Consider the following 72,089-nt stretch of genomic DNA (forward strand, 5'->3'; position numbering starts at 1 on the left):
CGAGTGTCATGGCCGAGAATGTAATTTGTTCAAAATGTCATCAAAACACAGGACTTACTTCGTGACCGACGCGTTAGTAATGTCTCCATCATCACCACCATATGACGCACTTGGTCTTTTCACCCACCCTCTTCATTCGCACGCGCGCGTGCACACACGCATACACACGCATTCCCTCCTATCGTGTAACCCCCTCCCTTTTCCGGTGCTGTTAAACTATATAAACACCTCTGCCGAAGTTTGGAAACTGACTGAAGAGGAGAGAAGAGGAAGATCCTTGCCGGCACAAACACACCTCTGCTGCCCTAAAAATCATTTTCTGGAGAAAACATCTTTCTAGAGCCTCCGAAGTCTTCTAAAGTAAGTCTTTACACTACATTTCACTGTCATTTACATTTTACCGAACTGTTTTAATATTATTTGTTTATAATATGAATGAGAATGATTTAACTGTCTCATGCAGATACTAGACCAACCGTTTACACTTTTTTGTAAAGAGATTCATGCAGAAAAAAATCTTCACAGAATAACTTCTGCGTGCAAAACTTGATCCAAATAAAAGCCTCTAATTACTCTTCATTAGCCTATTACATTTCTAAGGTTTAGCGTTTTTTCTTTTTCTTTTGCACAAATGTTCTTCTTTTTAGTAATTCCAGGCTAAAATGCTCACATTTGCAGTCAGATTAATGGTCTGCAGAAGCATAACACAAGGGCGCACTCCAGTGCCCCACAAAAACTACAGGGGACTAAATGAATCGACAGATGCCACAACTCTTTAACACGACAGCTGGATTAATTCGTGAGGTGATGCGCCGAGGACCGTAGGAATTCTAACCACATGGATGGCAAAGCACATCTGCAAACACCACAAGTATCTGGATAGTTGTTTCTTTTTGTTTAATGATATATTCCGTTACATTACTGCAGCCACAAAGCCAATTTGTAGAGTCTCAGACAAGAAATGCATTAGTGGAGAGCAACACAAAGCTCACTGATTGTGTGAATCTGGTATGGCTCTTTAATACAATAATATTAGAATATTATTGTAAAAGTGTATGAAAGTGTATTAGAGCAGAAAGGAGGGCTCTGACCTTGCAACAAAGTGAAGTCAAACTGTGGACTTATCGATTAAGTCGATCATTATAACTCGACTTAATTTTTTAAGGAACAGATAGAAGGACAAAATTTATCAATATAAATGTCTTATCTTATTCCCAGGTATCTAACTAAAGTTACAACATACACATATAAAATAAGCATTATATTGTATCTGCCCATGTAGAATCAAAAACCATTGACATTATTTTAGTCTTTTAAACTTTTGGTTTTACTTGTGAACATCTACTGTTTTGGGGCCGATAGTATTAACGTGTTATATTAACGTTAACGTGCCTGTTAATATGAGTTATAGTAATCATAATAATCATAGTTTTAAAGATAAAAAATATAGGAAAATATTAATAAAAATGATGAACACATTTTAATTGTGCAGCATACTAGACCTATTAAAAGTGCTGGTGTGTCTTGAATATCATGATTTCATAACAAGCATCAAACCTGTAGCGTTAGTCCATCAATTTCCTTCATCTTCCCCAGAAACTAAGCGACACTCAGTCAGACGAGCATGACTGTAAGTCTACAGTCTACAGTCAGAAAGGGGTTTTTGCTGTACATGATGACTATTGACTATGGTTGTTTCACCCATTTATATTTATTCATCTGCCACCATAGCATAAGCAGACATTTCACAGGAAAACAAGTCACAGATTTTTGCATTGCAGCCATCAGGAAGGGTTTGACATGTATTTTGTCACATAGAGAGAGATAGAGAAAATGTCTTGAATGTTTTTGGTAGCCCTCTCTGCCTCCATCATTCTCAGTTTCATCTAGAGTTTTCAGATGTGTCATGGATTTTTAATCAAATATCTGTGGAAGGATGATCATTTATGTATTGTAAACAAAATATCTTTGTGATTTCCAATGTATTAGTGTAAGAAACTCAGTCATCTAAAATGTTCATCCTGATTTTTGAATGTGAATTTATTAAAAATTTTGGACCTTTAAGATCCATAACTTCCCATATCTTATTGCCCCATCACAGATGACCATGATGCTGAAACCATGGACAGTGCTTGTGGCTGTACTGCTGTGTGTGCTGGTGTGTCTGGGCACACTGGCTGATGCCTACCCCCCTAAGCCTGAGAACCCCGGTGAGGATGCCCCCCCCGAAGAGCTGGCCAAGTACTACACTGCCCTGAGACACTATATCAATCTGATCACCAGGCAGAGGTATGTACACACCTGCAGCACACACAGGGGCACAAGGCACATGTGTTTATGCTGTTTTTGTTCAATCACGTATTTCTGAATTTTTGATATAAATTTATGACAAATATAACAAGATGGTGGATATTCCAGCCACTTCAAATAAATATGAATAAGTAAATTGGACAGTTCAATACCTAATGGTGGTGATTTTTCTCAACAAAGAGAGGAGACAATGGGGGTAAATAAAATAAAAATTTAAAAAGTAAAAATCTCTTACCTTCTCTTTCTAAAACCTCAGTCTACATTCCATATTTAGCCATAAGGGAAATTAAAGTTTCTTCTTCTTTTCTGAAGCGACACTCTGCCTAATGATTTTGATATAGTCCCTAAGGATAAGTTATGTAGAGTTCTTGTGAACATCCTTCTGTGTGATGCATTTTATGTGGATCCTCCAAAAATGAAAAGAACCTTTCCCCAAACTGATTTTCAGGTGTTAAGATAATAATATGTGTAACAGCAGCTGAACTGGATTGTTAGTAATGAGTCATTATAGTGAAGGTGTTCTATGAGCATCCTACTCATAATTATGCTTGATGCTCTGTCAGTGTCATGCACTCCCTTCTTACACCACCCCAGCCCTTCAGCAGCACACAACAGCGGCGCTGCAGATTAGATTACAAGCCACTCTCCAAAACCTCCAGGCCTCCATATAAATGGCACCAGAGCAATAAAATCCATATAGATGGACCCAAGGAAGAATCCCAAATCAATTTAGCTAGGCCTGCTGGGGTAAGGTATAAAAGTTGGTATGGAATTGTCAGATGTCATATTTTTTTATTTTGATCAGTCTGGCTCATGGGCTGTCTGTTCTTATTCATGAAAGTCAAATAGGTCATTGATATTTAAATATTTGGTTTAAAGAAGACTCCAATTGACATAGAAAGTCAATTTGTTTCAAATAGTTTTTTTTCTGGAGGTCTGCAGAGCAAGACATATGTGATAAAGAGAACTAATGATTATATTAAAAATATGATTTTCTTAAATGAACTGTGATGGTTGTCATATTTAGGCAGTCCTGATACAGGTGAGGGCATTGGTATTTCAAAGCCTTTGATTTCTTACTGTATGTTGGAGTTTTTACTGTAGGATTGTGATAATCGACAAATATACTGGCATTCTGAATAAAAACATGAAAATTATAGATGTAGCTTCCACGGAGGTCATGTCTTCTGTATTGTACAGAAATATGGGCAATATAGTACCCTGAGAAGTTTACTTTCTACAACTAAATATTCTATTTTCTTTTTTTAGTCCATGTTTAGTAATTGTTAGACCCAGTAGCTTTTCACCAAGTGCTCCTGCTTCAATGGACTGATATTTTGTTTCAATCTAAGTTGTAGCTCTCATTCAATATCTCACTTCCAAACAGTTGCAAGTCTTAAGAACATGCAACCTGTCGATCAGGCAGGAAAAGGCATAGACAAAGCTTATATACAGAAAGATAAGAAGAGGGTCAAAAGGAAAGAAAACAATCAGACAGAAATAAGAGAAGGGCCGACTCAAGAGACTTAGGCAGATATATGAGTGCAGACGGGCCATTATCAGAGTGGAAAACATTTTACCAATTTTATTGTACCACTGATGTGCTACACAGTCTAACAGCTGCAGGAGACAGAGCATGTGAGCTAAACTTAATTGCTTTCATACAGGGCAAGATACCCACACGCCTGCCTGTGGGAGTAACGAAGCATCAGATTGGGTGATGGAGTCATATGGGGATGTGGAACAGGTGGTTGATGGGAAAACAGAGGAACTGCTAGTCACGCTGCAGGGGTTGTGTTGAATAGTACCATTCTGTGCACATGCACACACCAACACAAAAACACTGCTGAGTAAACTTCTGACAAATTCCTCTGATTTTACATTTACACCTCTCTTGGACCCTGGTCACCTTATTAAGAGAATAAGACTAAGCCAAATTTGAAAATGACACATGTACAGAAACCAGCATCAAAGTACACACTCTCTTGCATGCACATTTTGAATCTGACTGAAATTAAAGCAGGTGAAGCAGTATATTAGGTATAAGGCAGGGGTAAGAAGAGAACGACAATGGACAGAAAGAGACAAGATGGCAAAAAGACACTTTCATCTTGTCTATGTACTCATATTTCACACCATGAGACAAATAACGCTGTCATCCATCTCAACTATCATTTGTTGAAAATGGAATTCAGCTTTCTTCACACATAAAGGTCATTTTTTAGTCAGCAGCAGTACCACTCAGCCTGTGAAAACAGTTGTATATTGTGGGAATGATGGACTCTAACAGTGAACAACAGTGAAAATTACTTCATCATCATTTCATCAAAATCATACCGGTTATAATGTCGAAACATTTGAGGTAAGACATATTTTAAAAATCTCTTCACTTGTGTTCTAGATATGGGAAACGTTCCGCTCAGGAGGATGTGGTTGCAGACCTGCTATTGGGTAGTGACAGTAACAGAGACCAGAGATCAAGGTAAGACCCTTTTACAAACTATATAAGCTGAATGAGTCATGTGAGCTAAGGTATGCATATTAGAATACAGCAGAGAGGAAGAGACCAGACATAATCAAAGCACATCCAGCAACAGATATACTGGATATATGAATATGAATTTGTTTTTCTTTTTGTGCTATTTCCACAGATATGACAACTCCTACATGTGGTGACTCCTCACTCCCTCCTTCCCAGCATTCCCTCTCACCTTTGACCTCTGAACCCAACCAGTAACCATCAATGACCAGAATACAAGCCCTCTCTGTCTCTCTGGTCACTGTCTGACATCTCTCTTATAAAATACAGTTGTTGTACATAATTTATTATTGAAATAAAATATATGTGTAAGAGCAAAGTAACTAATCAAAAGGTGAAAATGGGTCTGTGTGGGTGTGAGCATTAATGTCTTTCTACTGTCCAACACTGTTCAAATGTGGAGATTGTCTTGTTGTTGTCTCTTTTGTTTAGTGTGAAAAGTAACATCAGAATAAGTGAATTAAAATGTTTATGTGATTATTTTTTTTCTTTTTGTGCAATATGATGTCTAAATGTGTAGAGCTTTCACAACTTCACAACAAAATCTTCACATTATTGAAGTTCTAACTCCATTTGATAATGAATGATGCAATTATCTCTTTGGGTGAAAGCCAGTGGTATTATTGAAAATATAACTTGACAATGGCAAGATTTTATTACCAAGATATTACCTGGTTATCTTTGCTGTAATTATCCTACAAGTGTTTGGTATTAGAAAGTATCTCCAGGTACCCTGGTTATCTTCCACAGTCCAAAAACATGTAAGTCAGGTTGATTGGTGATTCCAGGGTGTAGGATAATTACAGCCAGGTAATATCTTGATAATAAAATCTTCCTATTGTCAAGTTTTATTCTTTATAGTGGGGAAATACCAGTAAAGTAATGTCATGATGTGCGGGCGGTGATGAACTGGGTAGGACCCAAGTGCAGGACAAACAAGATTTATTATGACTGGCTCGACAAGGCTCAGGCACAAAACAACAACCTCTGTCCTGGAGCTAACACCACTTTGACAGGGACAGGCAGGAAAAACACAAAACAGCATCCACATAAATCAGGTAACATCAGGTAACCAGAGTTAATACACCAACGAAGAACAAAGAAACACAGGGGGTATAAATACATTCAGAAACAGAGACTAATAACAAACAGGTGAAACTAATGAACTAACGAGACACAAAGCGACCTATAACTAACCTAAGGAACACAGGAAACCAGAACACCAAAATAAGAGACCAACAGGAAACAGAAATCTCATACCATAAGAAGTAAGCTCAATAACTGAAAAGGAAATATCATATTGTCATATTACCATAATATTACTCACATCCCCCCATCATTACCCTGTAAAAAGATAAATAGATCAAATTACACACAACACACAATTTGACTAATTTGAGATGTAATGCTAAACTCTCTCCACTGCATGCTGCTGTTGCACTGTTTTCAAATATGTAGGCTGTAGTAGCATTTCAACTGGGCAGCTACATGGGGACTTTCCCATCTGTAATTCTATAAATGAAAATATTTGAATTAAGGTGAAGAATCTTTTAATTTAAGGAAATCTGTGATTCTGACATGTGTTGTCTTATAGGCTAAGCTCTGGTCACGTTACAGTGCTCATTTAAAAGGTTGATATAATATTGTATTTCCAAAGGTTGAGCACTTGTGAAAGATTGACAAAAATGGTTAAAACCAAAACTCTACAGAGGCGCAGATCCTGGCTTATGGGCCAAGATCCAAAAATATTAGATCTTACATTTCCCCAATCCCACCATCTTATTTTTGTTTTTCAATTCACCCCCCCTTACTAGGTTAATGCACACCTCTTTCAAATGAACCATGCCCAGTTTTACATTCCCTTTAAAGAATACAATTCTCAAACCCAAACCTAGATATCCCTAGTGTGTCTGGCAATATAGCATATTCTGTGTTATTTTGTCACGCTTGACAAAACTCCAGCCCAGAGCCACAGAAGAATGTTATATATAATAAATGTTTGGCACTCCTGTAGTGATGAGTTCACGTGTAAACTCCACTGAACATCTTTAAGCAGTAGAACAAATAATAATCACAAAAACAACACACTGGCGCTTTAGTATTTCCACTATGGTACCGCATTGGTGGTGGATGTAGGTACATTAACCGGAAACGCGTCAAAATTGGCCTTCAAAATGAAAATGGTCTTTAAAAAAATTAGTGAAAACTGCCACTTATTTTACACAGTACAAAATATAGTTACTGTTTAGAGGGTTACCTCTACGTATTTTATATTAATACAACAATAATAATTTGCATGCGAAATCATGCAGTTGCAAGACGGATTTTATTCTTAAATATTGTCGGAAGTCAAGTACATGTGTCTGTTTCAATAGACAGAGTTGTTGTGGCGGCTACAAGGAGGCAGGAGACAAGAAGCGCACAGCCCATCGCAGACAGCGGGAAGCTTATTTCATCGCGTTGGAAGGTATGAGAAAGGCTTTTTATTCAGCCAGAACATGCCGGCTTTAAAAACAGACGACCCACATTACAGTCACTGTTGAGCACCTTATTCTTTCTCTCCTACCACTGTGACTCATTTATTGAAGGGAGCAGCTACATTAACCGTGAATGATTTAAAAAGACTGTATGCTAATGTTACAGTATTGAATCTAAGGTTAGCCAAATCCTGTTCAGGTACCATTTTAGTTTAGTTAGCTGCGTCCGTGCGTCCGTGTGTGCGTCCGTGTGTGTGTGTGTGTGTGTGTGTGTGTGTGTGTGTGTGCGCGAGCGCGCGCGTCATCGTGCTTTGTTATATATGAGCCCTGAGACTAATTAAGACCCGTGTGTACGTGCCTGTGCCTGCCTGTGTGTTATTATAGTTATGAAACATGTCATAGGTTATAGTGACGATACTACGATACTAAAAATCAAAAACACTGAACACTCACATGTACTGCTGTAGCGAGGGCTCAGGTGCCCTAAAATAAAGAAATAAATAAACTAAAATGACCACGCAGTTGACGCCCCCACCTCTACACACGCAATTACACCCCAAACCATTACACTAATAAAAGAGATGATTAACTCCAGCGTAAGGCGAATTATTATTATTGTTATTATTATTATTATTATTATTAGTAGTAGTAGTATTAACGTTCCTTTTCAAGTTGTGCTAAAAGGGTAGAAAAAATGGAAAGCACTGTATCTTCAAACTAGGCAATTTAATTCATACTTCATGTACCTAAAACAAGTTCACACAATAAAGCACAGTTACAACCAAATTGTTATACTGCGTGAATACTTTTTGAATATATTTATGTGTGTGCGTGTGTGCGCACACACATTTCTTTCTTTATATATTGAGGCAGTGAGTGGAGCAGATGGTGGGAGATGCTGGGAGAAGAGGCATTGATGGGGGATGGGGCAATGATACCAGGGATACATTCAGTCATTATGGAGGGGACAATGTCAGGGGAAGGAAGAGGGTAAGGAGGGTGCATAGGTGGGGCTGTGGGGCTCTGGGGGTCTTCAAACAAGGAAAAACTATAAAGAGAGATGGTAGAAGGAGTGTAAGCAAGCATAGAATAAACAAGAAAAGATGTAAAATCAGCAGAGATGAGGAGGAGGTGAAGAGGATTGAGGGAGCAGGGTATGAAAGGAGGAGAAACAAGGTGCGGAGGATGAGGGTAGCAGATGGTAACAGTGAGAGCTCAGTAATTAGTGTGTGCACGTTTAGCTCTGTTTTTTGTTAAGGTACAGCTGAGCAAGCTTTTTTCTTTTAACTATAGGATTGTACTTGTACTGTACTGTAGGATTCAATTCACCAATAGCAAACACTTTATTTATGTGGGCCTAATTACCCACTGCAACATCTACTTGTGGGATGCACAGGAAGAAATTATTATTACATAAATCCAACTTTTTGTTTTTTCTTTCTTTAAGTAGGTCTTCCTGTGAATATGTACTGAACCTACTTTTACTTAAATAGAGTTTTGACACCGGATTTAAATATATTGGAAGTGTTTAATGTAAGCAGTGCTGCAGCATACAGTAGATATTGCAATCAAATACCTGTAACTACAACTTAAAGAACACTAGACTTTTCTGTTATATTTTTGCCATATATAAATTACATTAGTTTGAATAGAACTACAACTCCCCTTCTGACATGTTTTAGGACACATAAAATACTCTGCATGGTATAATTTGTTTTCTTCAAATTACATCCAATTGTAGAAATTGATGTTGCAATTCAATTCAGTTCTTCACTTAAAGTTCTTGATTGAATTAATAGAAAACTAAACCTCATTCTGGCTTTTACTCCAGTGTGCTGAGTGACAAAGCACTGACTTCTGTCCCTGGTCCACTGAGCTAAATGACACACAAGTGATGGTTAAAAAGGCAGAGAAAGGTGAATTAGAATATGCAGCTGTTTTAGTGTAGTCAATTGGACTGTAAGAAAAATAATGGAATAAAGGTGTCATTTGCTGATAAAGCATCCATCCATCCATCATCTGTACCCGCTTATTCCTATTTAGAGTCACATGAAACTATTGTACTCTATCCCAGCTCTCTTTGGGTGAAAGGCAGGGGTCCACCCTGGACAGGTCACCAGTCCATCACAGGGTCACATAGAGACAACCAACCTCACACACTCACACTCACTCCTCTGGGCAATTTACCAGACATACATGTTTTATTTTTTTCTTTTGGACTGTGGGAGGAAACCAGAGTACCCAGAGAAAACCCACAAAAGCACGGGGAGAACATGCAAACTCCACACAGAAAAATCAATCAAGAACCTTCTTGCTGTGAGGCAGCATTGCTAACCGTACTGCCCTTTGGTGATAAACCACAAAAAAGTAATTGGAAGTTTGTGTCTTCTGGAGTAAAATGTTGTATGTGCACAGATGCATGCTGTGATGCACTTAAATTTGTGAAGTGCTGCAGTGTGTCAGCTGCTCTCATCTGTTAGGGGCTGGACAGTACTCTGCTCCTCTGATGTCAGTGTACAGCTGATGGAATCCAAAGTATTCAAAGTTTTGAACTAGTGATAGTGTATTTCCTGAATTTAATCCTATTTTCTTATACATAAAATTTAGAAAAATAGTTATATAAAGTTTATTTGCATTTACAAATAAGTGCAAATTTATTAAGTGTTTGTTATGACCCTAGGGGTCATTGTGTGTGTGGTTGTGTGTTGTTGGCTCTCCCCTCCCCATTTCGAGTGTGTGTGTGTGTGTGACGGATGCTGGAGTGGGCGTGGACTCGAGGACGTGGATTGGACTTCCGGGATTGGTCCAACACTTCCGGAAGGACTATAAGAAGCCCACGGTCTGCTGCTCAGGAGAGCTATTCTCCCACCTTTGCCATTCCCAGCTATTTTGATAGAGATTTCGACTTCGAGTTAGTTAGTTAGTTAGAGATTAGGTTTTTGTTTCGATTAAAGGATTTAGTATTGCTAGGATTTTCGTTATTTAGTTTAGAAATACGTAGAGATTTAGGCTACGTTTGTGTTTTGTTTTCTCCTGTTTGTTTTAGGAGTTTCCAGGCTAGTGACCTGTGATTTTGTGTTATTTCTTTTGATTAGCTATTATAGGGCTGTTTAGCGTTTTTGTTATTTGATCTTTTGTTTGTTTGAGATCGTAGGGCTATTGTAGCGTTTCTGTTATTGATTTTTGTTTGTTTGATATCGTAGGGCTCAAGGAGCGTTTTGTTTTGAGTAGGGCTAAATTAGCGTTTTGTTTGTGTTGTACATTCTGTATTGTATTCTGTGTTTAAACAGAATAAATATTCGTGTTAATTGTAATTCGATTATTCGTTTGTGTTTGTTGAGAGTGGAAGAGGTTTGGAGGAAAACTCCACAACCGTGTTACGCTCCGGCAACCCCTAGGCTGGGGCGTAACATAGATTTGGGGGCTCATCCGTCGCGTTTTGCGTGCCGTTCCCATATCGTAGATTTGGGGGCTCGTCCGGGATCTTTTGCGTACCGTCGTCTTTTTTTTGGTCGTGCTTTTCCTAGCGTGTTCGGTAAGTGTAAACTCTTGTCTGTTTCGCAGTTTTTTCTTTTTGTGGTGGTGGCAGCATGAGTAAGGAGTTTAAATTGGAGGATTTCACTTTGAGTCCAACTGTAGATAAGTTGGATAGGTGCCGCAAGGCTGATTTGGTGTTAATCGCCAATTTTTTTGACGTGCATGTGCCGACAAATGCAAAGAAGGAGGAGATTAAACAACTCCTCATAGCAAAGCTGACGGAAAGAGGGTTAGTTGGTGGGCCAACTCCTACAAATGGAGTCGGGCCGGGTGATCTGGCTGGTATTCCTACCCCACCTAAAGACCTCCCAGTCCAAGCTGGACGTACAACAGAGGAGCTAGAACTCACTCTGAGGATTCGGGAGGTCGAACTGCAGAACAAAAGGTTGGAGGTGGAAGCCATGCACCTTAAGGTAAGGGTTCTGGAGTTGGAGCAGGGAGCTGCTTTAGCTGCCAGTCCCTCCTTTCAGTCACCTATTTCCAGACCCCACGAAGGCTTTGATGTTAGTAGGCACATTGCATTAGTACCACCTTTTAGAGAGTCTGAAGTAGACTCGTATTTCAGTGCATTCGAACGTATAGCTGCCACCTTAAATTGGCCACGGAATGTGTGGTCTCTATTGCTTCAGTGCAAATTTGTTGGGAAAGCCCAAGAAGTGTGTGCGTCACTGTCTATTGAAGACAGTTTAGATTATGATACAGTTAAAACCACAGTCCTCCGTGCTTATGAACTAGTGCCAGAGACTTATAGACAAAAATTTAGAAACTGTGAAAAAACTGCTACACAGACATATGTAGAGTTTGCACGAGAGAAGGGCGTTCTCTTTGATAAGTGGTGTCAGGCTAGCAAAGTTAAAACATTAGACAATCTACGTGAGCTAATTCTAATGGAAGAATTCAAAAATCGGTTGCCAGAGAAAATAGTACTTTATTTGAACGAACAGAAAGTTACATCTCTGGACAATGCTGCTGTTATGGCTGACGAGTTTGCGCTAACGCATAAAACCGTCTTCGTTCCACCCGTCAGGCATGACTTGAGTTTCGTTGAGAGGAAAAATCCCTCTCCAAAAAGCTTCCGACGTACAATCCCAGTCACCGCTGAAAAACGCGAGTGCTTCTACTGCCATGAGCAGGGTCACCTCATTGCTGTGTGTCCCATTCTGAAGAAAAAAGAGCAGAACAGAAATGTTAAATCTGCTAAGTCATCATCTCCAGTGGCTCTTATACAAACCCCGCCACCTACCCTGCCACCTGTGGGCATGGTTGGAAATAACAAAGTGGACAAGGCATTTAAGCCATTTGTTACAAAAGGGTTTGTTTCCTTAGAAAATGAGCCAATCCAAATTCCAATTACGATCCTGAGAGATACTGGTGCAAAGCAGTCTGTGTTACGTAAAGACGTACTACCTCTCTCGGCCCAGTCTTACTGCAGGTCCGACATTTTGATGTGGGGAGTTGAAATGAATGTTGTACGTGCCCCATTACACTTTGTGCAACTATCATCCCAATTTCTGTCAGGCAAATGTAAAGTTGCCATTCGAGAAAAACTGCCAATAGAAGGGATAGATCTTATTCTTGGGAATGAGTTAGCTGGCGGACAAGTGTTCCCGTCACCGGAAGTGATCGAATGTTACTTCTTCTGGCCAGGACTCAAGTCCGATGTGGTAAAATTCTGTCGTTCCTGTCATACGTGTCAAGTCTCCGGTAAGCCCAACCAGGTAATTCCTGTTGCCCCATTGAAACCAATTCCTGTAACTGGGGAACCGTTTGAGCACGTCATTATTGACTGTGTTGGTCCGTTGCCAAAAACTAAATCCGGAAATCAATACATCCTCACGATAATGTGTGCTGCCACTCGTTACCCCGAGGCAGTGCCACTTCGATCCTTAAAAGCTCGTGCCATAGTCAAGGCACTTGTGAAATTTTTTTCCACATTTGGCTTGCCCAAGAATATTCAGAGTGATCAAGGATCAAATTTCATGTCGAAAGTTTTCGCTCAGGTCATGGCGGAGCTCAAAGTCACACACCGGACGTCTAGCGCATATCACCCTGAAAGTCAGGGTGTCGGTGTCACACCCCTAGTGTAATATGCAGATGCTCTGTCAAGATGTTGAAAAAAAAAAAAAAAAGACAAACATTTTCTTGTGAAAATGTTTGACTTTAGGGGGGGAGGTGTTATGACCCTAGGGGTCATTGTGTGTGTGGTTGTGTGTTGTTGGCTCTCCCCTCCCCATTTCGAGTGTGTGTGTGTGTGTGTGTGTGTGTGTGTGTGTGTGTGTGTGACGGATGCTAGAGTGGGCGTGGACTCGAGGACGTGGATTGGACTTCCGGGATTGGTCCAACACTTCCGGAAGGACTATAAGAAGCCCACGGTCTGCTGCTCAGGAGAGCTATTCTCCCACCTTTGCCATTCCCAGCTATTTTGATAGAGATTTCGACTTCGAGTTAGTTAGTTAGTTAGAGATTAGGTTTTTGTTTCGATTAAAGGATTTAGTATTGCTAGGATTTTCGTTATTTAGTTTAGAAATACGTAGAGATTTAGGCTACGTTTGTGTTTTGTTTTCTCCTGTTTGTTTTAGGAGTTTCCAGGCTAGTGACCTGTGATTTTGTGTTATTTCTTTTGATTAGCTATTATAGGGCTGTTTAGCGTTTTTGTTATTTGATCTTTTGTTTGTTTGAGATCGTAGGGCTATTGTAGCGTTTCTGTTATTGATTTTTGTTTGTTTGATATCGTAGGGCTCAAGGAGCGTTTTGTTTTGAGTAGGGCTAAATTAGCGTTTTGTTTGTGTTGTACATTCTGTATTGTATTCTGTGTTTAAACAGAATAAATATTCGTGTTAATTGTAATTCGATTATTCGTTTGTGTTTGTTGAGAGTGGAAGAGGTTTGGAGGAAAACTCCACAACCGTGTTACGCTCCGGCAACCCCTAGGCTGGGGCGTAACATAGATTTGGGGGCTCGTCCGTCGAGTTTTTGCGTACTGTCCTCAAATCTTAACATAGATTTGGGGGCTCATCCGTCGCGTTTTGCGTGCCGTTCCCATATCGTAGATTTGGGGGCTCGTCCGGGATCTTTTGCGTACCGTCGTCTTTTTTTTGGTCGTGCTTTTCCTAGCGTGTTCGGTAAGTGTAAACTCTTTTGTCTGTTTCGCAGTTTCTTCTTTTTGTGGTGGTGGCAGCATGAGTAAGGAGTTTAAATTGGAGGATTTCACTTTGAGTCCAACTGTAGATAAGTTGGATAGGTGCCGCAAGGCTGATTTGGTGTTAATCGCCAATTTTTTTGACGTGCATGTGCCGACAAATGCAAAGAAGGAGGAGATTAAACAACTCCTCATAGCAAAGCTGACGGAAAGAGGGTTAGTTGGTGGGCCAACTCCTACAAATGGAGTCGGGCCGGGTGATCTGGCTGGTATTCCTACCCCACCTAAAGACCTCCCAGTCCAAGCTGGACGTACAACAGAGGAGCTAGAACTCACTCTGAGGATTCGGGAGGTCGAACTGCAGAACAAAAGGTTGGAGGTGGAAGCCATGCACCTTAAGGTAAGGGTTCTGGAGTTGGAGCAGGGAGCTGCTTTAGCTGCCAGTCCCTCCTTTCAGTCACCTATTTCCAGACCCCACGAAGGCTTTGATGTTAGTAGGCACATTGCATTAGTACCACCTTTTAGAGAGTCTGAAGTAGACTCGTATTTCAGTGCATTCGAACGTATAGCTGCCACCTTAAATTGGCCACGGAATGTGTGGTCTCTATTGCTTCAGTGCAAATTTGTTGGGAAAGCCCAAGAAGTGTGTGCGTCACTGTCTATTGAAGACAGTTTAGATTATGATACAGTTAAAACCACAGTCCTCCGTGCTTATGAACTAGTGCCAGAGACTTATAGACAAAAATTTAGAAACTGTGAAAAAACTGCTACACAGACATATGTAGAGTTTGCACGAGAGAAGGGCGTTCTCTTTGATAAGTGGTGTCAGGCTAGCAAAGTTAAAACATTAGACAATCTACGTGAGCTAATTCTAATGGAAGAATTCAAAAATCGGTTGCCAGAGAAAATAGTACTTTATTTGAACGAACAGAAAGTTACATCTCTGGACAATGCTGCTGTTATGGCTGACGAGTTTGCGCTAACGCATAAAACCGTCTTCGTTCCACCCGTCAGGCATGACTTGAGTTTCGTTGAGAGGAAAAATCCCTCTCCAAAAAGCTTCCGACGTACAATCCCAGTCACCGCTGAAAAACGCGAGTGCTTCTACTGCCATGAGCAGGGTCACCTCATTGCTGTGTGTCCCATTCTGAAGAAAAAAGAGCAGAACAGAAATGTTAAATCTGCTAAGTCATCATCTCCAGTGGCTCTTATACAAACCCCGCCACCTACCCTGCCACCTGTGGGCATGGTTGGACATAACAAAGTGGACAAGGCATTTAAGCCATTTGTTACAAAAGGGTTTGTTTCCTTAGAAAATGAGCCAATCCAAATTCCAATTACGATCCTGAGAGATACTGGTGCAAAGCAGTCTGTGTTACGTAAAGACGTACTACCTCTCTCGGCCCAGTCTTACTGCGGGTCCGACATTTTGATGTGGGGAGTTGAAATGAATGTTGTACGTGCCCCATTACACTTTGTGCAACTATCATCCCAATTTCTGTCAGGCAAATGTAAAGTTGCCATTCGAGAAAAACTGCCAATAGAAGGGATAGATCTTATTCTTGGGAATGAGTTACCTGGCGGACAAGTGTTCCCGTCACCGGAAGTGATCGAATGTTACTTCTTCTGGCCAGGACTCAAGTCCGATGTGGTAAAATTCTGTCGTTCCTGTCATACGTGTCAAGTCTCCGGTAAGCCCAACCAGGTAATTCCTGTTGCCCCATTGAAACCAATTCCTGTAACTGGGGAACCGTTTGAGCACGTCATTATTGACTGTGTTGGTCCGTTGCCAAAAACTAAATCCGGAAATCAATACATCCTCACGATAATGTGTGCTGCCACTCGTTACCCCGAGGCAGTGCCACTTCGATCCTTAAAAGCTCGTGCCATAGTCAAGGCACTTGTGAAATTTTTTTCCACATTTGGCTTGCCCAAGAATATTCAGAGTGATCAAGGATCAAATTTCATGTCGAAAGTTTTCGCTCAGGTCATGGCGGAGCTCAAAGTCACACACCGGACGTCTAGCGCATATCACCCTGAAAGTCAGGGTGTCGGTGTCACACCCCTAGTGTAATATGCAGATGCTCTGTCAAGATGTTGAAAAAAAAAAAAAAAAGACAAACATTTTCTTGTGAAAATGTTTGACTTTAGGGGGGGAGGTGTTATGACCCTAGGGGTCATTGTGTGTGTGGTTGTGTGTTGTTGGCTCTCCCCTCCCCATTTCGAGTGTGTGTGTGTGTGTGTGTGTGTGTGTGTGTGTGTGTGTGTGTGTGTGTGACGGATGCTAGAGTGGGCGTGGACTCGAGGACGTGGATTGGACTTCCGGGATTGGTCCAACACTTCCGGAAGGACTATAAGAAGCCCACGGTCTGCTGCTCAGGAGAGCTATTCTCCCACCTTTGCCATTCCCAGCTATTTTGATAGAGATTTCGACTTCGAGTTAGTTAGTTAGTTAGAGATTAGGTTTTTGTTTCGATTAAAGGATTTAGTATTGCTAGGATTTTCGTTATTTAGTTTAGAAATACGTAGAGATTTAGGCTACGTTTGTGTTTTGTTTTCTCCTGTTTGTTTTAGGAGTTTCCAGGCTAGTGACCTGTGATTTTGTGTTATTTCTTTTGATTAGCTATTATAGGGCTGTTTAGCGTTTTTGTTATTTGATCTTTTGTTTGTTTGAGATCGTAGGGCTATTGTAGCGTTTCTGTTATTGATTTTTGTTTGTTTGATATTGTAGGGCTCAAGGAGCGTTTTGTTTTGAGTAGGGCTAAATTAGCGTTTTGTTTGTGTTGTACATTCTGTATTGTATTCTGTGTTTAAACAGAATAAATATTCGTGTTAATTGTAATTCGATTATTCGTTTGTGTTTGTTGAGAGTGGAAGAGGTTTGGAGGAAAACTCCACAACCGTGTTACGCTCCGGCAACCCCTAGGCTGGGGCGTAACATAGATTTGGGGGCTCGTCCGTCGAGTTTTTGCGTACTGTCCTCAAATCTTAACATAGATTTGGGGGCTCATCCGTCGCGTTTTGCGTGCCGTTCCCATATCGTAGATTTGGGGGCTCGTCCGGGATCTTTTGCGTACCGTCGTCTTTTTTTTGGTCGTGCTTTTCCTAGCGTGTTCGGTAAGTGTAAACTCTTTTGTCTGTTTCGCAGTTTCTTCTTTTTGTGGTGGTGGCAGCATGAGTAAGGAGTTTAAATTGGAGGATTTCACTTTGAGTCCAACTGTAGATAAGTTGGATAGGTGCCGCAAGGCTGATTTGGTGTTAATCGCCAATTTTTTTGACGTGCATGTGCCGACAAATGCAAAGAAGGAGGAGATTAAACAACTCCTCATAGCAAAGCTGACGGAAAGAGGGTTAGTTGGTGGGCCAACTCCTACAAATGGAGTCGGGCCGGGTGATCTGGCTGGTATTCCTACCCCACCTAAAGACCTCCCAGTCCAAGCTGGACGTACAACAGAGGAGCTAGAACTCACTCTGAGGATTCGGGAGGTCGAACTGCAGAACAAAAGGTTGGAGGTGGAAGCCATGCACCTTAAGGTAAGGGTTCTGGAGTTGGAGCAGGGAGCTGCTTTAGCTGCCAGTCCCTCCTTTCAGTCACCTATTTCCAGACCCCACGAAGGCTTTGATGTTAGTAGGCACATTGCATTAGTACCACCTTTTAGAGAGTCTGAAGTAGACTCGTATTTCAGTGCATTCGAACGTATAGCTGCCACCTTAAATTGGCCACGGAATGTGTGGTCTCTATTGCTTCAGTGCAAATTTGTTGGGAAAGCCCAAGAAGTGTGTGCGTCACTGTCTATTGAAGACAGTTTAGATTATGATACAGTTAAAACCACAGTCCTCCGTGCTTATGAACTAGTGCCAGAGACTTATAGACAAAAATTTAGAAACTGTGAAAAAACTGCTACACAGACATATGTAGAGTTTGCACGAGAGAAGGGCGTTCTCTTTGATAAGTGGTGTCAGGCTAGCAAAGTTAAAACATTAGACAATCTACGTGAGCTAATTCTAATGGAAGAATTCAAAAATCGGTTGCCAGAGAAAATAGTACTTTATTTGAACGAACAGAAAGTTACATCTCTGGACAATGCTGCTGTTATGGCTGACGAGTTTGCGCTAACGCATAAAACCGTCTTCGTTCCACCCGTCAGGCATGACTTGAGTTTCGTTGAGAGGAAAAATCCCTCTCCAAAAAGCTTCCGACGTACAATCCCAGTCACCGCTGAAAAACGCGAGTGCTTCTACTGCCATGAGCAGGGTCACCTCATTGCTGTGTGTCCCATTCTGAAGAAAAAAGAGCAGAACAGAAATGTTAAATCTGCTAAGTCATCATCTCCAGTGGCTCTTATACAAACCCCGCCACCTACCCTGCCACCTGTGGGCATGGTTGGACATAACAAAGTGGACAAGGCATTTAAGCCATTTGTTACAAAAGGGTTTGTTTCCTTAGAAAATGAGCCAATCCAAATTCCAATTACGATCCTGAGAGATACTGGTGCAAAGCAGTCTGTGTTACGTAAAGACGTACTACCTCTCTCGGCCCAGTCTTACTGCGGGTCCGACATTTTGATGTGGGGAGTTGAAATGAATGTTGTACGTGCCCCATTACACTTTGTGCAACTATCATCCCAATTTCTGTCAGGCAAATGTAAAGTTGCCATTCGAGAAAAACTGCCAATAGAAGGGATAGATCTTATTCTTGGGAATGAGTTACCTGGCGGACAAGTGTTCCCGTCACCGGAAGTGATCGAATGTTACTTCTTCTGGCCAGGACTCAAGTCCGATGTGGTAAAATTCTGTCGTTCCTGTCATACGTGTCAAGTCTCCGGTAAGCCCAACCAGGTAATTCCTGTTGCCCCATTGAAACCAATTCCTGTAACTGGGGAACCGTTTGAGCACGTCATTATTGACTGTGTTGGTCCGTTGCCAAAAACTAAATCCGGAAATCAATACATCCTCACGATAATGTGTGCTGCCACTCGTTACCCCGAGGCAGTGCCACTTCGATCCTTAAAAGCTCGTGCCATAGTCAAGGCACTTGTGAAATTTTTTTCCACATTTGGCTTGCCCAAGAATATTCAGAGTGATCAAGGATCAAATTTCATGTCGAAAGTTTTCGCTCAGGTCATGGCGGAGCTCAAAGTCACACACCGGACGTCTAGCGCATATCACCCTGAAAGTCAGGGTGTCGGTGTCACACCCCTAGTGTAATATGCAGATGCTCTGTCAAGATGTTGAAAAAAAAAAAAAAAAGACAAACATTTTCTTGTGAAAATGTTTGACTTTAGGGGGGGAGGTGTTATGACCCTAGGGGTCATTGTGTGTGTGGTTGTGTGTTGTTGGCTCTCCCCTCCCCATTTCGAGTGTGTGTGTGTGTGTGTGTGTGTGTGTGTGTGTGTGTGTGTGACGGATGCTAGAGTGGGCGTGGACTCGAGGACGTGGATTGGACTTCCGGGATTGGTCCAACACTTCCGGAAGGACTATAAGAAGCCCACGGTCTGCTGCTCAGGAGAGCTATTCTCCCACCTTTGCCATTCCCAGCTATTTTGATAGAGATTTCGACTTCGAGTTAGTTAGTTAGTTAGAGATTAGGTTTTTGTTTCGATTAAAGGATTTAGTATTGCTAGGATTTTCGTTATTTAGTTTAGAAATACGTAGAGATTTAGGCTACGTTTGTGTTTTGTTTTCTCCTGTTTGTTTTAGGAGTTTCCAGGCTAGTGACCTGTGATTTTGTGTTATTTCTTTTGATTAGCTATTATAGGGCTGTTTAGCGTTTTTGTTATTTGATCTTTTGTTTGTTTGAGATCGTAGGGCTATTGTAGCGTTTCTGTTATTGATTTTTGTTTGTTTGATATCGTAGGGCTCAAGGAGCGTTTTGTTTTGAGTAGGGCTAAATTAGCGTTTTGTTTGTGTTGTACATTCTGTATTGTATTCTGTGTTTAAACAGAATAAATATTCGTGTTAATTGTAATTCGATTATTCGTTCGTGTTTGTTGAGAGTGGAAGAGGTTTGGAGGAAAACTCCACAACCGTGTTACGCTCCGGCAACCCCTAGGCTGGGGCGTAACATGTTACAAATCATGCTGTATATAAATAATAAATATTGAATAGAAATAAAGGTGACCCCCAGATAAAAATGTACAAATATGCGTGAGGCAACTTAAACTTAACTCTAATATTGATATTGATAATGGTTTGAAAGCTTCAGTGTTGACAGGCTTTAATTAACAGTCCAGCTTCTTCTGGCTGTTGTGTCATGTACCATCTCTTTGAAAACATCCCAGATATCATATTTGTCTACACCTGGATTGGATTTGTACCTCAAATTAGTATCTTCCTGTCTTTCTCATCACATCTGCTGTTATCAGTTGGCCTAGAAACTGTGTAAATGATAGATTCTAGTAGGTGATAATAATGTAAATCCCATTTTTCGGATATTTACAGTCATCCCTCCATCCTTTTCTCTTCTTCAATGTCCAAGTCTTCATAGTTTTTCTCTCTACGACATCTTCTATTCCAATCTCCCCTGTTCTTTCCTGAGGTGTTGTGTAATGCATACTCCAGCATTAACACCAATGTGTGTCTGTGATGGTAAAACTGAAGATGCTATGTTTCCATGGTAACCATGATTTGTAGCAACAGCTTTGTCAAAGCAACATGCAGGGATAGACACTGTAGATAGAAAGGACAAGCTAAAGCTGCAGAAGAAGATGGGCAATTATAATATAAATAGGGTATGTGTGCTCCTGTGTTCTTCTCTCACTGTGATTTATTGTGTCTGTTGTCATGGTGATGTATAGATTTGTTACGGTGACATGCTCAACCCCTCTCCCTCACTCTCTCTTCCATTCCTTTTCCTTTTGCGTCTCTGCTGATCTCTCTCTCTCTTGTTTCATTATGGATGCTCAATGCCAGAAAAATCGCTGAAGCGCCACCCCAATTTGCTAACATCGCTGTCTGCTGTGTGTGTGCTCTGCCATGTGGTGATGTGAAAAGGAGGAGTTTGCTTGTTTTTGATGATAATGCAAACACCCAGTTCCAAGCATTTATTTGTTTTCCATTCATTACAGCAGTTTTAATTTCCAGCAGTAATCTGCAGATTTATGGTCCAAACTGAAATAATGAATGGTGATAAGCAGATAATTCATTGCTCAGAAGAATGCGTTTAAAAGGGGTGTACTGTCAAGTCTGCTGATCTTGGTCACCAGTATGATGGAATCAGTCTTGGCATTGAAGAAAAGAAACACTGACTGTATCCTGAAGTTTAGAGGGGTCCTTAACCCTCTGGGGTCTGAGGGTGTTTTGGGGCTCTGGACAAGCTTTGACATGCCCTTGACATTTGTGCTTTTTTCAGTTTCAGTTTCAGTTGTTTTAAACATATTAATGGCTAAAGTCTGATAACACTGTAATCAGCACAAACTGGGCTACAATAATATGTGACCAGCAAGTTTATACATGATTGTGTTTTTGAGAAAACAGTGTTTATGCATGGTTAGTGAAAAACTACAATTTCAAAGTCACTGAAACACGACCATAAAACACAAACAGAACATTGGTTTACAAAACTTTTGAGAAATGCTTCTTGTAGTGTAAAGTGTTTACTTCAAAATGATGTGAAAGTCATCTTGTTCACTCGTTCACAGAAAACAATACACTGATTTAAATTTTCTAAGACACTTTTTGTTTAGAAAGGACATATGCAGGAAGGTGTGTGTGTTCATGAATAATCATGTTATTTACCTGAGAAGACAAAGACCTGCATAATGAGCTGCATAATGAGCCTTTCAGTCAGGAATGTGGCTGAGAAGGAATTACTGCAATACAGTGTAGATGCGAACGTTCATCATCTGAGTCACGTTTTCCTCTGAGGACAAAGTAAACTCTTTGTTGCTGCTTGGAACCATTCGAAGCGCTTCTTCACCCGCGTTGTGTACCATCATCCAGACGCACAAATTCTATGATGGAGCTTGATGTTTTATGCCATTTCTCAGGGGTGTGCACATAATTACCTGGCTCACGTCAGATTATTTCCATATGAACAGTGTGCTCAATGTGAGGCGGGATCACATTAGCTATAATGAGGTGAGACAGGAGAAAACGTACCGCTCCTTACTTTCATACAGATTACATAAAAAGAGATTATTTGTTTTTGACTTGAATTGTTTAATTTAAAATAAGACATTTCAAGCTTTGTATGTATATATTTCTCATGTCTTTGAGGCAAGTATTCCCTGAGATTCTGGTTGTTTTATTTACGTGTCTGTGAAGAGAGATGACAGAGACAGACAAGACAGAGAGCGCACCCTGTCTGCTATCTTTATTTTACAAAAGCACAGCGTTTTGTTGTTATTATGAGTGTATACAACTAAGACTAGACACTTTACAGATTCGAATGATATATTGCTCTTATCTGTACGAAACTGACGGAGTAATTTAAGTTTGTTTCATTTGTTTTGCATTCAGTCACTGACTGGTCATCAGGAAGTTCAGACATTTCCTTGGCGGGATGGTTTGTTTCCTTTTATACATTATTGTCATGGTGGGAGATTTGGGTTTCCGGTTTTGGACTTTTATTTTGGCTAAATTACTGAATGAAGGAGTTTTGTTTGTACGCTGAGCAGCGGAGTTTCGTGAGTCCTGTTTGCATGCTGTGTGGCAGAGTAATTAGTTTTTGTATCAACGTTGAGTGGTGGAGTAGCCTTGATGGCAGATCCGTGTGTCCAGGAATAATAAAGAACTGTGTCCTGCATTTTGGTCGTGCGCACATTTTGGTCCTTCACCATCACACCCACCTCATAACAGAATCCTACCACCACAGAAATGGACCCAGTGGACACTGACGGGAGGACTCCAGAACAGGAGTGTGTTTCAGGGTTCCTCCAGGGATTAACCCTCTGGGGTCTAAGGGTGTTTTGGGGCCCTGGACAAGTTTTGACATACCCTGACATTTGTGCTTTTTTCAGTGTCTTTTAAACATATTAAAGCCTAAAGTCTGATAACACTGTAATCAGCACAAACTGGGCTACAATAATACGTGAGCAGCAGGTTTATACATGATTGAGTTTTTGAGAAAATGCATGGTTTATGCATGGTTAGTGAAAAAGGCCATAAAACACATACAGAACACGGTTTCACAAGACTTTTGAGAAATGCATCTTGTAGCCTGAGTGTTTGCTTCAAAATGATGTGAAAATCATCTTGTTCACTCATTCACACACTGATTTAAATTTTCTAAGACACTTCTTTAGTAGAAAAGACATATTCAAGTAGGGGTGCGTGATCATGAATAATAATGTGATTTAGCTGAGAAGACAAAGAGCTTCATAATGAGCTGCATAATGAGCCTTTCAGTCAGGAGTGTGGCTGAGTGGGAATTACTGCAATGCAATGCAGATGCAAGTGTTCTTTCTCTGAGGAAAAAGTAAACTCTTCATCGCTGTCTGGAACCAACAAAGTGCTTCTTCACCCGCGTAGCGTGCCATCATCCAAATGCAAAGAAAAAGTGAGTAAATTCTATGATGAAGCTCAAGGTTTTATGCCATTTCTCAGGGGCGCGTACATAATTACCTGACTCACCTCAGATTATTTTCATATGAACAGTGCGCTCAGTGCGAGGCAGGATCACATTAGCTATAATGAGGTGAGACGGGAGAAACTGTGCTGCTCTTTAATTTCATAAAAGAGATTATTTGTTTTCGACTTGAATTGTTTCATTTAAACGAAGACATTTTAAGCTTTCTATGTATATATTTCTGTTTTTGAGGCAAGTATTTGCTGAGATTAGACCCTGTCTGCTTTCTTTATTTTACAAAAGCACAGCATTTTGTTGTTATGAGTGTATACAAATCAAACTAGAAGACTTTACAGGTTTGAATGATATATTGCTCTTATCTGTATGATCAAAACTGACTCAAAGTCATTTCTGCGTTATCAAGAGAAGATTCACAAAACACGCCCGTGCGTTCGTCGACCCCAGAGGGTTAGAAAACGTCCTTCATGCCTCCGAGGACTATGCGGAGGCACTGGCTTTGTGTTACCGACTGGAGGAGATTGTTCAGCAGCACCTCTCGCAGCGTGGCTAACGTGATGACAGATCAACTGGTCTCCCTCTTTTTCACCACCCACACACTGCTGGAGACCTTCAAGGATCTGCAGCTCCCCTTCCACGAGTGGTGCCTTTCCCAGCTCCAGGACCCGCTACAGGCTCATCAGCCTCCATCCCAGGCTAGCCAGCCAGCGTTACCGGCTAGCCTGCCAAAGTTACCACCTAGCTTGCCTGTGTTCTCAGCTAGCCTGCCAGAGTTACTGGCTAGTCTGCCAGTGTCCCCGGCTAGCCTGCTACATGAATCCCCAGCTAGAGGGCCTGAATTCCCTTCTATCCTGCCAGAGTGCCCGGCTAGCCTGCCAGTTACTGGCTAGCCTGCCAGTGTTCCCGGCTGGCAGGTCATCATGGTGTGTCGGCTGATACTGCTAACATCACTGCTTCTCCTGGACTTGAGCTTCGCCTTTGAGGGTCGACTGGCGCTACCAACACCACCACCTCTCCAGAGCCAGGACTTCATCCCAGTGGGTCAGCTGAGCCTGCCAACACCACTGCTTGCCCTGATCCTGAGCCTCATCACAGTGGGTCTGATGGTCCTGCCAATGCAACCACTTGCCCTGATCCTGAGCCTCGTCAAGGTGGGTTGGACTAGCCTGCTGGCACCAACACCTCTTCTGGACCTGAGCTTCGTCCTGGTGTGTTGGCCGGCGCTGCTGACGGCACCACCTCTCCAGAGCCAGGACTTCGTTCCGGTGTGTCGGCTGGTCTTGCTGACACCACTGCCCCTCCAGGACCTGAGCTTCGTTCCTGTGTGTCGGCTGGTGCTGCCGACACCACCGCTTCTCCAGGACCTGAGCTTCGTCCTGAGTTCCAGCTTTCCGGAGGGGTCATCCACCAGAGAGGCCCCAACTTTTCATCATCCCGGATGCATGTCTGCCTGAGGGGTCGTCCACCGGAATGACCCCAGATTCATGTTCGCCTGAGGGGTCGTCCACCAGAACGACCCCAGACTTCTGTTGTTGTCATGGTAGGAGTTTTGGATTTCCGGTTTTGGACTTTTATTTTGGTTTTCAAGTTTCCTGTGTCACCTGTTTAGTACGAGGTAGCTTTATGTTCATTAATAAGATTAGTTTCACCTGTTTTCTATTTAGCCTTTTGTTCCTAATATATAAAGACCTCCTGCTTTGTTTTGTTTGCTGTCAGAGGATTGACTAAGTTACTGAAGGGAAGAGTTTTGTTTGTACGCTGAGTGGCAGAATATTGTGAATCCTGTTTGCACGCTGTGTGGTGGAGTAATTAGTTTTGTGTCGTTGCCAAGTGGCAGAGTAGCCTAGATGGTAGATTTTAGGGTTTTTACTCAGAGAGTGTTCTCGTATGTGTCCGAGCCTGGTGTGTCCAGGAATAATAAAGAACTGTGTCCTGCATTTGGGTCCTGTGCCTCTTCTCCTTCACCATCACACCCACCTCATAACAATTATATAGTGTGAAATGTGAAATGTTTCAGTCCCAGATATAGCTATTCCATGGACTATCTTATGTGTAATGACGGCTTTCGACACCACAACTGTTAAGTATCTTGCATGTGCTGTCAAACAACATGGAGAAAAAGAAGAAGTTGCTAGTGGAGCAGAAAACTACTTTTTTAAAAAAAAATCTACTCAAGCCACTAAGCAGCTATAGCACATAACCACCTGTGATCTGCAGTCGCAAAAATTGTCCAGTGTGGAAGGAAACACAATTAAGGCAATGGTTTGGCCATTGAAGTTGAAGGAATAGTTTTAGGACATTTTAGGAAATACACCTACCCAGAGGTAGTTGAGAAGATTGACACTTTCCTATTTGCTACTGCAGGCAGCCAATTAGGTGGAAAACAGCAATCCTGGCCTTGTCAGGGTAATGAAAAACACTTACCAGCATCACTAAAACACTAGCAGTAACAGTCTTAGTCATTTTCCAGTTGCCAGGTCACCATCTACTGTATTTCCCAGACCATAAGATGCACTTTTTTACTCCTCTGGCTTGTAGTGCGAATTATGTAGCGAAGCAACTGTGTATATTTAGCATCATTTTGTTGAGCAGTCACTAGTGTTATATGCAACTCTTGCCACTCTTGACTTAACTGAAGATAATGCTGTATCGGTGAAAAAGTAAAAACACTTATGTTCACACTAAACTACAACACCTAGTGTAACACAAGTGAAAATTCCACCCAAAAGAAATGAATATCCTGCAGACTTCAAAGTGCAGGTAATAAAATATGTCGCCGAAACAAAGTTAGGAGTGAGGGTCGGCATTCATGTAGTGGACACAGCGTTTCATCTCCCCCCACCCCGACAGTGGCGCAGTTGTTACACGAAAGGGATGAATGAATTTCGTAATGCACCTCTGCTTGTTATGCCTAGCCTATGTTCTTCATAAGTAAATTTAGACGATAATTAGAAACATTAATTAGAAATGCGACATATACACCGAAGCGATTCGTATATGTTTGCGTGACTTAGAGTCTGGAAAATACGGTAACTCTCGGCATGAATTATCCCTTTAATTTCCTTGAAGTATTTCTAAAATGTCATCTTTTCAGGTACTAAATCTAAGAACTTCAATTTTCCTCAGTTTCTGGCACTCATTGTAAAACATGGACTATTTTTTCCACTCTCTACCTTCATTCTCTTTGACTCTCTCTCAGATTGATTGAAGCCCGACCATGCCTGTGGCCTCCACCAGGACTGAGCCTGGTGAGACCAGACACACTGTTTTCTTTTTTACATTTCTCTACTTAAATACAGGACTAAGAGTATTTAATGGTCTCATTTTGTACCAAGTGAGACAACAACACGGATGCCATCAGGTTTATTTATAACTGTTTTTACAGGCTAAGCAGTACATCAAATGAGGAAATTAATCTTCCACCTTTTAACTAAGCAGACTGACCTTCAAATATTGTTCTCACTACAGTAATGTTTCTCCTTGCCTGTCTCTATACTCCATATTGTACACAGACAAGAAAAAGCATTTTGAGGCAGCCCTGCAATCACAGCCAGAAGGGCTGTCTCTCATTGGTCACTGTGTGATTTTCATTGTTTATTTTATTATCCCCTGTCTCTCTTCTGTGTGTGTGTGTCTTTTACAGTGCCCCAGGTGGGGGACACAATGAGTGACAGCACCACCAGCTCCACCACAGCCAATGACCTGGACCTCATCTACCTCAAAGGGATCATGGAGAACCCTCTGGTGGGGTACAGAGGCACAAACACAGAGATTCATGGAATGTTTGTGTGCATGTGTATGTGTATGTGTATGTGTGTGTGTGTGTGTGTGTGTGTGTGTGTGTGCGTGCGTGTGTGTGTATGTGCAACCTTGTTGGTTTCTTGCTCATTGGTGATTGTGTGTGACTGTGTTTGTGGTGTGCATATATGTGTTTTATATAACTTGGGTTTGTGTGTTAGGAGCAAGAGGAGAACCTGAAGGAGACACGTCTGTCACCGGTGAGAGAAAACAATGTAGAGCTCCTGCAAGAGATCCTCAGAGAATTGGACCCCTTCATACACCACTCTGACGCTGCAGCAGAGCTTGCCCACATACTTGCACAGCCTCACTTCCAGGTGTGGAACACAATGCATATGTTGGGGTTTGCCAAAGACAGGTGATCTGAAACTATAAAACAAATGTACTTGTGAGCCAAAAGAATCTAGAAACTTATGATGTTCATATGCTCCGATAGGGGGAATTATGAAAAATCAACATACTGAAATATACAAGTGTTTTTGAAACATTTTCAAAAACTCCAAGCAAGTCCACCTTCCACCTATAGCACTTTGCATATCTCTAATAGTATACAGGTGCATCTCAATAAATTAGAATATGATTAACAATTTGATTTATTTCAGTAATTCAATTCAAAAAGTGAAACTCATAGATTCATTAAACTCAGACTGATATGTTTAAATGTTTATTTCTTTTAATTTTATTATATTGATTTTTATAACTTACAGCTAATGAAAACCCAAAATTCAGTATCTCAGAAAATCAGAATATTGTGAAAAAGTTCAATATTGAACACTCACAGTGTCACACTCTAATCAGCTAATTAACTCAAAACACCTACAAAGGTTTCCTGGGCCTTTAAATGGTCTCTGTGTGGATCAGTAGGCCACACGATCTTGGGGAAGACTGCTGACTTGACAGTTGTCCAGAAGACGATCATTGACACCCTCCACAAGGAGGATAAGACATAAGGTCATTGCTAAAGAAGCTGGCTGTTCAGAGTGCTGTATACAAACACATTAATGGAAAGTTGACTGGAAGGAAAAATGTGGTAGAAAAAGGTGCACAAGCAACAGGATAACTGCAGCCTTGAGAGGATTGTGAAACGAAGCCAATTTAACAATTATGTGGAGATTCACAAGGTTCACTAAATGGAGGTAGAATACTCTGACATATTTTGATACTTTGTGAATGTGCTGTTTTTTTTTTTTTGACAGTCTCTTTTGGAGACTCATGATTCAGTGGCGTCCCAGACATGTGCTAGCCCACCCCTTAGCCCATGTGATTCTGTGGATAATGAAGTGGAGGATGGCCACACACAAAACTTGTACCCACCACCTGATGCAATTCGCATGGTGGGCATACGCAAAGTGGCAGGGGAGCATCTGGTAGGTAGTATTAAAATCTGTTAACATTCATATGTCCTGCCTGTGGGACGTCACTTTTTTTCAATTCAAAGCCATGTACACATCAGCAAGGTTTGAGCTGATGCACAAACTATATCACTGACAGGCTTAGATTCTTATTGTTCCAGTGATGTAAACCATTTCAAGATGCAACAAGAGTATATACACCTTTCAAGAAAAGCAAAATACTTTTAAATTTTATAAACACAGTTGACACAGTGTTGTGCTTTCTACTACTATTTATTACAGAATCATTTAATCAGAACTCAAAGGTGTATTGAATATCAATAGTCCCAATTCCGCATTTCTGAATTTAGTAAAACAGCACAGAATAGTACACAGTAGGACATGGGTATTTAGCTTTACTTACTATTGTTGATTCAGATTTAATTATTATCAATGAAAGAAACAATAGCATGCATTAATTATATTTCAGGGTGTAACATTTAAGGTGGAGGGTGGTGAACTGGTGATAGCTCGCATCCTTCATGGTGGCATGATAGATCAGCAAGGACTCCTGCACGTTGGAGATATCATCAAAGAGGTAAGCTAGGCCATTAAGTGTAGCAAATTGAAATCCCCTAGGGAAATCAGTGCTCCCTGGCTTTTGAAATCTGAGTTTTAAAGTTTCTTGAGGGAATTGGTTTTGGGGGAAATCCTTTATCTATAACCCTTTATTCTTGAGGGTTGCAGAGAGAACTAGAATGTGGATTTTTTTGTGGAAAATGCATGTGATTGCTGAAAGCACACTGTTATTGCCACTTGCAATACATGTCGATCACTTCAGAAGTTGGAGATTGAATCTCATCTCAAAAATTTTAAAAGGTGATCTCAGTTGGAATCGAAGCTGGGTGTCCTGCGTGAGAGACATGCACCCTACCCAGTGCGCCAAAGCTGGGAACAATAATCTCTCAGAGGGTGAGAAGAAGGAGGAAGGAAGGGGAAGAAGGGGGAGAGGAGGAAATGAGGAAAAAATGGAAATTTTGAAGGAAAACAAAATTTATTCAGAGTTTTTGTTACTCTTACAGAATGTCTGACCAAGTTGACCGTTTTCATTGTGTTATTGTAAGATTTGAGCCAAAATTTAACATAGCAGAGGGGCAGAATGGTGGTGGCCTGCTGGTTGCTGAGTGTCAGGCCAGTTTTGGTCCTCAGTCCCACCGAGTATTCTGCTAGACCATCCACTCTACACCACGCTCATCCACAGCCTGGTGAACAAAGTAATACAATGGAAATCAAATGTAATCCTACCACCCCATGTAGAAAAACAGCACACATGACACAGTACAACCTGCGGCAAAGAGACCTACCTGACATTGCTCAGGGACTGATGGGGTGATGGCCGGGGGTCCTGGGAGACCAGCAGCTGTAGAAATGTACACGGTGACTTGGAGGGTGGTAGAGGGGCAGAGACTGATGTAGTGGTGGTAGCTGGCATGCTAGAGGACACTGTGGTGTGCAGTTCCACAGTCTGAAAACAACGAATGCAACAGAAATAAAAAGTCACACCACAGCACAGATTAGGACACATCACAACTAATAAAGACGTACCAGCTGTTGTTTGGGTGCTGCTGGAGTGGTGGGAGGTGTAGCCACGAGACCAGCAGCTGCACACGGACAGCTGTTGCCCAGTTGCTGCTACCCTGGCATCGGATGAAGCCCCAGTTGGACCAGTAGTGGCAGGAGTAGAAACCTGCATGGCCTGCATAGGAGTCAGAGTGCCAGTGATGCAGGCTCAGCATCACAAACAGAGGTTACAACAGAGGCAGGTGCAGGGATGACAAAGAGGTGCTGGAGGAAAATGATGGTTCCTAAGTGAGACATAAAAAATGAAATAATAAACTGGTTCTGTTGTAAGCAGCTTACTAAAATATCATTGGTAAGATAAATTTCTCACAGATCTAGCAGCAGAGGAGGCAGAGGTGGCTGCCAGCACAGGAGAGGGAGGGACAGACAGCAGAGAGACCGTCTGAATACATTTCTTGGGTCTGGGAGCAGGTGACGGTATCTTTATAATGTTAGGTAGCACGTTGTCATTTCTTGACATATGTGAAAAATGTAAACCTTTACATAACTCTACAAACATAACCCATACTTACTTATGCCAAGGTCAAAGTGGGCCTGTACAGTGTCTGTCCGGGTGTTGCTGTCTGTGCAGAAGAGGGTCCTGCTGAGGTTCCTGGTTGTGGTGTGTGATGGAAGGGGGACAGAGCTGGAAGACCACAGGTGCACAGAAAAGAATCAGTCACACAAAACAAAAGGAAAGCAAGATCATTTTGTGACATACAATAGACACCTTCTTTACATGGAAACCACAGCTGCACGTCTGCGTTCCTCCAAACAGAGACGTCTGTCCCCTCAGCTGTATCAGACATTTCTTCGGCCGCTGCCCCACCACTCCTCCTGCAGCCTCGCCTTATCACGCCCCGCCACCACATACCCCCACCAGCTGCGCCCCCCCCCCAACCCCCAACCGCAAGCGGGAGAGGAAGTCCACCACCGCCATCTGAGCCCCCAGTCTATGGAACACGGTGAAGTTAAAGGCTGTAAAGCCAGATACCTATGGGTGATCCGGGCATTGGCATCCTTCATGCGGTGGAGCCATTGGATCGGGGCGTGATCTGAACAGAGGGTGAAAGGGCAGCCTAGGAAGTAGTAACGGAGAGCGTCGACTGGCTGATGTAAAGTACCGGGCGGTTGACTGATGTAAAGTACTGGGCGGTTGACCCCTCGGACCTGCTGGGCCAAAATGGCCCCCAGCCCCCTGTCTGACGCGTCGGTTCACAGGATAAAAGAGAGAGAAAAGTTAGGAGCGTGAAGCAGTGGCTCTCCACAGAGAGCTTGTTTAACTCATTCAAATGCTGCCTGACACCGCTCTGTCCACTGGACCAGATCTGAGGCACCTTTTCAGGTGAGGTATAATGGGGTTGTCAGTTCCACAAATCCAGGAACGAACGGCCAGTAGTACCCAGCCAATCCAAGGAACCGCTTAACTTCTTTTTTGGTCTTGGGTCAGGGACAGGTCGCAATCGCTGCAGTTTTGTCTATTTGAGGCCGCACCTGCCCCCTCCCCCTGTGGTACCCCAGATACTGTACATCCCCCCGTCCAATCACGCACTTCTCCGAGTTGGCCGTAAGCCCCGTCTGCCTCAAGGACGCAAGCACCTCAGCCACCCGTCGCATATGCTCCTCCCAGGTGTTGCTGTGGACGATGACATTATTCAGCCCGTGAGCATACTGCATACGGCTGCAGCACCCGATCCATGAGACGCTGGAACGTGGCGGGGGCCCTGAACAACCCGAACGGAAGTGTGATGAACTGGTAAAAGCTGTACGGAGTGGAGAAAGCTGTTTTCTCTCGGGACTCTGGTGACAAGGGAATCTGCCAGTAGCCCTTTGTCAAATCCAGTCGTGAAAAATCAAGCCATGCCAAGCCTGATGTAGCAGACATCACACAGAAGCGCCCACATCCTTCTTGGTTATAAGAATGATGGGGCTGCACCATGCACTGTGGGATTCTTCTATCTCCCCCATCTCGAGAATGGACCACAATTCTGCCAGAACCGTTCATATTTTATGCTCCGGCAGCCTGTAGGGCTGCGACCGAAGCGACTGGCCCAGGGCAAGTCATGATGTGGTGTTCTATAAAGTTCGTGCGACCTGGCAGGGAGTAGAACACGTCAGCGAACCGCTCCTGCAACTTGGCCACATCTGTTCTCTGGGAGGGCAAGAGATGACTATTGCAAGGGACGAGAGAAAGATTGTTCAATTTTGGGATCTCTGGCCCCAGCTCATCTCTGTCAGGCACCAAGCTCACCAGAGAGGCGCACTGTCTCTCTCCAGGGTTTCAGGAGATTGAGGTGGTAAATCTGCGAGGCCCCACCCCTGTCGAACCTCACGACCTCATAGTCGACGTCCCCAACTCGCCATGTGACCGTAAAGGACCCTTGCCACTTAGCAAGCAATTTAGAGCTAGTGGAAGGGAGCAATACAAGCACCTTGTCTCCCGGTGTGAATTGTCGAAGCTGCGCCACTCTGATGTACAGTCGTTTCTGACGTTCCTGCGGGGGGATACCATGTTGCATAGTCCACCAGGACCAGAATAAGCGATATCCGCATGCACTCCGAGGAAGTGGCCTGATTACGTCCATCCCGAGGCGCTCAAACAACAGCTACCCTAGTGGTAGCAGCTGCAGAGGCGCTCTTGGAACGGCTGCTGGGTTGACCCGCTGGCACTCCGAGCAGGCGGTGCACCACCAGTGCACGTCCGCCCGAATGCCGGGCCAATAGAATCGGTCCATAATTCTCCAAAGTTTTTTTCATACTCCATTTGACCAGCCATTGGGGTTATAGTGAGCCGAGTGGAAAACCACCTCCCGTCAGCTCTTTGGCACTGCCAACTGGGTGTTCTCTGTATAAGTTTGGGCGTCATGACTAACCCGATATAGCCTATCCCTAATTATTACAAGGTGTGGGTATGTGCGTGCAGATTCAGGGCGCACCCGGTGACCATCAATTTTTATCATCTGGGCCAGGGCTGAGCGTAGTGTTGTCCCGTGATTGCTTGAGGGGGAACCTAATCTGGGCCATTCTGCCCTAATGTTAAATGTGGACGCTCTGTGATTGTACATTTTTATTCAACCTTTAGCCTCATGGCTCTGTCCAAGATCCTCTTTTTTTCTGTCTCTTATCTGTAACTTGCCATCTTCCATTAAAACTTCTGCAAATGTAGTTATTTACAAGTGAATTCAGAAACAGAAACTTTTGCCCATTGTACTGTTAGGTGAATGGACGAGTGGTGGGCCGGGACCCTAAAGTGCTGCAGGAGGAGCTGCAAGCAGCTAGTGGAAGTGTGGTTCTGAAGATACTACCAAGCTATCATGAAACCATACCACCAAGACAGGTGACACAATAGCACCACATACTGTGCAGACTCACTGGGCCATACTCCCAGTCATACTGTTTACTGGTTGCTAGGTTGTTTTTGTTTGTTTTGTATTGTATTTATTATGAGATGACCCAAAACTATATTCAGTAAAGAGGATACAATGTCCGATACATCACAGTGCATACTAAAATAATGACTACATTCGTCTTTCTCCAGGTGTTCTTTAAGTGTCACTATGACTATGACCCAGCCAATGACAACCTGATTCCCTGTAAGGAGGCAGGCTTAAGATTTGCGACGGGAGATATCCTGCAGATAGTCAACCAGGACGACGTCAACTGGTGGCAGGTTTTGTATTGAATGTGCATAAAGCATCTAATTCTGTGTGTTGCCTAGCTCAATATACAGCAGACAGAAAACCTGTGGAGATTAAAAGTGAACAAACATGAGTGCCAGTTTGTTATAGGTCTCTACATTCTGTATTGGGTCTGTGTGTGCATGTTTATACAGGCCCGTCATGTGGAGGGTGGGAGCACAGGACTGATCCCCAGTCAGATGCTGGAAGAGAAAAGAAAGGCTTTTGTCAAGAGAGATGTGGAACTTGCACCTGCAGGTAAAACAAAAGGAAGAATAATGCAGACAAAGGAATGATGGGATAAGCAGATGTTCTCATCAATGTTTGCTGTTTAACACTGCCATCTGGTGGCCAGGCTTACAAATTAATGGCATGTGTATTTTTAGTTGGTGCCCCAAATAGCAATACTCAGAGAAGGGCTATAAACAAGTCTATATTTAAAAGCCATCAAAAAACCCTAGTCTCAAGAGAGTGTTGTGATTTCCGTGAAACAAACAGTGTGACTTCTAAAGAAACAATAGACAAGACAGTGGGCTGTGGAAAATGAAAACCTAGAGATATCAAAGTTATGTTTTTTCCATTCATCTTGCTAATAATAACCATCACCTTTAAAAAGGTTGGTCTTTTTCATGAATGGTCAAAACTGGCAGTTCTTAGGAAGCTGTTAAAACATTTGGGCAGCAACAATGATTCTGCTGGGAGAACTAATGCCATGTATATTAACATACTGCACATCAACAATAAATCAAAGTTAAATGAAGAGTCAGTGAATGTCAAATGCCAAATAATGTACTTTTACCATTGTGCTTTACAGTCTTAAACTGTGCAAACCATACATACTATACTTTCATTTAACAGGAAATCTTTGTACTGGTATCGGAGGGAAGAAGAAAAAGAAAATGATGTACGTGACAACCAAAAATGCAGGTAATGCAACTAACTGTATAAAATCTTATACAGCCCTGTACTACAATTATATAATTTTTCTTGTGATCTTTATTACTATGCCCCCAACCAAACAAAGCAAGTGGAATATTTCTTGCTGTTCTTTCTTTCACCTACACCCTTCCCTCTTCCTTTCTTTGAATCCTTCCTGTCTTCCTTCCTCTCTCAGAGTTTGACAGACATGAGATATTGCTCTACGAGGAAGTGGCTAAGGTTCCACCTTTCAAGAGGAAAACTCTCATTTTAATTGGTGCCCAGGGTGTAGGTAGGCGGAGGCTGAAGAACAAGCTTCTACTGAGAGATCCACAACTCTTCGGCACCACCATTCCATGTATGAAATCTGCTATTTTAAAGTACTTTAAAATATGGTTCTGGTTCTACTATTGATCACCATTTTTTGAACTTTTTTGTGTCCAGATCTGACATTTCTTTTTTGGATTTACCATTGATGCTGTGTATATTGTTTTAAAAAGACAATTGGACTACAGTTGTTCCTTTCTCATGGCTTAAGAAGAAAATTGCCATAACACCAGTGTCCAAAGAAACTATATATATCAGGCTACATTATATGGTGATGTATATGAAGTGATGAACAAGACAGCTAGGGTATTTCCACTTGTTTAATGGTGGACCTTACAATACCAGTCTTGGATTTTTCTTGTTTGAAAGCTGGAACAAAGCATTGCATGCATTGAAGGGAAAATGCATATGTGTATGTATGTGTCTGTCCAGATACCTCCAGAAAGCCCAAGAAAGGGGAGTGGGAGAGTCGGATGTACGCCTTCACCAGCCGCAGCAAGATGGAGACTGATATCAAAAATGGGTGCTATCTTGAACATGGAGAGTATGACGGCAACCTCTATGGAATCAAGATCGACTCCATACATGAGGTGATTGAAGCAGGACGAATCTGCATCCTAGATGCCAATCCTCAGGTACATGTACCAGCCCACCAGCTAAAACATATTTTGGAATCAATCATTTATTACTAATTAGTAGGATATATCGTTCTGTCAGCCCAACATATTATCACCTTAGGTTGTATATATTGTATGATATCATAGCAGTCTGTATATTTTTTTAGTTAGGTAATCTTGAAGTTCTCAACACAGTCTTCTGAGGCGCTTCATTCAGTCAGTTTCAATGTCATGCGCCTTGCTGAAGGGCACCCTGTATCAACTGGCATTTTAGTACAAAGTTAGTCATTCAGTGTCACCACTCATGAATCTCCTGCCACTTGACCTAAACCTAGCTTTGTAAACTTTATATAAAAACCAACAAATACAATGTGCTTGTGTGATGTATTCTAGTCTCTCAAAGTGCTGAGGACCTCTGAGTTCTTGCCCTACGTGGTCTTCCTTGAGTCCCCAGACTTCGAGGTGCTCAAGGCCATGAACCACACTGCTGAAGAAGCAGGAGTTGTTATAAAGACAGTAACGGTAAGATGCACTTATAGTATGTTCCTAAACTTCTAGAGGAAACTGTCATTTTCAGCCCAGAAAACATCTCAAATTGGAAATAGAAGAGTACCTGTGATTCTAGTAAGAGCCTAATAAGAATATGCTAAACTAGGCCATGCTTTTACTACCTCAGGATGAAGAACTGCAAAGGACGTGTGACCAGAGTGCCAAAATCCATGCAGCCTATGGTCACTATTTTGATCTAAGCATCATCAACGACAACCTGGATGAAACCTACCGCACTGTCAAAGCTGCCCTGGAAACAGTTTCTAAAAACCCCCAATGGGTCCCTGTCACCTGGGTGTTCTAAAATGAGGAGGGAGACACTGAGGAACAGGAAAGAAAACAAGGGCACTGAAAATATACCACTGTGTAAAGAAAGGTTATTATTTCCCACAGAGATCAAATTTGCCCGCAGCGGTAGGTTAGCATCAGGATTATAGTCTTCAGGACATTAAGCACTAGAAAGAATTAAGTACATGGAAAACCACGGCGTGGAAAAGAGGAATTAAGTCCTGGATGTCAGAAATTACATAGATTTTTACCCAGACATGTCATGGACTTTCTCTCTCTCTCATTCTTTCTCTCTCACTTGTATTTCCCTGTGTGTGTATTTTAGTACATAGATTTTTGTGTGTTTCTGAATTCATTATGCTATTGTGTATGATGACCATCAGACTGTCATTGTTTACATTTCGTGAGGGGTAGCAACATTTACTGTAACTGACCAAACATACAACTTATAAAATGATGAAAATAATGGGTTTTAACATACAGGTTAACATACAGGTGCTCAGGTTGTCTCTCATATATCATTTTTTATGATTCGATTAATCTTTTCAGTTATAAGTAGCACTAGCTTCAACACAAACATCCAACATGTTATGCAGAAGTTATAGTTTTCCTCATATCAAGGTAGCACTACTGTACAGTGTTAACTTTGAGGGCAATTAAGCACCTCCCTCCAGCATCTGTAAGCCTCACACTTCATTTGTTCCCTGTCAGAGTTGTGTACCTCTTGTCTTGTTTTTTATTTATAGGTTTAGGGTTAAATGAGATGTGCAGATTAATCTTGTTGTACCATTTTCTAGTGTGACCACCTTAATATGAATGAACACTTCCTGATCAGACACTAATGTTGAGCACATGTGTTCCCCATGGTCTGAGCATCCCCACTATGGTTTGAGAGGAATGATTTAGACAGTCTGAGACCCCTCCACATACAAACATACATATACTTAAATGATCAAAATATCATTCAGAAGCTCTATTTTAGTATTTCATATTTCATTGTATTTCATGAGAATGAGTAATAACCTATCATTACACTTTTCAATTTGTAGTGTATTTAATAAGATTTTTTAAAAATCTCATTGTTGTAGCCTATTTATTAACTCAGTTGTATAGTTTGTAGATAGCATCTAGATTCACAGGGATTCAGTGACAGTGATATATGTATCAGTGATCCTGATACAGCACATATCAGCAGTACAGTATTTACAGTAATGATAACTAGTGCTAGCTTTCAAAATGTCATCAGTAAAGATGTATACAGTAGGCTAGGAGTGAACAAGAAAACTAAAGATCCTAAAAGTGTAAAAATACGAAGAAAATGTAAATTTCAGCAAATTAGTGTTACGTTTTTTTTGTCCTTTGCTTTTCAAGTGTTCTGTAGTGCACACTCAGACCAAACCAACATTGTCCATGGTGCCAACTGCAAAAAACTCAATGAGCGGCTTGTTTGTACTAAGATCTTTTATTATGGCAGCTACATAAAATTTTGATGCACAATGAACTGCTTAGCGATACATGGAAAAAATGGCATTTATCAGTTACCATCAATAATTGACACCAGTTGTTTTATATTTGTGCTATAGTTTTAAAAATGGATTGAACAGGTTTTTGTCTGGTAGCTATATTTCGATCTGGACTTGGAGTGACTGGTATTGAGGTAAACCACATTTGTTGCTCTCTTGAGGACATTCCAAAACGCCACTGTGTCCTTTTTCTAAAAAAATCTCATGAATGCAATAAAACAGTATTTGTCATTGTATATTCTCTTAGTAATATGGATTTTAATGCAACCATAATGCAGAAGAAATTTGGCTTTACCAGTTTTTCAGCTTCTAAAATCATGAATTGCAGACTGTTTTAATAAATGAAATGGGAATTGGTATAAAATATAGGTTTACTGTACATATACACTGCATATGTACTAGACATGTACTCACAATTAAGCACTTTTACCTGGTATGCATCTGTCTTTCAGACTCCTATCGCCATCTTTTTAATCCTGTTGTAAATGATGACTCCAGGCCCAAGCTTCCCAAATAAAAAATAAATATGTGTTTCATAGTAAATTATACTTTTAGCATGTAAAGTGTGCTAAAAAATTTTACAAAGTGTATTTGTACTTATGCTGAAACATAGTAAAAGTATAATTTTAGTAAGTCTCCAAAATACAAGATTAGTAAAAGAGTTACTGATACTTGGTATTTCGAAATATCATTACTTAATTTAGCATATTTCTTAAAAGTTCACTTTACTTTAAACATATTTGTAAGTATATTTATTTATTTTTTCCAAAAGTATGTTAGTGTTTGTTTTGTTTTTTTCTCAGTTTAAACTGTAAAACTGTAAAAATGGTAAATTATTACCATTACTCTCGGGATGCCTCAATCTGAAAATATAAGCTATAGCCTAATTTTTCTCCTGTGCCCATTGTTTCTTATTCTTGGCTTTCCATGCTCACGCTCATTAGTACTAGTAATACTATGTAGTTTTGAATGTACTAAAACTACATGTAGGCTACTTTAGAAGTTATACTGTCGTGCCAATTACGCCACATTCCCCAAGTGAAATATATTTTTGTATATTTTCTAAAATTATATTGAGTATACTTTTTAAATGTTAAATTTCTGTTGTTGTATGTTGTTATGTTGAAATGAAACCACTTAAGTTGCACTTAATACACTGGAAGCTGCACTAAATCTGCTTTGTATATTAAAAACATATTTTTCACATATTATTGGGTACTTTACAAGAAATTATGATTAGTGGGCTCATTTTTAGAAAAAATGACTTTTAGACTTTTAAAATATACTTTTACTTTTTTCAAATTTCAATCATTATTTCATTTATTATTCATTATTTCAATATTTCAAGAACATTTACAAATATACGTAAAATGTTTACAGTATATTTTAACAGTAGTGTACTATTTTGGTAAGCAATAGTACCCAGTAATACATGAAAAATATGTTTTTAATGTACTAAAGGAGCTTTATTCTGCAGCTTCCAGTGTATTAAGTCCAACTTAAGTGGTTTCATTTTAACACAACTGCAAGTATAATGAAATTTAACATTAAAAAGTATACATGTAAAACTAACATGTATAAATAAAATTGGACTTAACTTTAACACCCAGGTCAATCAGTAGTGCTGAAAGATCAATGTCACATGTGCTCTACACACTATACTGTTAGGACCCTTTCTGAAAAACGAAATGACTGGTTGCAGAATACTGAATAAACCATTTGTATACTATACTTATTTGATTTAAATTATTTGAGATTTTTGCATTTTGCACATTTTTACTTTTAAGCCAAACATCTCAATAGGTGCGACTGTCTTGATTGTCATAAAATGTATGTTCCCAAGATAATGAAGTATAACGACTTTGAACCCATTTCATGTGACACCATTATCAGATCAAACTTAAATTTTGTCCAGTAGTCTGAAATGTTTTGTTTTGTGTTTTAAACTCTAACCCTATCAGTGAGTAGCCCCCAAGTGCATCCACGGCGTCTCAGCTGTAAACATATCTGTTCACATTCATGCAGTGGAACTAAGATGATTTCAGTTCTACAGTGAGATTTTTGTAAAAGCATTCGTCCTCAGGCACCTTAGTGACCAGTGACAAATTAGCTTTGGGTGTGTAAACACTCTGAATGGAGTGTGACATGACAAACAACCAGTTCTCTCTTCTCTTCCAGTCTCATGTCCTTTGTGTGGAGAATGTGTTATATGCCCCAAAAAGACTATTTTGGGGTGAGAATTTTCTAAATGTCATCTATCTTAGTTATATGTGATTTTATTTCTCTTCCTTACTGTAGCAACCACGTACCGTCCCTTTCTTTCATTTTGTCCTTCACACCAATATTAACTCAAGCCTTGTTGGAAGGCAGCTTTCTTCCTTGTTTTACTTATCCTTCACACATGCTTTGTCTTCATTATCATTAGCATTTAAGCATATTCTGTAAGCTTTAGTGTTTTATTCTGGATTTTCCCTTGTTTGACTTCTTTTCTACTCCATTGTATCTTCTTGATCCTCTACATCTTGCTTTCTCTGCTACCCATTTGTATAGTGCTGTGTAGTGGTATCAAACTTCTCTGCTGCTGTATTGTGATGGCTGCTCGGTGTACCATTGCTTGTGGTAGTAGTCATCTTCCACACCAATGGGCAATGCTACAAGGTGCTCAGTCAATAGCGCCTGAGACCACCTAGACCCCTGATCACTGACAGCAGACAGAGGGATGCCAGGATAAATACAGGTAAGAGACGTTTCTGCTGTCGTTTCATGAATCTCAAAAACAACCTAGCATCCAACTAATTAAGGGATTTTACCAAAGAATGATTAGGAATGTGTATGTATATGTATAGTATTTATGTACACAAGTGTAATCCTTTAAATAACTGGTGGTAGGGCTGGTGAAATTATTTGGAAGTGTTGGGAAACACAAAACATGGAGTTACGAGTGTCTTATTACTTAAGTTATGCATATATTAAATTATATATTAAATTCTTTTAAAAAGCTCTGAGTTTGATGTGGGTAACTAAAGACATGACAGCATACAGAGTTAGTGTTTCCCTACAGCTGCAGTGTATATTGTCCAACTAAAAAAAGGAAAGATTTATAACTGGAATCGATCATTCATTTCTAATATTAAATGATTAGGATTATATTGTATTATTGGCAAGACTCTTTGTGAAAATTGCTCTGGAAGACAGTTGCACAATGTCATGTGATTTCATGTAGTTCAGCCTATTTGCAATGCCAAAACCAATGCTGTGAAACAAAGCGTGTTTCTTTCCAAAACAAAGTCACACACAGCTGTGCTTGATAAAACATAAGCACAGGCTAACCTAGCTTCACGCTCACAAAATGGGTTGACTAACAGAAATACCTGTCGGAGTAACTCTAAACAGTGTAACAACACCACAAACTACATCCTCCAAAATGGTTGCCTCTTTGAGACAGTTTAAATAAAATCTGAACATTGTTCTTCATTAAAGAGAATCTGTTGCAGGCCTGTTGTATTACACTACATTCATTTTAGTTTGGTAGACCTAATAGGTTGGTGTGGAATACTTATGTAACACTGTGTTTGTTAAAGTGTTGAAGGAAAACAGACAATTGTATTTAATACAATAACTTATATAAGAAAGTCCAGTTGGCCACAGTTTGACCAAATGACCCATAATAATCTGGAGTTTTAGTTTTTCTACAGCTACAGAACTTTAACATTAGTGCAATGCAAAATAAACAGTGAAAGATGTCGGGCCAAAGACAAAAGACTGCAAGCTTTCAGTCTAATCAAGTTTGGTTTGTATTTATTCAATATTTAGTTTGTTATCTAACATTCACAGCTGTTCATCCAGCTATTGTTTATGTATTGTAATAATGATGGTTTCTGTGTGTGTTTTCCTGAAGCCAGCCAAAATGAATGCTTCAGGTCTATCAAAACAAAGTAAGTGATCCTACATAGTCTCATTCTCATGAAAATATTAGTCTTTCTTGCAGTGACAGTACCAGTGGTTTTGACAAATCGAAAACATTTTAGACAAAGTTGGAGCTAATCCCAGCTGACATTGGGAGAGAGGCAGGACAGATTAGAGGTCTTTCACAGGGCTGACACACAGAAACAGACAAAAATTTATAATTACATTCATACGTACTGTCAGGACTTAATTCCAAAAAATGTTGGAATGTAAAACAGATGACTCAGTCTCAAAATGTAGTTTAGGCATTTTAGTTGCACCACTTTCCGAAAAAATGAAATATTTACAGGGTGCAAAAATATGCACAGTGAAGAGAAAAAATAAGTATATACAAAAACTGTCCAAAAGACATTACCATAAAAAAACAAAGAAATTTACAACCAAGGCCATATTTTTGTATATTTTCTAAAAGTACATTAAGTATATTTTTAAATGTTACATTTCATTATATTTCAAGTGTGAAAATGAAACCACTTAAGTTGCACTTAATACAGTGGAAGCTGCACTATAAATCTGCTTTAGTACAACCAAGGTCAAATGAGCAATTCTGGATTTTATGATTCTGGCTAAGCTTATGCAGATAGTTTTGTTCTTTGATCCCCACCTGAGATATGGATTAGAAAAGCAGGATTCAGTAATTCAGTATAAGTATGCACTCTTATGACAATAGAGTAGATCTCCTCCCATTATTGTTACTAGTAAGCTTCATATGAATTCATATCATTTGGCAGAAGGCAGACACTACCCTAGTTAGGAAGCTGCATTCTTCAATGGGCACAGTCCGCAAAGGTGCATTGGCGAACTACAGGAAAAACTGAAATAAGACGGCCTACTCTATGGAGGATTGCCTATTTGCGTTACCAACTGTTCTTATCCCTACCGTTGAGTTATGAAGGGCCCATCTGGTCCTACATACAACTGCAGTAATAATAGAGAGAGCTCTATCGATCATCTACCTTTGTGTCAAGCAAGCGAGGTGGTATCACAACTTGGGAAGTGCTCAAAGATTCACATATGGGCAGTGACCATTACCCCATAGTCACTACACTAGGGACAGAGGTGTTTAGGGAATCAAAATCAGAATCAATTTGGCTGCATGTAACCAATACACTATATAACAAGATGTTAACAAGATGTCAGGTGGATGCTAGGCAGCGCCATTCGAAATCCACACTGTCTAAGCTTCACAAGCGTGCTGGTTCCCTTCCCCCATCTGCACGTCCTGAAGTGTTTGGTCAGCGCCGCTGCTCCGCCAACTACTATGGCCAGCAAAACTTCACAATAGTCAAAAACCGGTGAAATTGTGAGGGAAATTTTCACCTTGACAGACAGCACATCTGCTACCTCCCTGTGTGACCCGTGGGTTTACTCATAAGAGATTTGTCTCCGTTAAGGGTGATGTAGATCGTACACAATTTACATCAGTTGTACAAGTTTGAGGAACAGTTGAGCTCTTTAATAGCCAGAACGCCTCTAACGCTGCAGCTTTTACCATCACAGAAAAACACCAGAGCTTGAGCAAACTCCAAAATCTCTCTGGGCAGCCCTTAAATATGATGTAGGCCTTGAGAAAAATGCAAAGCTTCCCGTGATGTCAAAACAGGCAAAAATCTTGTAAGGTTTGCAGTTGTCACAAAACATAGTGTGATCGCTAGTGGTAAATTGCCTTCTCATCAGTCTGCACAGGCTGCTGTACTAATTGCTCCTACTGAAGCCTGTAAATTGGCCAAAGACTAAAAAGTAAACGTTTACACTGACTCACTTTATGCTTTTGGTGTTGTCCATGATTATGGTTGTCTCTGGAGACAGAGGGCTTTCCTCACATCAGCTGGAACACCCACTGGACATCATGCTCTTGTTTCAGCACTGTTAGATGTCATCCTGTTGCCCCAAACAGATCTCAGTTATGAAATGTGAAGCTCACACTAAAAAAAAAGATCCCATTTCTACAGGAAACTCAGCAGCAAACCTTGTTTACCTAAAGCTTATTTCCATCTATGCAAAGCTTGCTCAAGGTAAAGATCATGCATCCAAAGGAGGGATGTGTACATATGTTAACACCCACTGGTACACCGGGGCTTTTTCAACATATGCAGCTGAGTACTGCAGAAGATGTATAATCTGCCTCTGGTGCCATTAAAATGCCATTGCAAAGCCATCCCTCACCTGATGGCCCTTTTCAACATTGGATGATTGATTTCATTGAACTATCAACATGCCAGAATAAGAAATATTGCTTAACTATCGTCTGCATGTTCAGCTAGTGGGTAGAGGTTTTTCCTCCTTCCAAACTGGATACATCCACAGACGCAAAAGCCCTAATCAGAGACATCATTGTATGGTGGGGTATTCCAAAGAAGATCAGCAATGACACTGGTCCTGGGTTTGCCAACAAAGTGTTGAAAGATTTGTCTGACTACTTTGGGTTTGATTTGAAATATCACTGCTCTTATCATCTACAGAGTACAGGTGCGATACACGACAGAATGGCATACTGAAGAGCTAATTAACAAAATGCTGTGAAGAAACAGGTTTAACATGGATCCAAGCACTACCATTGGTGCTATTTCACATGCATACAAGAACAAAAAATGCGCATGGACTAAGTCCGTTTGAAATCATTAGACTTAGTCCAAACAAAACAAGGAGGTTTCCCAAAGGAGGTTGCCCTTTTATAACCTGAGTTTTGCCTCCTAGTGCTTCTTGCCATGACAGAAATATTGGGTGGTGTGTACTGCCGAATGTCCAGCAATTTGTCTTCGGTGAAACTGATTGCAGTAATATAACTAAAGACAGGACAAACTGACAAAAACATAAAAACAACAAAAACACGCCTCAAAGGCAGCCATCAGCAGTGCTATATTGGATCCATGAGGCGAAGAGGAAGAGGAAGCACAGATTCCCAGATTCCCAGATGGAAACTGAATAAGGCGGGAGTTATTCCTAATACAAATTCAAGATAAGCTTGAAAAGTTGTTAAAAGAAAAATTTAATATATTCTGAGCAACTTAGTATCAAGTTGGTTTCCATTATCATACAGGCAGCAGAGATTACATCCCTAGGCCAAATAGGCTCATTAGATGAGCTATGTAAATTGAGTGAGAGTTGTTAGACCTGTGTCACCCTAAAGACCGGACACCAAAACAAAAGAGGAGCAATGTAGTATATGCCATACAGTGTATGGAAAAATGCTCAGAACTCTACATTGGAGAAACCAAACAACCACTCAACAGGACGATGGTCCAGCACAGGAGGAACAGCTCCTCAGGACCACAGTCAGCTGTGCACCTCCATTTAGAGGAAACAGGACACTGTTTTGAAGACAGTGATGTACATTTGAGAGAGGAGTCAGAGAATGTATATATGTTCAAGTGGAAAAACCCTCCTTTAACAGGTGGGAGCCTCAGACATAACTTATTTTCAATCTACCAGGCTGCCTTTTCATATGTTCCCAGGAAATTAAGGAACACATCAGATGTCTTCCAGGGAGGAAACATTCTGCAGCTAGTTGGTGAATCAGAGGGGTCACATGAGTCTACCATTAGATCCTAACAACCCTCACCTGAGCTCACTTCTTTTGTTTACCTAATGAGCCTATTCAGGCCAGGTGTGAAGTGAAACCAATTTCACAGGAGTGTGGGTCTAGTGACTCTCTTTACATAACACACCTAATGAGCCTATTTGGGCTAGGGTGGAGTGAAACCAACTTGAAGGATAAATTAGAGTTTCCATACCAGCTTTCTCTTAGACTGATGAAGCTATTCAGATGAGTAATGAAGCGTTTTGACCTAAAAACCTGAATTCCAGTTGCCATGACTCAACCTCTAGATAACTTCACCTGAAGAAGCACTTCATATGGTTCCAGAGAGCGACAAAGTGTTTACTTTCTCCTCAGAGGAAAAACATGACTCAGATGACGAACGTTTGGATCTTCATTGCATTGCAATTAATTCCCTCTCAGCCACATTCCTGACTGAAAGGCTCATTATGCAGCTCATTGTGTGGGTCCTTGTCTTCTCAGGTATGTCACATGATTATTCATGATCAGACACACCTCCTTGCATATGTCTTTTCAACTCAAAGAATTAGAAAATTAAAATCAATCTATTGTGTTCTGTGAATGAGTGAACAAGATGACTTTCACATCATTTTGAAACAAACACTTTTGGCTACAAGATGCATTTCTCAAAAGTCTTGTGAACCAATGTTCTGTTTTTATGGTCTTATTTCAGTGACTAAAAAATTGTAGTTTTTCACTAACCATGCATAAACACTGTTTTCTCAAAAACACAATCATGTATAAACTTGCTGCTCACATAATATTGTAGCCCAGTTTGTGCTGATTACAGTGTTATCAGACTTTAGACATTAATATGTTTAAAAGCAACTGAAAAAAGCACAAATGTCAGGGCATGTCAAAACTTTTCCAGGGCCCCAAAACACCCATAGACCCCACAGGGTTAAAGCGGGTGCACCAACTCTTGGGGATAGAAACCTATTAACCACTGCCTATCATCCTCAAACACATAGTCTTGATTCAACCGGACCCTTTTGAACTATTGTATGGTCATGAAGTGAGAGGCCCTCTTTTGAGAAATGTGGGTGTGAAACTGTTAATGTGGTTTCTTTTGTTGTCCAGATATGGGAACAAATGGAGAGGATGAGTGAGCTGGCCCAATCTCATATGGCTGAGGCCCAAAAAGATCAGAAGGCTTGCTATGATTGGTCAGCCTGGCATAGGTCCTTTAGTCCCAGCCAAGGTGCCCATTCTCCTAGCAAACTGCTGGGGAAATTGCAGGGACCCTTTGAGATCCAGCAGAAGACACGTTAAACTACCAGTCGGATGTCAACCCTTGGACACCTCTGCCCTAGAAAGTTGCTTCATGTGAATCTGCTGAAGGAGTGGGTGGAGAGACCTGATAAAGAATCACAAGTTTTGCTAATCAGGAAGTTTCCCGAGGATGATGAAGTGGAGGAGCAGTATTTTCCTTCTACTGTTCCCCTGGATCTGAATCTCTCTAGACAGAGACAACTCTAGGTAAGAGACTTATGTAATCCAACAGTCTTCCAGGAGAATCCTGGAAGGACTAGCATTATGGAACATGATACTGTGTTAAAAGAGGGCGCGGCTGTGGGATGTCTGAGTTATAGAATACCTAAATGTCTGCTGACCAGTCAGGAATGAAGTTGAAGTTGATCTCATGCTCTCACTGGATATTACTGAACCATCCAAGAGTGAGTGGTGCAACCCAGTGGCGTTGGTCCCAAAGAATGATGGTAGCATATGGTTTTGCATTGACTTCAGGTACCTGAACTTGATTTCACAGTTAGATTCATATCTCATTCCCCAAATCAATTACCTCATTGAAAGTATGGGGAAAATAATACATCAAGTTTGATTGTTTTGTTTGTCTGCTAACGCTTAATAAATGACTAGATAAAAATAAAGTGATTATGCAGCAGTTTTGAGGGAAACTAGTTATAACAGGGTCATAGTGTGTCAGGATCCATTTCTCCAGACTTCCTGTTTATTTTATTTTGTAGGATCCTGACAGGAACTGGTTTTTGGTTAGTCTGTTCCCTTTATGTTGACCCAATTAGTTTGATTGCTTTCACCTGTTTCTTGTTTTGTCCCCTGTCTTTATATACCTTGTTTGATCCATGTTTTAGTTGCCAGGTTGTCTGTTTTTGCCGCTGTTTACGTTTGAGCTTAGAGTCCTGCTAGGGCATTGTTTTTGAGCCTATTTATACATTTGTGTTTTCTCTTGGATTTTGGTTCTTGGACTACCTTGTGTTTGCCCGGTTTAAGTTAAGTATTCTGCCTCCTTTTTATTTTAGTTTGCTGGTCTTTTCCCATGTCCTCGGTTCATGTGTCCTTGTCCCATGTTTGTCTCTTGTTTCATTCCCAGGTGTTTCATGCCCAGTGTTTTCCTGAATCCCATGTTCGTGTTTCCCTGTGTGGTCTGGTGCGTCTCCTTAGCTGTGTGTGACCCAGACCTTCATGCTTTGTCTCCTTGTGCCCTGTTAACTTTGTGTCCATGTTCATGTTCTTTTGTGGTCTGGTACATCTCCCGAGGTGCGTGTGTGACCCAGACCTTCATGCCCTGACTCCCCGTCTCTCATGTTCAAGTGTTTGTGTGATCTGGTGCGTCTCCCCAAGTGTGTGTGACCCAGATTCCTCCGACCTTGTTCCCTTGTGTTCTTGTCCCATGTTTCCCATGTTCATGTTTTTATGTAGACCCTCGTGCCTTGTTTTCTTGTGTCCGTTCTTGTTTTACGTTCATGAGTTTCCCTGTCTAGACCTATCCCTGCTTAGTTAGTGTCTGTTCCTGGCTTCTTGTCTTATTTCATTAAATACAGTCTTGTGTTGAACATTGAGTACCAGAGTGGGCACATTTTTGGTCCAAAATTTATCAGTTTCCCGAAACCTGACATAGTGTTTGACAGTTGATGGTTGGTTCGTAGCTTTCTGCTAAATAGATAACTTAAGCTTACATATTTGCAGAGTTGTGCAACACGCACCATATGAAGAATAAGAGCGCTGTCTCCACGGTGTGAACAGACAGATATACGACTAAGCCATGGGTGCGGATTGCAGAGAGATACAGTTAACGTACACATATAGTATATTGCACAAGCTTTAAATGAGGAACGCCCATAGTTTTGTTTAGGTTTTCTCCTGATAGGGAATTGGAGCATCACCTAAGGGGGACTACAAACACGTGCCTAGAGGCTGGGACCAGCCTGAGCACCAACGAAGGGGGAGCTAAGTCTAAACCACGGCTCCACGGCTTAACCAATTGTATTCATTCTGGCATAGTTATATATTCTCATGTAACTCAAGAATTTCATCTCTTCCTTGTGAGGTTGGTTGCAGATTAACAGCTTGCTGACTGCGAGCTTTCTGCACAAGAAAGGGCACTCATTGGAATAATTTTTCCTGTTTATTTTCCAATAATCGAACACGCTAACAAAAGATTGGGAAAAGTCAGGTACCTGGCCACTATAGATCTGTGCAAATTTTCACCAAGGCTGAAATAGAGTACTTCGGCTTCATCATTGGGAATGAGGTGATAAGACCATAAGTTGATAAAGATTTTGTTATAGTCCTGTCCACTGCCATTAAGAAAGAAAAAGCTCAGATCATTTTTGGGTATGGCAGGATTTTACCTTTGGCTTATCCCTCATTTCTCTACTAGGGCAGCATCACTCACTCACCTGACTGGAGCCAGATGTCCCAACCAAATCCAGAGAACAAAGGAGGCAAAGGCAGCTTTTCAAAATATCCAACGGTCATTAAGTAAGAACCCAGTTTTGCATAGTCCAGATTTCCAAAGACCTTTTATTCTGCAGACTGATGCTTTGGAAAGGGGCTTGGTTCTCATACAGGGACGCCAGAAGATTGATATCCTGTGGCCTTTATTAGCTGTAAGCTATTCCCAAGGGAGGTCTGGTAGAAGAATGACTGGGGATGAAATGGACCTTGGATTCCTTTAAATATTATCTCCTGAGAAGGGAATTCACACATAAGCCTTTTCAACTCCCTCTTCCCATGGTACTGTTAATTCCACAACATATACCAGCTTTGCTGTTGGAGACCACACGACAAGAGTCTTGGGAGTATGCCAAACTGAAAGCACCACAACGTGAGTTTTCCTGGCAACAATGTCTTATTGATCCGCTCAATGTACATGCTGGTATCATTTCTTACATGTTCAAACTGCTCAGTGTCTTTGGGTTGCACATCATACCATCTCCCCAAACTCTTTACTGGCATTTCTGAGACAGTTGGGAGAGGTGGACTACCTTGTAGTCGTTCTCCTCCCACGACCCATTTTGAAGCTCTGATAATGATCTCCATTGCCATCATGAAGGCCAATGGGGAGATGGTGCACTCCGCCATAATGCCTACCTCCAGCGGTTGCCAACGTGTGGTGAAGCCTGATGTTGTAATGCAAAACTGTAGATCCTGGAAGTATTGTTTCACTAATTTTGTGATTATAGTCGGCACCTGGAAGAAATCAAAGGCAGCCCACAGAAATGAATGAGGAACTGAGCCATAGGCATTGGCCAAATCTAGGAACAAGACATGAAGATCTTTCCCTTCTTTCTTTGCAGTCTGAATTTGATGTCAAATGATGCTGTTATGTTCCAGGCATCCCGAGAAGCCTGTGATGCCAGCCTTTTGGATTGATGTATCAGTGAAGTGGTCTTGTTTTAAATATTGTCAGTCGTTATGCCAACATACTGAAAAAAATCTTGCCTTCAATGTTCAAAAGATTTATCTGGCAGAACTGTTCAATGGTGGTTGAATTCTTTTCTTTTGGGATGAACAAAGGCTTTTGGGTTGATTTACTTATTCCATGCCACTTTCATGTTTTTCCACAGTATGTTCAAAACATCTGGAATGTTCTTGTAGGCACTATACGGTACGCCGTTAGGGCCTGGTGCAGCTGCTGATCTCGCCTTTATTACTACCTGCTTCACTTCACTCAGCTTAGCAGGGCTGATATCAAACTGATGTTGTGGTGGTGATATTGGAGGGATGTCAGTGGGGACAACGATTGTTTCATCTTTTTGCTCATCAGTATATATAGTTCTCAGATGCTCTTCGACCTGTTCTTTTGATACTTTCAGGGGTTTTTGGATTTCTTGCAGCTGACGGGACTTGGGGGCGGGAAGCGCTTCTTTCTTTCTTACTTGTTCCCTCGCTCCACAAGGTTGCCCATTTTCTCTAACTTCTTCTCGGCTGATCCTTTGATGTTACGTAGGATAAGGCTTAATTCTGTGTTGATTATTTCCCACTCTTTGCTGTTAGACTTTGTCCATTTCACCAACGGTGTACGTCCTTGCATGCTTTCTTTCTTGCAGTGGACTGGTTGTTGTCTTGAACTGGTAGTTCTGCCTGAAGCTTCCCCTTCATTCCCTAGGGTGCTGATTCTCTGTGGACTGTGGGTTTCTTCCTGCCGCTGAGTATCATTCGACTGATTTAACCTTCTTAACAGAATCTGGTCAATGCGGGGCCATGGGTTGGTGGTTTTAAGGCATTTCTTCCGTCCTTGATGTACCTTAAGATGATAGGTTGTTACTTTCGCCCATCCACACATGCAAGTCTGTCCAGCTGCTAATTTTCCAAGAGTCTAGCTACTTCCTTCTTTCGATGTCATGTCCATTTCAATAGTCATTACCAGGAGATCAGTCTGTGAGTCTTCTTGCGCCCCTGCTCTTGCAGACTCTAGGGGTATTCTTTTATTTTAACTTTTCATAGTCAGATAAGGTGGCTCTTGTGCCCTAATAGGGTTGACAGAGCCTGCTGCTAAGGGTAGCTAGCCCATAACAGCTCCGCTGGGGTCTATTTCCTCCTGTCAGCTGTCTGCAGGAAAAGACAACTGTACAGCAGACTACCTCTCTCGCTGAGAGTTTCACAGTAAGTACAGTGATCTTTTCTTTGTATGCTTTGTTTTTCTGTCTGTGAACATAGAGTTGGTGACTTGCCAAAAAGCTCCAGTTTGGCCTATCTGCCCAAAGGACATTCTTCCAGAAGCTGTGTGGCTTGTCAATACACTTTTTTAGAAAATTCCAATTTTTGATTTTCTCCACCATTGTCCTCCAACTTGTGTTGAAGTTTTAAAGAATGATTTCTAAAATAGGAACAATCATTTCTTTTTCCACCCAGCAAAGTTCAAACACATGACTAACTTAGTAACTAACTAGAGTCAATAGCTCAGCAAGAGCATAAATGAGAGTCAGTAAAACTTCAAATAGGTATATGGATTAACCAGAAGCATTGAACGCTGTACAATATGAAATATCTCTCCTCCCCCCACCAGCCTCTCCCGCTGCATGTCCTGCGTTGTTAAGGCAACTTACCGTAGCGGTGGGGGCCGTTTAAATCCCCCTTCTGCCTCGTCGGCTATACAGTGTAATACATTGTTGGAAAGGGCTTTTCATTGGCTAACATCAGTGACAAACAATGCGACTGGCTGATTGTACTGTCATTAGAAGTTGTCCTGTCCCCCTGACTGGGATTTGCTCTCAGTGGTGATTCCTATTGGTTTCATGCTTACTTACGCCATTAAATATAACAAGCAAGATTGATTGAGGGCTCCTGTGCTTCACAGAAGCTTGCTATGTCAATCTTTATTGAATAAACGAGGAAATCAACCGTAAAACGAAACAGATTAAAACTTTTCATGAGGAGGACGATGGTTTTATGGATTTACTCAGGGATAATACGTCTTTTGGACTAAAACATGGATGCACTATGTTCCCTGGATTCTAACGAAAAAAAGGATATGCAACACTGGATGTTTCAGTAGATTTATGAAGTAAGACAACAGTACAGGTAAGAACTGGCGTTTTTCCAATATTTGTACTGTTGTTAAACATTAAGAAACTGTAGTTGCTGTGATAAGTCAATCCTAAATTGCTTTATACCATTTGAATCACGAGACTTTCTCCTTTCATTTGATATATAGGTTGTCGGAGTTTATCCAAATTTGTCCAATGATCCTTTTAAATAAATCTAGAAATACAAATTTGGTCCCAGGCCTGGAACCAGGGTAACTAAGTTAAAGGAAAGATTAGTTTCTCCATTCGCATAGACCAGTGAGACTGCACCATCACAGTCAGGGGACTGTGAACCAATCACCAGCAGGTATGGAGCACCTCCTAGACCAACCACCTTGTGTCAAGCATGTTGACGGACTAACCAGATGGATTCCCCGCCCAGCACAGCAAGACACAAAAAGATAGTGCACAGAGACACACCCAGAGATTTTTCTGATTCAAGATCCCTGCGGAGTCCTCAAGATTCTCTTGCTCCAAGGAAAAAGACCCCAGCAAGATGGCCCTGCTGTATATGGTCCGCCGTTGTCCTTTTAGTTTGCTATTGATTATTGTGTTTATCCTGATTGTTATTATGGTGTGTCATCTCTATTGTTGTACGATCATCTCTGTCTGCGTCCTGTTTGTCTTTTGTCAAGAAGAGGCATCAAACTCCAACTGGTTTGTGTTGAAAACCCTGGTTCTTTCTTAAATTGAGTACTCACGGAATGTGGGAACTTTGACCTGCATTGCTCTCTGGAATATAGCTACCAGTGGCTCAGACCAGCTATCCCAGATGGCGGGTGTTTGCTTCTGTGTCACCGGCCAGCGAGGATCCGGACATGGGGCTGTGTGCGAGGGAAGCTCAGTCGAGCTCCTGTACAGTCTGTGAGCTGTAAGCCGGTACGTATTGAACACACAGTTGCTCACAAATAAGACATTTATTCTGAACGATTGGATTTCCACCCATGATTTGGATTTTGTCTTGCTCACGGCGACCTGGCGAAAACCAGGTGATCAAAATATGACATGTTTGCTCATTTGTGGAGTTTTCAATATTCATGTTGGTTAGTTGGCTGGATGGAAAGTTGGAGTTTCAGAGACTGATCTCCTTTGACCTGACACAATCAGCATATGGCCCCACACATCAGAAGCCAGTATCCCACCATGACTGGACACTCGTGGGGTACTCTGGAAGGAGTAGCCTGGAGGGAGGATGGACCTTATAATCTCACATGAACTTCCAGTATCCATCTCAGAAATAACTGACACGTACATTTCAGACCACTTCCCTTTAATATTTGAATTTACAGTTCCTGTCCTGTGCTTACACGAGTGTGTGTCAGATTCTCCATCTATCCTCCAGTGGTTAAAATTAATGGATGGATTAGCCGCTACAAATGTTGAAAAGCTGCTTAAAGACCGATACTGTGTGAAGATCAGACATATTGAAATGCTACGTGAGTGACGGTGTCGTGACTTATTGGTTGAGCTGAGCTGTGAGACCGTACCCCGAGTTCACCTCGGATCCTACAAGTGGGACCTTATCTCAAACAGATTCTCACAAATTTATTTTGAATGTAAAAGCTTTTACACAACAGATAGAAAGGAATTTTCTAATGCTTTCATTATGTCTTCATAATATATGTTTAGCAGATTATTACATATATTGTAAATGTGTGTGGGGCATATAATAACAGTCTGTAATGTGAATGTTTCCAAAGTATAAGGAAGAGAGTACTCCTCCCCCTGATGTTTTATTTTATTTTATATAGTTCATTTTGATGGTTATGTATTCTAAATTCACGATGGGTTTAATGCATAAAATCAAATTTACAAGCATTTTTTGTGCAAATGCATAAAATTGTTTCATCTGTTGTGATTAATGCTCAAGAAAGTGATCTAGCTGTAGCGGGCTCTAAACAGTAGAAATGATGAGAAACAAGAATAAGTCTGTCTGTGAAGTTAGGGAACATAGGCAGAGCTTGATGTGTGCTGCGAATAAGTGCTTTTGTGATGTATGCAGACAAAAGAAAGAGAGATTAAAACAAACCCATCAAATTACGCACGCCTGGAACTTCATTTATTTTGGCATGCAACATGTTCTCTCTGTCAGGACGTATAAAAACCCTCTCCAGTTCACATTGCTTTTTCCCTATCTATGGACCTGATGCCCTATCCAGTAACAGCCACTAGAGGCTGTCACAATACAAGATTTTAGTAAAGGTCGACTTTAGCATATCTACAGTCTTCCAATAACAGGATGTTTTCCAGGCAGAGTGGCTGCATGAACCACATCCCTAAGGGAAGTTATTTTGGTTCCCTTTTAGTCCTGAGTGCTCTGTGCTGGGTAAGGGAGGGGGGAGTGGAGGAGACGGGGGGAGGGGGTTAAAAAGCAAGTAAAATTCCTTGTTATTACAATTCCAGTATATTTATGAAATTGAAAATGTAAAATTTTACTTAAATAGAATAGATGAGAGTCATGTATTTTTTTTGTTGTTTTTGCTTTTTTAGCACATTAAAGCAAATAGTGAACATGTGAACACAGCTCAGTGAGCATCATAGCGTGAGAAGGCTGAGGAAGTGACTGGTGTGAGAACACTGCCACCGCAGCCCTGTGGCAGCTCAGCTTGAAGCCTGAGGTAACCTCGAATCACCCTCCAGTTCTCTGAAACCCACTTCAACCTGCTTTCAACTTCCACCTGTCATCATGTTCCAGCCTACACTAAACTTTTGCCACTCATCAATGGTAAAAATCGACACAGATTATAGGGGAAAAAAAACTTTTTTTATCAATAGCAATTGTAATAGCCTAATAATGATTATAGCTTTCATGAGGTATTATGGACTTTTGTTTTTTCTTTTAACATAAAACCATTGCTTTGTTGAGTCCACATGCAAATGTTACATGTTTTATAAACTCCCATTTTTGTACATACACAGGGCAGGGGGTGGCCCATAAAGTTTACTAGGTGTCATGTCTACACAACGAAACTGAAAAACAGGAAGAAATTTGAGAACGGCAGTGAAGTGTGTATTGTGTGTGTGTGTGTGTGTGTGTGTGTGTGTGTGTGTGTGTGTGTGTGTGTGTGTGTGTGTGTGTGTGTGTGTGTGTGTGTGTGTGTGTGTGTGTGTGTGTGTGTGTGTGTGTGTGTGTGTGTGTGTCTAGCTGGATGAACCCAGAGAAAGTGGTTGGTTAAACATGTATGTTGTGCAATGTGGAGAACCCATGAGACAGAGAGGGGAGGTGTGTGTATTTTGGTGGTGTTTAAGAAGCAGCAGCAACAGAGTAAGGGAATTCCTTCATTTTGCTTTACAGCATTGGGACTATGTTCCTAGACAGACACAGAATGCCCCAGTAGATGTAATTGGGACTGACAACTAGCCTTCACGCTCTGACGCACCTTTCCTCCCAAAATGGATGCAGAAGGACTGTTTTACACACACATGTACATACACAAACACACACATACTGTCTAAATGGACTTTCTGTCCACAGCAGCTGAAAACCCAAAACATTAAAAAGAGGAGAAGGAGGAGGAGGAGGTGGGGATGAACAGTTGAGTTAGGGAATCAAGGGATGGATGATCATAGTGAAGTTGGGAGAGCAGGCAGACCGCAAACAGAGAGACACATAGGCTGAACAGATGAGTACCAAAGTGCTTAAGCTAAGCTACCTGGGATCCAAGTAGTACAGAGGAAGACATCAGTAAAGTAAATACTCACCTTATTGACCAGCACTCTTATACAAAGAAACTACAATGCATTTACAGTAGTTGCGCACATGTAATTCTGAAAGTCAGAATATGGCTGGTTATATACAGCACTACTAATACAACGCAAATATCTGACAGAATTATGTATAGTTGAGTTGCATTATGGGGAACGTAGGCATGTAGGTTTTGAAAAGAAAGAGGACTTTGTATCTTTGTCTGTTAAAACTCTCTCTAGCTGCTCAATGCCTACATCTTTCAAACTCTATGCTGCAAATTTGTACCACAGGCTTTGTGTATATTTGTGGTCTACAAGGCCGAGCTGAGACTCTCCCGGTAACAGCAACACGGGTTGTTTTCTCAGGATGTCAGAAATGCAATTTGAATTATTTTAACTGAATTTCCAGAATATCTGCAAAAGCAAATGCTAGTTAATATGCATTCCCAGATACTACTATGTGAGGAATAGGAATGGGTCACAATGAGATAAACAGCTGGTGCCACTAATTCACACTCAGTACCATAGCAGAGAGAGATGATACACAGGTGATGACAAAGTTAAATAAGTGTCAGTCAAACTTTAAACAGGAAACTGGAAAATGTGATGTAAATATGACACTTTACTGCCTGTTTCTTTAATGTATTAATTTGAGGAAACTTTGAGGAAGATGGTTTCATTTGCCACCAATTTGCAAGCTGTTTGAGGGACATTTACATAAGCTGCATGCGTCATTAGTTATTTACTGTCTGTTTCCTCTTTGCTTTGTCACATTTTTATCAACAACTTTTTCACCTGAACAAAGCATATCATTTTATAGCACGATCTTGTAGAAGATGCATTTTGTTCCCAGTTCCTAGTGAGTCTGCCTCACTTGAGATGATCAGGACTATTTCAACTTACCAAACAGCTGCAGAATGCCATCCCTGACCATCACCGTGCTGTGCACCACGTTCCATTTCTAAATATGAGAGATAATTCTCTCACTAAAACTGATGGTCAAACAAAGATTAGTTATACTAATGCAGCAATTTATGTGGCTTTTTTTGTGTGGTAGACATTTGGAAAGCTTATCATATTTCTTTACTTTGTATGTGACATAGATTGAAATCCATGAAAGAAATAGCAGTTATATTACTAACTCTGATTTCACTGTGTCCTGCCCTTATTTGAAACCAAAAGTCCACTCTTGTTGATGACATTGTCTTTTATACTAAATTCCTCTGAGCTCTTATATTCTCACAACAAAGTATTATTTTAAAACATTCAGTCATTTTCACACTCAGGCCTGTTTCAGGCTTCCATGATGATGAAAAGTTAGAAAAGGGTTGATGATACAGAAGAGGAAAGTAGGGTGTAGAGAAGGAGGACAGGCAAGGAGAGAAGAAAGGAAGAGTGGAAAGTGATTTAGAGAGCAGTTGAGGTACATAATAGAGACAGTGAGGTGTGATTTAGGGCTGAGAGGAAAATGGAGAAGTGGGGGTGTGTTCTTGGCAAAGATCGAGTGTCATTTAATGCAGGAGTGAGTGGAGAAATTATTGCATGGCTGTTACACTAGCTGACTATATATGTGACACTTTGCTCATAAGACTGCTATCCCAGCTGAATAGGAATTACCCTATTAATGCAAGCTGAATGCTAACTGCTACAGCACATATTGGGCTTGCAGCAAAGAGCTGAGCTGGCTAATGAATGCATGTCACTGTAATGGTGTGTCTCTATCAAATGGCTCTGCCTCTGTGGGACGCTTAGCTCTTCATCGCTCAGCCTGCACTCCACTCTTCTTTATACTGCTGCTGGATGACCTTCTGAGTGGAGCTGAAAATGAAGATATCATTCCCTGCAAGAGGTTCCTCACTTCACACATTCATCACTGCATCATGCATACTTTTTAAAATCTTTGCCTTTTATGCCGTCTGTCCTTTGAACAGATGATTTTATCTAAAACTCTGATTAATCATCACAGAAACTTTGGAAGAGTTTTGCTCTAATTGTTTAGATGCAGAAGGTGATTCTCCACTGAAATGTCCCCATGGAGTGTCACAGTATAGGAAAATATTTATATATTTATTTATGTTTTGGGTCCCACATCCTTATGATACTCCAGACATAAAATTTCAAAGCATGCATAACAAAATTTGATCCTGGCATAGACTAGCTGGTTAGTAGCTACAGATTATGAAATAAAATGGTGTTACGGGGCCACATGATGTAAAAGGTCTTGCTTTTAGAATAACGTTCATTCCTCCTCAACCTCAGCAGACATAATGTGTATATGACAGTTCGACAAATCACCAGTTCCACTGTATGACCACATTTTTAGCTTTTTAAAATTAGATTTATGTAAAAGGAACAAAACCAAAATAGACAACAAAACAAACATTCACTGTTGGTTCATAGCATGAGATATATTCTGACATTAGAACTGATGGTATTGAGACTACACTGATAAAGCAATTTCATATTAACAGAGAAGATTAGAAGTTGCATTTTTGCATGTTGCTATTTGCCTCTTTCTTAGCTCCCACAGACTTTCCCAAGAACAGAAAACAGTTCAGTTATTTTACCATCATCAATTATTTCATTAAATGAATCAAAATGTATTTGCATAGCACTTCAACAGAAAAATATCTATAAGTTAAGTATGTTTGGAACCATTTAAGAGCAGTGCCCAGAATGCAACAATATCAAAAGCTGCTGTGATACTGTTGAGGTTTAACATTACCAATAACACAGGAGTGTGAGCATTAACAGATAAGAGTATATCATTGTAAACTCTTAACAATGCAGACTCAGTGCTATGATGGGTTCAGAAACAAGATTGAAGTTTTTCAAAGATGAGCTCATTTTTGAGGACTGTACTTGTAAGAACACAGTCCTTTAATATTTGAAAAAGAGTATGCACATGACCTACTACTTCTGCCGAAATTTTGAAGTGTGCATACGATGGTCACTTTACTATCCCATGAGGCCATGGGAGAGAGGAGTCGAAAAGGGTGGAAAGTGAAAGTGTACCTCAGGGAAAAACATTGTTCATTGTGGTTAAATTGCACTTATTTAACATAACATGTTTGTACAGTTATGATGACAGGATATTTTCAAACTATATAAAACATATTTTTTTAACATTCAGGAAGTACGTCCAAATTCAAATGTAGAACCCACTAGAGAGTATGCGATTTCAGACGCACTGTTTGTAATTATGATTGGAGCAAAGGAGGAAGTCAGGGGTGGTATTATAGACAACAAGACCACTAAACACCCGAGGAGACCACTGTCAATTTCCAGCTGACAGTCAGAGCTGTGTTTTTTCTTGTAAAGCATGACCACTGTTGTTCCCTACCCATAACTGGTTGTTTAATACTGTTCTGATGATGGCAGCATTCCCATAAACTTAACAAACCCAAACCCCAACCATAATCTTGCCACAAACTTAACCAAAATTAATAACATAATAGTGTTGTCCCAGGCAGACGCCCTGCAGGTTTCTATGCAGTCCACATGAGGTGCAGACCTCAGCAAACTTAAATTAAATTAAACTTAAATTACTCATAGTCCATAATATGGATGTAATGATGTAAAAACAAAATCAATAATAACCAAATAATAATAACAGGACTAAAAGGGAACCAATAATAATGATAAGTACCATATTTATTTTAGAAGCTGACATGCAAACATTGTGTGCACATGCAGAATTTGCCAATATTCATACTTGTCAATATTCATAAGAAACATTCTATGAACATCCTCTTTATCAGGTCTTTATGTTGCATCTCATAGCTCATTTCATCCAATGCAGAAGGCATCACTATACATGTGACTGAAGCCTGTCCTCCTCCATACTTAATGGACACAGACACAGTGTAACTGGGGATCATGCTTGCTTGGGGAGATGCATTGAACAGCTAACTTATATCTGTGAAGGCAGTTTCAATGACTGCAACATACAGCTAAACCAACAACTACCTGGAAGGTAAGAAATGAAAGTAAACTGCATGTTGTGGAAACTGGGCAGTGGTAATGTTAATGGTATGTGATATGTACTCAAGTTAATGATTTTAACTAGGTAAAATACCCAATGCCAGTTAAATGAAGCTTAACAATAGCTGCAACATCAGTCAGTGCTGTGATCGGCATGTAAACTCTCTACGTACTCTGTGTGGCTGGTTTCTGGAAAATTCTGGGATACTCACATTATAAATGAAGGATTTTATCTGGCATAGTTACATCACCTTCATCTTTGTACCTAATCACAATAAAGATGACTCCTCTGGGTATTATAGCTGTATTCAGGAGGACTGGACTTCCTAGTTGTTCCCCTGAGACTATCTATCTATTCGTGATACAGAGCATGAGCCTGAAAGCAGTGGGCTATCTGTCATTCATGCTATAAGTTCATGGTTATCGTCACTGGTGGCCAAGGCCATTAGCCCAAAGACATTAGTCGCAGCCATTAGCAGAGCCATTAACTCTTCTCCCTGCTAAAACGCTACTGTCCCTCACAAAGACTCATTAAGGAGAGTTAGGGAGAGATGGGCATGGAGATGGAGTGACAGAAAAGAAAGGAAGACAGGAAAAGTAAAGAAGAGAATGAGTGCAATAAGATAGGAAATGGAAAACTTAGAATATTTTATTTTGCTGCAGTTGGTGTAGGATGTACACATACATACAGTGTAAGTGTTGTGTATTTGACATTATCCTGGACTAGAACCAGCCTGATTGAAATGGGAAAAAATTGTATGAATGTGTAATTATAACAGAAGTGAACAGCGATAGTATGGAGTCTGTCAGGTTGACTGATGGCCAAATGAGTATTGAAATTATTTATATTGTTTTGTGTTTACGTTTAATTTACTTTGCTTTTAATTATAGTTCCTATAGCACTTTGAACTCTGTGAGAAAAAAAACTTTTAAAGTTATTATTATTTAGAACAGCATGAGATTTATATATTTTAATTTTATATATGTTTAGCATCCAATTTCACTTATGTCAATCTGCACTGTACATTGAAATCCTACAACCAAGTTCAGCCAATCCAACTAATTCCGTTACCCTCTCCTAGTCTCTCCACAATGGTATGTTAGATTTGCACCACACCAGGTCAAAAAATGTGATTCTGAAAGTTGCCACAAAAAACAACTGATTTAAAATAGACTGCTTTTATTTTCTGCCCTGCAATAAATCCTTTAAAATGGATTCCATCTTCCTTTCTGGTCCCAGTCTATGCTCGAGCTTTGCCCGCACCAGCCAGGTCCACCCACACTCACCTGCTGCTCATCCATCAGCCAGGGCTCCACAGCTGCTTTGTGCCACTATGTCTACAGCACTCTTCAGCCTTCTCATTCATCACCAGCAAACTGATTTTCCATCTTACCTGTGCCAACCTGGACTCTGATATCCCATGTTTTCTTGGTTTTCTTTCCTTGGTTTTGATATCTGGTTTGCCACATCAGCAACATCTGCCCTGCCTCTACTTCCCTGGCTTCCAGTGTCCTACCTTTTCTGTCTGACACACTGTTGCTGCTGCTCCCTGAACTAGCTGCAGTTGTGAAGTGGACCAAACATACTTACCTAAAACCACTATTAACCCTTATGTACTGTTCAGGATGTTTTCATCCACCAAGGGTCATTTTTCACTCTTTTTACCTTGGTGTGATCCAATTTCCTGTGAGTTCTTGTATATATTGTTAAATCACCATCTTCTTTGTCTGCATCTGCGTTCGCAAATTACAAAATGATAAAGCATCAAAATGAAAGATGAAAAAACCATGGCACGTTTATTAGCCCTAACAGGTCAAAATTTCGTAGGCTAATGAATATTGATCCCAGTTTCCCCAGTTGTAGTATGAGCATTGTAATAACATTTCTACTTTAAGAAGTTAGAAGATGTCGGCGAGCTCCAGAGGTTTCTTCATTGGCTGGGAGTTGCCAAGAGATGATGTTCAGGCAGACGGAGGAGGGATGTTTTGCTAACACGTAATGACAATGAGCTCATTAAAAGATACCATTTCGACAAACATGGAAGCGGTTGTGCGGGATACAGCCGCTCCATCAAGAAGACGAACACAAGCTGTGTCTTCCATAGCCGTTGCAACTTTATTTTATTTATTTATTTATTTTTTATTTCAACAGGGAAGGTGCAGCCTTGCACGGTACGGATTTGTTACCACTAACAATTTGGACTGTAGTAAATCAAACTTTGATCTATCCTACAACACAGACCCATTCATTTTCCCTTCATTCAGCATTCATCAACAAAAAGCAAGATGCATTTATGCAAATCTTTGGTTTTCTCTTGATTTGTTGGAGTCATCAATGACATACACAAACACATCAAAATCATTGCTCCCAAACCCTGACAAGGATGCTTATGTAAATCAAAAACTAATACTGACTGGTTATGAATATGAACTATATGATCCTTGATTTAGTGGTCAAAGCCCTACATCCACACACAACTCACAGATCCTAAATTAGAGTGGACTAAACCCTCCCCCTGGATAGATCAGATCTAGTATAGCGGCACTCTAAGTGGCTTTCCAATAAACTTAAAGCCATCTACAGAAAAAAAATTGGCATAAAGGACGTTAAGCTGTTTTGTTATCATCTGTTAACTATCCAAAAGTGCAGTAAATAGTGTTTTAGCTGATTATAAAACACATAAAGATTAAATCTCTACAAAAACCTGAAATTAGAACAAGGCCAAGGGAACTTTATTCTGAGCATGCCTGTGAAAATTTTGAAAGAGAGGGATGCAGATAAGAGATGGAAGGAGAGAATGGAAGAAAAAAGGGAGGGCTGAGGAAGAGAGTAAAAATGAGGGCGGTGAGTTTACCCATTGACCTAACATTCCATTGTTTCCCAGAATATTTTGGGGCCCCTTGACGGACACTTAATGCCTTACATGGACATACATAAATGCACATGAAGTTGCACATACATACACATCAGACACACACATACACCCATACTCCTGCAGATAATCTCTGCTGTGCTTATGGGGGCGGTTGGTTTCATTAACAGAAAAATCTTGGTGCTAAACTGTTAGCTCTGCCCTCTGCATCTGTGATTTTTCTTCTTGCTCTTTTTCTTTGTGAGCAGTTTGTTGACCCAAAGACAATGAATGACATGTGCTGTGCATTTGATGTCAGTAAGTTTGTCTGGTAGCCAATGTTCATATGTAGGCACGAGGCAGAATAAAAGGAGAGAGAAGCCATGTGTCGGTATATAATAATTAATTGATCCTCTCCTTTTCTTCCTCTGCCTCTGTCTCTCACAGGCTGACACAGATGTAAATGGATAAACCTTGAGATAGTGAGGCAGACAAATATGGCAGAAGAGTCAGACGGTTAACTGCACATAAAGCTGTGGAGTCTATTTGTCCTCAGGGAGCCTTTAGCTCTGATAATCACTTCAAGGAGCTTTTAACAAGATATCATTATTCCCTGCATGTCAAAAGTTGAAATAACTTGTTGAAATTTCTCAACTTTTAATATTTTCTGTAAGAACAGTTTCACAGACTTACACCTGAGACAGCTGCTTTTGAGGCCAGGCCTTGGTACTTTGCTCTGCAGTGTCCTCGTGTGAAAAACCGATGAACTGACAAAGCTACTGGATTGATGATAGTGCTGAATGATTGACATACGTGCACCCACAGCACACACACACAGGCCTGTTACAGAGGATAGCCTGCCCTAGACGTCAGCCTGGAGGGGAAGTGGAAGTGAATTCTGCAGAATTGAGCAGAAGCTCCAAGCTGTATGGAAACCCCACTAACATATTGGTTAAGATAAGGACATATGACATCTAATTAATAACAGACAGGTAAAATTAAAAACACATACAGGTTTGGACACACTTTCTCATTCAATTTAATGGAAAAGTGTGTCCAAACTTTTGGTAGTGTCTAATTATTGAAGTATTTGTTTACATTAGAGTCAACATTTTGACTCATCATAACAGCTGTTCAACAAATAGTGAACTATTCCTTTAAAGTTATTAGTGTTATGTATGTGGCAATTTCTAGCGGGAAGGTCCATTGTGGTTAATATATAACATATAATAATACAATAATATTGTTTTTCTTTTTTCACTGAATAACCTGTAAACAACATTTGCCTAATTCATTATAACTGTATGATAATTGGGCAGCACGATGGCTGGGTGTTTAGCACAGTGGTCTCACAGCAAGAAGGTTCCTGGTTCGAAACCTAGCAGGAGCCCTTCTGTGTAGAGTTTGCATGTTCTAATTGTGCTTGTGTGAGTTTTCTCTGGGTACTACAGTTTCCTCTTACAGTCCAAAAAAATGTGAGGAGTGAGTGTGAGTGTATGTAGTTATTCATCTATATGTGTGGCCCTGTGATGGACTGGTGACCTGTCCAGGGTGTACCCCTGCCTTTCACCCAAAGAGAGCTGGGATAGGCTGCAGCTGATCCCTGGGACCCTAAATAGGAATAAGCAGGTACAGATAAGAGCTAGATTGATGGATGGATATATAACACTTCAATAGGCAATACAGTCTTGACATTTCTTGTAGGGCTGCAGCTATCGATTATTTTTGAAGTCGAGTTTCACCAAATATTTCAGAGATTACTCGAGTAATTTGATGTCAATAGACTTTCGGATTTTTAAACAATAGTACTATTGTGTAATGCATGACAGAAACGACAGGTTACCTTAAATTGACATTACCTTGTGTCGGCTCTGCTGGGTGAGCCCATCTGGTTCCCAGCTGGATGCTTTCTGTTCAGATGCTGAAGCATTGACAAAGTGCTGTTGTAGCATGCCAGTTCTACTTTACAATACACACATTGTTCTGTGTTGTCATCTTTTAAAATGATCTTTAAAATCTTTTATGGATGGTTGTTGCCAACTCCAACTTTTGATACTGAAATGCATTGTGCGACAGTGATTATGGTCCATGTGGAACAATGATCCCTAGCACAAGTGATAGTAATTAAACAAATCCTCAAGGCAAAGAATTTGCTTGGAGGATTTTTTGTAATCGAATTTCTCGATGTCCTCAGGGATTCATTGCAGCCCTAATTTCTTGTTTGTATGTGTCAGATCATTTTGATGCAAAGTTGCAGAACTGGCTTGAAAACCTTGTTTTTAATCATTTAATCTTATTTTTACTGATGTATTTCTGATGGGTGTCTTTCTCTGTCATGACGGTCAAATAAAGATAAATTTGAATTGGTCAGAACTGATTTTTGTTTTGATTGCTTATGTGTGTGTTATGTGTCTGCTGGGGGAAAAGACACTGAAACTAAGACAGTTGACAAGTCATCAAATCAAAAAATCATAATAAATTACTGCTGATGATTCATATGCTGTTTCATACTTGGTATCTCTCACCCAAGAGTAAGAAATGGGATGCAAATAACAGTCTTCCATGTGGCGGTATGCTAATGTACTCTATGTCGATCTGTCCTTCACCCCAGAAAACCCCCGAAAGACAGTTTGATGCAGAGTAAAATATCGCACTTCTGCCTTTGCTTCTGAGAGACAAAAGTCATCCTTTGCATAGAAGTACGTGTCAGGAAATTTTATTTTGGGCCTTTGAATTAACAGCACATGCCTGTGAGGACAATCTTGGAGTCATCAGGTAGCAAGAGCAAAGATGCAGGAAGCAAAGGGAATGAGCAAGGCTGTAGGGACAAAGTCATGGACAGAGGGGAAGCTAAATGCCTGAAGCAGATGGACAATAAATAAAACAACGGGGGAGCTATGACATGATGGGATTCCCCTGCATTCCCTTGTTTGTGTGAGACAGAGGCCAACAGGGACAACAGCGTGCTTGTCATGCGCACAAACTGGAACCAGGGGGCAGGCATGTTTGAGTCTGCACACAGAGTGATCATTGTTACAGAATTGGTAAAATAAAATAAAATCTCCTGTGAAAATGAGCAACACAACTTTTTCACTGGATTAAAGAAAGAGAAGGAAATCTTTGCTTCTGTGGCTTGAACAGACTGGGAGCATGCAACGGGTGACAGGATGAGTGAGTTAGGGACATGTTGTGTAACTGGTTGGGCAGTGCAGAGCAGTCTGCCATTACTCAACACAGCCAAATAATTACACACACACACACTCAGGCATGTTTTCACTCGCATTATCCCCATTGTAGTAATAGGGTCACGGTGCTACACTCCTTTGTCTGTCTCTCTTCCTTAGTAGCCTCAAGTGTTTACGTCAGCCTGTGTATTTGGCCCTGTTCTATTCTGCACCCTTCTACAGTTTAATTACTTTATACAAACGTGTGTCTTTTTTATCATCAATGTTTAGCACATATTTGCAGAAGATCAGCAAAAGAAATTGAAAAACAATGCAATTATATTGCCTTCTGATACGTAAATATAGCTCGTTTGTTGAATGAGAAGTGGTGGCCTGAACAGTCATGTACCATTAAAACAGTGTAAACAAATATAAACAATGTGGAAAATTTAATGTGTGTGATGTTTGTCTTGTATTTGTTTGAGGATGAGTTTCCTCATCAGTATGCAGATCCCATGTTTATGGTGCATTGCATTTTTTGTCTCTTTACTGGAGTCACATGCACATGTACATCATCATACTCTATGTCCTTAAACTTTCTTCAGTGGACTTCATTGTATTTTGTCTTTATTCAACGTAATTTTTGCTTTTTATGATACTCTGGCTTTGTTTTTCAAATTACCAGCATTTCCACTTAAATTAATTAAAGTCAAATTTTTATGCATATTGAAAAAATACTGACAAAAACCTGTTGAATAAAACACACTAAGAGGAACTCACTGCTGTGTTGCTTTCTTGTGTTTCCTCTTGCAAGTATATGGTGCTGGTGGAAGTTGCTGAGAGTAAAGACGATATAAAGTTTCTGCTAGTCTCATATTTAGTAGTTTGACAAAGTGGACCTCCCTATCACTTGCATGACAACGTAAATACATGAATATTAAATCTGATGTTAAACCATACAGCAAAACCAAAACTTTAGGTATCTCTGGCATGATAAATCTGTCAATTATAAAAGCAACTAATGCATGGAAAGTCAAGAAAACCTGTGTCATGTAAACCTTTCTGACTTGACAACTGACATTATATACATTAGGTAAGCTGCATCCGATACATAATGCACTGGCCCCTTATGACTTGGGTGGTGGGTCTACTTTCAGGATTTGCCTGGCGGGGCCCCATGGGGAGAGACCCAGCCACCAGGTGATTGCCTGCGAGCCCCTATATTTTTGCTATATTTCAATTAAAAAATGTTTAGAATTTGACAGAAATTAACAAGATATATGTTTAAGATTTATGAAAAGACAAACACACTACAGCTGACAACAAAATTAAAAATCTTGTCACTGAAGAACAGCTGTTAGTCCATAAACAGTAACAATAGTGTGCTCTGATCAAGTGTACTTTGTCACACAATTTTGCAATGAAGAGAGTTACTGAGCTGTCAACTGATCACCACCTGGTGGTGAGTTGGGTCCACTGGTGGAGGAGGAGGCTGGACCAACTCGGCAGACCTAAACGAATTGTGAGCGTCTGTTGGGAACGTTTGGCTGAACCCTCTGTTTGACAGGTCTTCAACTCCCACCTCCATGAGAGCTTCAACAAGATTCTGAGGGAGGTTGTGGACACTGAGTTAGAGTGGACCATGTTCTCCACCGTCCTTGTCAATGTGGAATGCTCAGAGCTGTGGTCGTAACATTTCTGGTGCCTGTTGTGACAGAAACCTCTGAATCTGGTGATGGACACCGGAAGTAAGGGATGTTAATCTGAAGAAGGAGTTCTATCAAGCCTGGTTGGCTTGTGGGACTCTTGAGGCAGCTGAGAGATACCGGCAGGCCAAATATGCAGTGGCTCGGGCGGTGGCAGAGGTAAAACCTGTGTCTAGGAGGAGTTCAGTGAGGCCATGGAGGAGGATTATTGGTCAGCCTTGAGGAAATTCTGGCAAACCATCCAGTGCGTTAAGAGAGGGAAGCAGTGCTCTGCCAACTGACCTGACCTTGCGTCCTGGCTCCCCCTTGCCGTAGCATTTGTGTTGTATCTCTTCAATCTCCAGTTGTGATAGCAGTTACCTTTTGCAGATGTTGGAACACTGAGCTTCTAGTTGTTTTGGCCCTAGTCTAGGTGGTGGGTTTCGAAATTTCCATAGATCCCACATTCTCTTCATGTAACCCCATATCGCTGGGGTTACTCATGTAGTAGCATTCGGGCAGGTCTCTATTCTCAGCCCTCGTCCATGAGTGTCGTGTTCCAGTAGCCCATTTCTCATCAGGAAGTCCGGGTAAATGCAGAGGGTTTTGTCACGAAGGGCATCCGACGTAAAATTTAAGCCAAATCAAACACAAATCACAAATATGACTTCCATACCAGATCAGTCGTAGCCCGGATTATCAACGACCGCAACTGGTGCTATTGACCTACAGGGTGCCAGTGGAAATTGGACTACTGTTGGTCGAAGAAGGAGAGGAGGAAGGTGTGTTCGTAGGCAAAGAGAGAAGAGGAAGGGCAGGAGTGTAGGACTTAGAGTAGGGACTTTGTCAGGGAAAACTAGAGAGTTGACTGATAGAGAAGAAAGGTGGATAGCTTGTGTGTTCAGGAGACCAGGTGGAAAGACCTATAGATTAGAAGCAGGGTTCAAGCTGTTCTATCATGGTGTGGATGGAAAGAGGAATGGAGTAGGAGTTATCCTGAAGGAGGATTTTGCTAGGAATGTTCTGGAGGTGAAGAGAGTGTCAGAGTCTGAAGCTGGAAGTTGAAGGTGTGATGTTGAATGTTGTCAGTGGTTATGCCCCACAGGTTGGATGTAAGTTCTCTTGCCCCTGTAAGAGAAGGAGAAATTCTGGAGGCAGATGGATGAGGTGATTCAGGGTATCCCTAGTGTTGAGAGAGTGGTGATTGGGGCAGACTTCAACGGACATGTTGGTGAGGGAAACAGAGATGACGAGGAAGTGATGGGTAAGTTTGGTATGTAGGACAGGGATGCAGAAGGACAGATGGTGGTAGACTTCGCAAAAAGGATGGAAATGGCTGTAGTGAACACATTGTTCCAGAAAAGGGAGGAGCATAGGGTGACACATAAGAGTGGAGGCAGAAGCACACAAGTTGATTACATCTTGTGCAGATGTTTCAACCTAAAAGACATCAGTGACTGCAAAGTAGTGGTTGGGGAGAGTGTAGCCAAACAGCATAGGATGGTGGTGTGTAGGATGACTCTGGTGGTGAGGAAGATGAGGAGGACAAGGGCAGAGCAGAGGACCAAGTGGTGGAAATTGAAAAAGGAAGAGTGTTGTGTGGCTTTCAGGGAGGAGCTGTAACAGGTTCTGGGAGGTGAGGAGGTTCTTCCAGATGACTGGACAGCTACAGCTAAAGTGATCAGGGAGACAGGTAGGAGGGTACTTGGTGTGTCATCTGGAAAGAGGAAAGCAGATAAGGAGACTTGGTGGTGGAATGAGGAAGTTCAGGAGTGTGTTAAGAGGAAAAGGTTAGCTAAGAAGAAGTGGGACACTGAGAGGACAGAAGAGAACAGACGGGTTATGGTAGGGGAGCTCAGTGCACCGATGGTCCTCAGGCAGTCTAGGCCTATAGCAGCATAAGTAAGGGATGGTTCAGGGTTACCTGAAGCCAGCCCTAACTATACGCTTTGTCAAAGAGAAAGGTTTTAAGTCTAGCCTTAAAAGTACAGAGAGTGTCTGCCTCCTGAACCCAGGCTGAGAGCTGGTTCCACAGGAGAGGAGCTTGATAGCTAAAGGCTCTGCCTCCCATTCTGCTTTTGAGAACTCTGGGAACCACAAGTAGACCTGCACTCTGAGAGCGAAGTGGTCTATTGGGATAATATGGTACTATGAGGTCTTTAAGGTATGAAGGAGCTTGATCATGAAGGGATTTGTATGTGAGGAGAAGGATTTTAAATTCTATTCTGTATTTTACAGGGAGCCAATGAAGAGAAGCTAATATAGGAGAAATATGATCTCTCTTGCTAGTTCCTGTCAGGACTCTGGCTGCAGCATTCTGGATTAACTGGAGGCTTTTTATGGAGATACTGGGACATCCAGATAGTAATGAGTTACAGTAATCTAGCCTTGAGGTAACAATGCATGGACTAGTTTTTCTGCATCATTTTGAGACAGGATGTTCCTATTTTTGGAAATGTTGCGCAGGTGGAAGAAGGCAGTTCTAGAGATTTGTTTTATGTGTGAGTTAAAGGACATGTCCTGGTCAAAAATAACTCCAAGGTTTTCCACAGTAGTGCTGGAGGCCAGGGCTATGCCATCTAAGGGAAGCTATAGTTTTAGAAAAGTTATTTCTGTGGTTTTTAGGCCCAAATACAATAACCTCTGTTTTCTCTGAATTTAAAAGTAGAAAGTTACTGGTCTGTTACGCTCTCACACAAGCAGGAACGCAGCTGAAGCTTGGAAGGAGTTTTATTCAGGAATAGTAAGTAGAAAGATAAGGAGCTAGTGCTGGTCAACTCGAAGATCAGGTCAAGCGTTGGAGTAGGAAAGGATAACAGGTAAGTAGCAATTCGCAACGGGTAACACAGAGTTGAGTCTCTGATGTCTCTAATAAGAATGGAAAATCCAGAGTGAGATGAGGGAGTCTTTATAGCGCGGTGGAGAGCCACCGCGCAGGTGAGTTTCAGTAATAATAAACATACATTTGCATCATGCCCATGTTGATTAGAGTATTAAAAACTAAAAGTATTAATTTACGGTCCATTTAGAAGAGATAAAAATGTGTGATTAAGTTGCGATTAATCACGAGTTAATTCATGACAATCATGCGATTAATCACAATTAAATATTTTAATCAATTGACAGCCCTAGTATGTATAATAAAAGAATTCCCTTCTCAACCCTGTGGGGTGGTGTGTGTGTGTCTTCCTCAGTCTGGGGTCCTCTACCAGAGGCCTGGGAGTTTGAGGGTTTTTCGCAGTATCTTGGCTGTTCATAGCACTGTGCTCTTCTGAACTGAGAGCTCTGGGGCCTATTTCAGAAAGCAGGTTTAGTGAGAACCCAGCATTTGTAATCCCTAAGATGAAGTATACTCAGCGTTTATGGTTTCACAAAGCGGGTTCAGATTGACTCTGAGTCAGCTACTGCAATAACTTACTCTGTGAACCAAACCTGCTCACTGGCAGGTTTTATACACCCTGAGTTGTTTCTGAGCCAATTGGTATTCAGACTGAAGAAGAGGCAGAAGACATGGTGTTTTGTTAAGGAACCCATTGATGCCGAAGAAATTGCTTTGCAGAATTCTGTCAAGAGAGAGTAATCAAACATCTTTTCCTTTCCTGAAGACTATCTTTATGAGTGATACCATTTTTCTGCAGGTTCACTTCATTATCTTCATAATATCCTCAGCCCTTACATATCCCATATGACTTCTTGCGGACACGCTCTGAAATCAGAGCAAATTCTTTCAGTGGCTCTTTGTTTTTTTGCAAGTGGACATTTCCTTTATAACGTTGGTGATGCAGAACACGTTTCAAAGGCAACTGTGTGTCGCACAGTCAGAAATGTGACCCTTGCACACTGTACAGCTTTGTGGTTTTCCCCAATCACAGACCCACGCCTCTTATCAAAGAGGAATTCTATAAAATTGCAGGTAACACTACAAGCAACAATTGGAACATTCAGCCTGTAGCTTTGACACTTTATGCACAAATCAATTTGTATATTTTAGGGTTTCCAGGCATGGTCAGCTGCTTAGATGGGACTCATATCACTGTCATGGCTCTCTGTAAATAAAAGTGATTATTTCAATAGAAAGTATTTCCACAGCATTAATGTACAGGTAAATAGTGGCCTTTAGCATTCATTTTTTGTTCTGTGTGCTTAAGGTCATATGTGACACAACACATGTAACAACGAATGTAGAAGCAAAATGGCTTAGTGCACACTCACGAATTTTTCGTGC

The 72,089-nt window shown here is 41.0% G+C and overlaps 2 protein-coding genes across 2 annotated transcripts; both read left to right on the forward strand.

Annotated features, from left to right (window-relative positions):
- The first annotated feature begins 258 nt into the window (after positions 1-258).
- pyya (peptide YYa) lies at positions 259-5,326 on the forward strand. The gene is made up of 4 exons (XM_026325018.2): positions 259-360; positions 2,102-2,289; positions 4,712-4,792; positions 4,962-5,326. The coding sequence occupies exons 2-4, from the start codon at positions 2,102-2,104 to the stop codon at positions 4,984-4,986; spliced, it is 294 nt and encodes a 97-aa protein (XP_026180803.1). The 5' UTR covers positions 259-360; the 3' UTR covers positions 4,987-5,326.
- Positions 5,327-7,241: 1,915 nt separating this feature from the next.
- On the forward strand, positions 7,242-36,869 carry mpp2a (MAGUK p55 scaffold protein 2a). The gene is made up of 14 exons (XM_026324989.1): positions 7,242-7,316; positions 26,728-26,776; positions 27,172-27,272; positions 27,488-27,643; positions 28,523-28,693; positions 29,148-29,255; positions 33,495-33,614; positions 33,816-33,947; positions 34,110-34,212; positions 34,813-34,881; positions 35,069-35,230; positions 35,632-35,834; positions 36,210-36,338; positions 36,493-36,869. The coding sequence occupies exons 2-14, from the start codon at positions 26,746-26,748 to the stop codon at positions 36,667-36,669; spliced, it is 1,662 nt and encodes a 553-aa protein (XP_026180774.1). The 5' UTR covers positions 7,242-7,316; positions 26,728-26,745; the 3' UTR covers positions 36,670-36,869.
- The last annotated feature ends 35,220 nt before the right edge of the window (positions 36,870-72,089 follow it).

This window comes from Mastacembelus armatus, chromosome 8 (assembly GCF_900324485.2).
Source record: "Mastacembelus armatus chromosome 8, fMasArm1.2, whole genome shotgun sequence".
NCBI classification, from domain to species: Eukaryota; Metazoa; Chordata; class Actinopteri; order Synbranchiformes; family Mastacembelidae; genus Mastacembelus; species Mastacembelus armatus.

Bases quoted from the DNA above. Each gene is read 5' to 3' on its own strand.
- mpp2a (XM_026324989.1), top strand. From the start codon at position 26,746: ATGCCTGTGGCCTCCACCAGGACTGAGCCTG. The intron at 28,694-29,147 runs GTAGGTAGTATT...ATTATATTTCAG, and splicing joins AAGTGGCAGGGGAGCATCTG to GGTGTAACATTTAAGGTGGA. The intron at 35,231-35,631 runs GTATGAAATCTG...GTGTCTGTCCAG, and splicing joins CTTCGGCACCACCATTCCAT to ATACCTCCAGAAAGCCCAAG.
- pyya (XM_026325018.2), top strand. From the start codon at position 2,102: ATGACCATGATGCTGAAACCATGGACAGTGCTTGTGGCTGTACTGCTG. The intron at 2,290-4,711 runs GTATGTACACAC...CTTGTGTTCTAG, and splicing joins AATCTGATCACCAGGCAGAG to ATATGGGAAACGTTCCGCTC. The intron at 4,793-4,961 runs GTAAGACCCTTT...CTATTTCCACAG, and splicing joins AACAGAGACCAGAGATCAAG to ATATGACAACTCCTACATGT.